The sequence below is a fragment of the Sesamum indicum genome, linkage group LG10 (genome assembly GCF_026168435.1).
Source record: "Sesamum indicum cultivar Baizhima isolate 11 linkage group LG10, ASM2616843v1, whole genome shotgun sequence".
Classification (NCBI taxonomy): Eukaryota; Viridiplantae; Streptophyta; class Magnoliopsida; order Lamiales; family Pedaliaceae; genus Sesamum; species Sesamum indicum.
The window spans coordinates 5,369,927-5,442,015 of record NC_142666.1 but is presented as its reverse complement, the minus strand read 5'-3'; the positions used below and the strand labels follow the sequence as shown (position 1 = coordinate 5,442,015).

General features: G+C 35.6%; 1 protein-coding gene and 4 non-coding genes across 6 annotated transcripts; 2 read left to right on the top strand and 3 right to left on the bottom strand.

Annotated features, from left to right (window-relative positions):
• Positions 1 to 20,825: 20,825 nt before the first annotated feature.
• On the top strand, positions 20,826 to 33,030 carry LOC105172347 (long chain acyl-CoA synthetase 6, peroxisomal). 2 transcript variants are annotated; one of them, XM_011093732.3, is made up of 23 exons: positions 20,826 to 21,316; positions 24,379 to 24,439; positions 24,546 to 24,623; positions 24,843 to 24,914; positions 25,016 to 25,097; positions 25,392 to 25,497; positions 25,579 to 25,655; positions 25,969 to 26,013; positions 26,107 to 26,193; positions 26,779 to 26,868; positions 26,963 to 27,042; positions 27,120 to 27,213; positions 27,742 to 27,830; positions 27,919 to 28,007; positions 29,427 to 29,556; positions 29,651 to 29,769; positions 29,925 to 30,048; positions 30,134 to 30,220; positions 30,468 to 30,571; positions 30,645 to 30,730; positions 31,981 to 32,067; positions 32,285 to 32,371; positions 32,566 to 33,030. In XM_011093732.3, exons 1-23 carry the CDS (start codon positions 21,202 to 21,204, stop codon positions 32,662 to 32,664), a joined length of 2,088 nt encoding a protein of 695 aa, XP_011092034.1. In that variant the 5' UTR covers positions 20,826 to 21,201; the 3' UTR covers positions 32,665 to 33,030. The 2 variants fall into 2 exon arrangements, with proteins under 2 accessions (XP_011092034.1, XP_088741909.1); XM_088885783.1 differs by lacking the exon at positions 20,826 to 21,316 and adding an exon at positions 22,495 to 22,959.
• Positions 33,031 to 48,058: 15,028 nt separating this feature from the next.
• LOC148785212 (U1 spliceosomal RNA) lies at positions 48,059 to 48,219 on the top strand. Its single transcript, XR_016068310.1, has one exon. It is a non-coding gene; the product is annotated as a U1 spliceosomal RNA (small nuclear RNA).
• A 1,021-nt stretch (positions 48,220 to 49,240) lies between these two features.
• Positions 49,241 to 49,401, bottom strand: LOC148785211 (U1 spliceosomal RNA). Its single transcript, XR_016068087.1, has one exon. It is a non-coding gene; the product is annotated as a U1 spliceosomal RNA (small nuclear RNA).
• Positions 49,402 to 53,659: 4,258 nt separating this feature from the next.
• LOC148785210 (U1 spliceosomal RNA) lies at positions 53,660 to 53,820 on the bottom strand. The gene has a single exon (XR_016062516.1). It is a non-coding gene; the product is annotated as a U1 spliceosomal RNA (small nuclear RNA).
• A 4,530-nt stretch (positions 53,821 to 58,350) lies between these two features.
• LOC148785209 (U1 spliceosomal RNA) lies at positions 58,351 to 58,511 on the bottom strand. The gene has a single exon (XR_016062629.1). It is a non-coding gene; the product is annotated as a U1 spliceosomal RNA (small nuclear RNA).
• Positions 58,512 to 72,089: the final 13,578 nt, after the last annotated feature.

The window sequence follows — 72,089 nt, the reverse complement described above, 5'->3', positions numbered from 1 at the left end:
ATTTAAATATTATATTATTTGAATAATATATTTAAATTTATCACCTCGAATAGAACAACTAACAAAAATATTGTTAATCCATTACGTATTTAATTATTTATAAAAGTGTATTTATAAAATTATATTTTTTCTTTTTCGTACATATATAATTAGAAAATATTAATTATTTTAATCCACTCACAACTAAATAAATTCTACATACTCGTACATATATATAAATATTTATAAAAAAGACATGATTTGACAATGAACTATACTTTTTTATGTCTCATTAAACAACATCAAACATACTATACTTATTTTATATAATCTCCAAAAATAAATTCAAACATATACACTATCTCTAACACATACTTATTTATCTTTATTTTTCTCTCTCTATCTCCACAGAACACACCAAAACAAGTTAAAAATGAAACCAAACATAGTGAAGATTTCTAAAAGACTCAAAATATTATGAATTGAAGAGTTGGAGAAGTTTTCTGATGTCTCCCATCCGCTTCCTAGCTTCTTTATTTATAATAGATTGCGAACTTCAATCCCGGATTTTAAACTTGTTTCAGATTATGTCATTGTTTCCGTCGTCTTCTTTTCCTTTTCTGATAATGTCATTGCGTTCATCATCTTTTTTGTCTGTTTTCTTCTTTCCAGTTGTTGATCATAATAGCTTGTCAGTCATGTGCTTTGCCAGCTGGTATCAACTCTTTTTCTGATTGTTGGCTCATTTCTTTTCTTCTGCTGACAGTCCCCTTTTGATTTTTTACATTCTAAGAGTTTACCTTATTTTGTAAAAATCGTTCCTTTTACCATTGTTAGGTTTTGGTTTAGGTTTCTTTTGGGTTACTCGAATCTTAGTTTCGAAAAGGGGCTTCTCTTGTTTTCCACAGCAATTGCATACATGGTTGTGCCATTGCCCAACATGCAACATATTGCATGTCTTCACCTTTGTAGCCCTAGTTGCAGGCAGCTTATTCTCCTATATTAACATTCTCTTTTTTTCAAACAAGCTTTTCGCAAACTCAGTGCTCTTCTCTTCATGGATACTTGACTTTTTTCATCTTGGTGAGACAGACCCATAATTCCTAAACTCTTCTAGTAGAGATGTCATCTTCGCTATTGGATGATACCAGACGAGCTTCTCCGGTGGCAGCTTTGATTTTGTTGACAATGTCTGGTGTCTGTAGCTTGATGAAGTGAAACGTTGGGTGAGACCCTTTTCATATGGGTCTTTGGCAGCTTTGATTTTGTTGGTTGTTGCTTCTAGCAATTCTTGGCCCATTCATCAAGTGGACATCAATAATACTTTTCTTCGCAGTTTTCTTGATGAGGACATCTATATGAGTGCTCCTGACGGCTATCCAATTCGGCTTGGGAAAGTTTGTAAGTTGGAAAGGTCTTTTTATGGTTTTGAAGCAAACTTCTCGATAGTGGAACTTGGAGCTTACAAATAAACTTCTAGCTTACGGTTTTTCTCAATCGCCTAATGATCATTACCTGTTTACACAAGACACTGCACTTGGATTTCTTGCTCTTTTGGTTTATGTGAATGATGTATTAATTACAAGTCCCTCACAACAGTAGATTAATCGAGTTAAGCATTTTCTGCACTCTACTTTCACTATCAAGGATCTTGGTTTTGTCGAATATTTTCTTGGCTTGGAAATTGCCTGTAGCTAATGGAACCTCTGTCACTCAACATAAATATATTCCGGATATTATTTAAGGCACTGGACTTCTTTCTTCCAAGCCTACTACTACTCCTCTGCCATCTGGCCTTAAGCTTACTTCTCAGAACATTATTCCTTTATCTGAGGAGCTTTATCGTCGATTGGTGGTCGCTTACTTTACTTGAGTTTTACTCAACCCGATATTTTATTTAGGGCTCAACAATTGAGTCAACTGGGCAAGTACACATAGATGCTGCTCTACATTTGGCGCGTAATTTGAAAGGGTGCCCAAATAAAGGCCTTCTTTCCCTTCTAGAAATCCCCTTGTTCTTCAGGCCTATTGTGACACGAATTAGGCTGGTTGTGTTGACTCCCATAGTTTCTTAACCGGGTTCGGTATCTTCTTAGGTCCAGCCTTGATTTCATGAAAAATGAAGAAACAATCTGCGGTGCTCAATCGACTGCAGAAGTTGAGTACAGGAGCCTTGGCACCACAGTATGTGAGCTTCAGTTGATCTCCTACCCGCTGAAGGATCTTTGCATGATGTTCACACACCATTTCACTCTTTTGTGACAATCAGGCCACTGTTCACATTCTTACAATCCAGTATTTCATGAGCGCACCAAACACTTGGAGATTGATTGTCACTTGGTGTGTGACAAATACAAAGACGAGTTCGTTCTCCCCACACACATTTCTGCGAAGTTCCAACTCGCTGATATGTTCACAAAGTTACTACCTCACCTTATCTTTCAGTCTGCCTTGTCCAAGCTGGGCTCGGTGTCCTTTCCCCAAGTCCATCTTAAGGGGGGATGAACAGAAATGCAACAGACCAGCAGCAAGCACAACGAGGAACAAGCAGCAGCCATCCACACTCTGTTTCTCCTTCTTAGCTAGCTTCCTTAGTATATAGTAGTCATGTTTTTAGTTTTACGTTTTTATTAGTTGTTTTACGTCTTTCCTCGTATTGTCCACATGGGTGCTAACTTGTCCAGGTGGTTGAGGGTAGTTCGTTGATTAGTTAGTTTGTTCTTCTTCTTCGTCTGATGCTCTGTTATTTAAAGAACTCCAGGCTCCAGTTCTCCAATTAATGAGAAATGATCAGTTTAATGCAAAGGTCTCAAGCTATGCATTCTTCTTGAATTCTCATGTTTCTGACCTCTGATTTCAACAGCATTCAGGATCCAAAAAGCATTAGAGGCTGTAAGAGTTAGGCAGCGCATTCTTACGTAATATTGGTCCCTGCATAGAGTACGAGGGTGCAGTGATCTAGTAGGAAAGAGATATTCGGACATGTACGTACTTTGAGTTGATTATAAAATTTCATCATTTATTTAAAAAAAATTAATGCATGAATTAATTTCATATACGTGACCATAATGTTTCATTATATTTATGGGTGAAAGCGAATTTATTCCCCTATAATATTGAAAATGAGCACATAACCCCTTATGAAAAAATTATAGCAATTTACCCCCCTGTATTTTTTAAAATGAAGCAATTTACCCCCCTGTATTTTTTAAAATGAAGCAATTTACCTTCTTATACAGGGAGGTAAATTGCTGCATTTTAAAAATCATAGGGGGTAAATTATTGTATTTTAAAAAATATAATGAGGTAAATCGCTATTTATTTTTTAATAAGGGGGTGATTTGCTCATTTGCGATATCACAAGGGGGTTACTGGCGTTTTTTCCCTATATTTATTTATTTATATGGAAAATTTGAAGATTACTGCAATATTATTGATCCAAAAATTATCAGACGGAAAAAACCAAAGTCTATTTCAGACCAAAATTTATGTTGGCCAACTGATTTTTCAAAAATTAAGGTAAAGTGTAGGGTTACAATGAATAATTGCCAATTCTTTTTGAGGTTACTTAGGACTTTTGCAATTTAATCCTTGTGTACTGTTTTGCAATTTAATCCTTGTGTACTGTTTTGCAATTTAATCCTTGTGTACTGTTTTGCAATTTAATCCTTGTGTACTGCTTTGCAATTTAATCCTTGTGTACTGTAATCCCACCTGCCTTGCCCCTATTATGTGCTGAAGACTAGGGATGTGTAGTTCGGTGCATAATCAAATCGAATTGGTAATTCAATTAATCGAAAATTCAGTATGTCGTGTCAAACTACTCAGTTCGGTTCGATCCAAACCCGAATTAACCGAATTTTAAATAAAATAACATATTTATAAAAGTGTGTATTTATAATATACAAAATCATAATATTATAGTATATATATTTATGTTATTTGATACAATTTAATTAGGGATAATCATTTGATATAATTATACATAAACTTCTTGTGGTTTAAAAAATTATATCTAGCAACTCTAAGGTTTGCTTTCGCCTAACAAATGAGTCCCTTCGTTAATCAAGATTTACCGAATTCTAATATTAACAAAAAAATAGAAAAAAATTATGTTTACCCCCAATTGACTTATTGCTGACTTATAGCATGTCAAATAAATCTTTTTATAACCAAATTACCCTCATACATCTTCACGCGCTAATGCATATGACGAGGTATATTTTCATCGTTATAAGGGTAGTTTAGTCCAGGAAAAAAAATTTCACTTGCAATAAGTTAGTTTTAAATCAATCAAGGGTAAATATCAATTTTTTTTTTTTTAATATTAGCAAATTTAGTGAATTTTGACTAATGGGAGCCTTATTTGTTAAACGAAAACAAACTTTAGAGGTACTAAATGTAATTTCTCAAACCATAGGAGGTCTACAAGCAATTATACCAAATCTCAGGAGAGGAGAATGTAATTATCCCTTTTAATTACTTAAGTTTTGTTAATTTTTTAAAAGATTAAGAGAAGATGGTAATTACTCATTTCTTCTACCTTCAGAAACAAAAACGTGTTTCTAATTCAACTATTCGACAAGCACTTTTGGTGTAATTTACACTTTTTATTTTATGGAATGCGAAAGTTGAAAACTTGTAAAGGATGGAAACACAAGTGATCTTTTTCATTTTCAAGATTGATGTTGAAAAGTTACATCACATCATTATTTTATTTCCCTTTTCTTTTCTCCATTTATATGTTATGTTCTCTCTGAATATTCTTCATACTCCTTTTTTCCTTTTATCATTTTTTTAATCCTAGAGGAAAAAATGCCTTTTTTTTTTATTGTTTCCTCTGACAATTTTATTATTAAGAATAATAATTTTAAAAAGTAGCTTATTTGGTCCAATTTCTATAAAATAAAATAAAAAAAAATTGACATTTTCCAATAAGATATATAGGTAACTATGGAGTTGGAAGGTTTTAAGAGATTTATTTTAATAATTAGTCAAAATTTTGATTTAATCAAATAATAACAAATGTTATATATATAGGATGAATTATATTTGTCATCCAAACTATAATCGTTTTTACACTTTGGCCTCTAAACCCTTTTTTTTTTTTTTTTGTCGATTTACCGTCTCAACTTTACAAAATTTTTCATTTTGTCATTTATAACTATTTTTTCATCAAATTTTTTGTAGAAAAAAACCACATGAAGTACACATGTGATATTTAAAGGATTTGTGATATGATATTTTTCACATATGTACAGTATATGATATTTTTTCGATAAAAAATTTAGCAAAACAATAATCATATATGATAAAGTTCAAATTTTGCAAAATTGAGATAACGAATTGACAGAATATTCTTTTTTTGTTATAAAAATGGGCATAATTCGAATGAAATAATTTGTATATATATATATATATGTGTGTGAAATGGGAATTAGCTACTCAAGAATTCATCATAAATTTGGTGATTAAAGTATATATATGGTCTAGGAGTTTTATTTTCTGATTTTACGAAGTTTAGCATTTAATTACCTTTAAAATTATAGCAACAACATAATATAGCTAGCTAGCTATCTTTCTCTCCGTATATACAAATTAGGGTTAATTACACTTACTCTCTATAAAAATATTAAATTATATTTTTTTCAAATAAAAAATAAAAATTACACTTACACCTTTTTTGAAAATTTTTTATTTATACTTAACTCTCTTCCGTTAGGGTTTAGACGAAAAATACTGACGTAATCAAAAAAAGAATACATAAAATTTTATTTTTTTCCCTCATTTAATATTCCCATATATAATTTTATACTTATAAAGGGATAAATGTAATATATATATATATATATATATATGGGGTGATGTTATTATTGTTATATTCTTTCTTCATAAGTACACAATTATTACATGAAAACATCAATGAAAGGTAAAATTAGAAATTTATACAATTTTTTTTTTTTTGCTAAAATCTCCATTTTTTATCCAAATCCTAACAACATGCAGTCAGGTGTAAAAGTAATTTTCGAAGGTCGTGTAAATATAATTTCAAAACTTCTTTAAAGAAAAGTATAATATCACATTCTTAAAAGAAATATAAGTGTAATTAACCCTACAAATTATGATCAAATGTGCAACAAACCCCTTATAAGAATACTAACAGGCAAAAGAACGACTCTAAATTGAAAAAAGAAAAAATTTCAATGCAATCCCTTATTTAACATTTCTATGTATGTTTTTGTACTTATAAAGGGATAAATATAATATTTTATATATATATATATAGGAAGTGAAGTTAACATCATAACGTTCTTTCTTTCATAAGTACATTATTACATGAAAAGGTTATATTATGAATAAAATTGAAAATTTATGTGATTTTCTTTTTGCTAAAGTCAGCAGTTTTGTTCCAAATCCTAACAAAAAGGGGGGGGGGGTCAGTCAGTCAAGTGTAAATAGTAAATTTTTTAAGGGGGTATAAATATAATTTCAAAACTTCTTTGAGGAAAAGCACAATTTCACATTTGTAGAAGGTGTCTAAATGTAATTTGATAGGGGTATATCATGCCTACCTGAAAAATAACATAAAAACTGCTAAAATTGGAGTCTAATACAAAGTTATACTAAAGATCCCCACCTTGTTGATTCGGATTGGATCTACCGACTCGACCTACTCCAATGACCCACTACTAAGAGTTGTTGATTCACTGACAACATATAAGCGAAATCACGATATGTGGTACAAGAAAGTGGACTTTTTCAAACCTTATAAATACACCATTTACATTTCATTTATAGAAAAACATTTATCACATTCAGACCCGCACTAAATACATTGAGATCGTTTTTTTCTATCTCGACCTTATTACTAACTTGGACATCAGAGATCTTAGCTAGGGACCTCCCAACAAACCTAATGATTTGCTCTTTTTTTATGTTCCAAGACCGTTCCCAGGATGCGAGGTAGCTAACGACCTGCGATCCCGATCAGTTGACATCGTCTTTGAAAAATTGAGAAAGAATCGATTCAACTCGAGATGGAAGGAACCTTCAAAGGAGAACACACTCCTATGGAAGAACCAACACCACTTGACCAAGGGGAACAAACCCCCATAAGATAGGAAGAAATGATAGTACATTTAACCTATGAGGGATTGCAACGCAAGATTGAAGCGGCTAGCAAAAATGCCATAGTGGAGTATGAAAGAAGAATAATTGCACCAGTTGTTTGAGAGTCTGTAATGAGACAGTTGTTCAAGGACAAAGGGAAGGATATCGCAGATGATTCGAAGGAGTTGAAGGGTCGAGCAGAGCATGAAAAAGGACAGGTATCTAAGAAAGGTAATGAAAAGGAAATATCGAATTCTGCATCTAGCAAAAGAGAAAGATTATGGGAGCCAAAAATTTCATGAGTAGAGGTGGAAGATGTTGAAGGCAGATAGAAAGGTTGGGCCAAGAATTTCGTGAGTAGAGGTGGAAGATGTTGAAAGGAAAATTGGTGAAAATCTGGAGAATGTTTTTGCCTCTGTTGAATAGGTGCGCACTGAACACGTGTCTGTTACCTTTGAATATTATATTGCTAGTACTAATCTAAGTGTGCATGGCAATGATATTGATTCTACGTCTTCTTTTGGCAACACAAATATAGATATGAACATTGATCCCATGAGAGCCACTAAGGTAAGTACGAAAAAGCGCAAGCTAGATAAAACTACTGTTGATGATAGATTTGGTGAAAGGTTTGACACATTTGTGCACACATAGAACTCCCATCTTAGAGATTTGTTGCAGCGGCTTGGTTTAGAGTATGAGGAGTCTAGAGCTTGCAAGTCGGTGCGGGCTACTCGCAAGTCGGTGTGAGCTGCAGTTAAACGTAATTTCAGGTCTCAGTATAAATGACAAAAGCAAGATCGCGAAAAGACATGTAATAGAACAAATAACTCGGATTTATTTTTCACTATGCTTGACGCATCATGTGAAAATTTCTTGTGATGTTAATGCTATAGGGTGCCGTGTGAATTGTTAGTGACTACCACAACATATTTTGTGTTTTTGTATAGTCTAATAATATTACTTTTCTATTACTATGGTGGTCGTTTGTGGCTCTATAGAGTTTTTGACTGGAACTGTTGGCCTATAACCGTATTTGTCTAGTTGTGCTATAGAATATATGGGAGAAAGCTTTTAAAAACATATATGTATAAAAAAGTCATATGAGATATGTTCAATTCTACGAATGTAATTGTATCTGCACCTGAATATGGATCGAAAATGTCTGATGTTTGTCTTTTGAAGGAAACTCAAATGCTGGTTATCGATCCATATTCAGTTGCATAACTAGTTGATATATATATAAATTTTACGGTCATAAACCAATGTTGATATGCATGTCATATTAGGTTGTGCTTGCTTATGTATATTGCATTTTCAATACAACTGCTAATATGTGTGGTTTTCTGCTTTCATCCAATATCTTGTGTTTGTTGTTAATTCCATTTTCACCTATTGCTAATAAGTAAAAGAGTGCAGGAAATTTCCTGTTAGTAAAATATTAAAAACCACACATTTATGCATAAGATGAAATTTTCATAAGTGAATATTCTAAAGTTAACGTCTTTTTTGACATAGACTACAAGAATGGGGAAAACTACAAAAAGATCTATGCCCATATACTATTTTGTTCAGAATTCTTACATGTTCTTCTTCAACCATATGTAATGCATCTTAAAAACTATCATACTTTCTGGAATACCCCCAAACAGAATAACATGCAACCACATAATAGGACGTTAGTAAAGTAAAATCAGGCTAATAAAGAACACAAACACTTACATGACAGTCTCATATAAAATAAAGACTTGCATAAACCACTGAGCAACACTAATCAGAATCTTTAGGGATGTGTTCAACTTTGTCAGGGATTGCAATAGCTTCATTATATGGCAATTGAAAGATTAATCGAAGCTCTTTAAAATTCAATTCTCCAAAGTTCATGTAAGTCCTTGCAAGAGAGTATTCCTAGAAACACAAGTAAGCACAATGATGCATGTTATAATGAACCAACAGGAAGACAATATACTTCAATATAGAACTATAAAAAACATAAGAAATGTACCAAAACCACAACATCCCAAAACTCTGCGGTTGCAAAAAGGGTGTTATCCTATTTTCCCAAAGCACTTTTGGTCAAGATATCAGAAATCGAAAGATTTCATAGTGAGCTCGAAGCTTCTAGACTGTTAGCACAGAATTTTGAAATAAAACTTTATTTACAATAATGATTGACATTCTTCGTTCTATTGAGGAGGGAACGATTGTTGATGCGAAAACAATGGTGTTGCTTTTCAGGAAAAGAACAACAAGGGAAGGGTGTGCTTTGGCTATACTTAAATGGTAACACAGAAGGTGAGAAGAAGAAGGATAAAGGATTGATAGAAGTTGAGAATAACTAAGCTTGCAACTATTTAGTAGCAAGTTGGTGAAATAAAGATTCTCATTCAATTTTCTGTTCTACCAAAAGTTGTTAACAAAATAAAGAAAGAGTGTAGTGTTGAAGAGTAGGCAAGTTGGGAGATAATTGCCATATTCAATGTTGTCATTACTAAAAAATTTGAGTTAATCCAAAAGGTTACCGTTTTTAAGGCTTTACCATACAAACAGTACTGCATGACCCTACTTCTAGCATATCATTTTTCATTGGACTTGTGGTACTGTTACCGACAATGCGATGGGGATCAACATTGAACTTGAAGATGTAAACTTTCAATTAATGAAGGTGAAATAAACATAAACCACAAACTTGAAACCACCTAGCAAAATGAATCGAAGCAGACATAATAAAATTGGAAATAATATAAAATTAAATATAAATCGGAACAAAATCATGTAACACGCTACAATTATCTAACACAATAGAAAAGGTCTATTGGTTGAACACATAACCTTTCCATATACACTGAAGAACAAAAGTGAATTCTTATATAAACATTCTTTAATGATAGATTAAACTATGAACGAGTAGTGGAAGAACATACAAATTTTGGGAATTACTTGAACCAAAAATTGAGACAATATTTGCATAGATCTATAGAAATTTGTTCAAATTTAATGAGCCTAATGCAATTTTAAACTATAGCATGAGACTTCAAAGATTTTTGAAGACATTAATTTGTCTGACAATGCACAACCTAAAATTGAAACTAAAATAGATGAGTTTGATCTTACTTTTAACAATATTTACATATATTTTTTTTAATAAACGGTGTAAGGGTTAAAAAGTAATTTCTTCGCATATCTTGTGGTAATCAAGTGAAGTCAATATAGGATTGTTTTTAAACCATAACCTACAATTCATTAAAATAAACTACATATAATTAATGTTGGGTTTGTTTATCTATCATTTAGCAACAATTTATCATATCACTCAAATAACTCATAATTTAAAGTAAACGTGGTTTAATTTCTTTACAAAAGGTGGTACTAAAAAATATATGTAAATATAACATTTCTAAATTGAAAAAAGAAAAAATTTCAATGCAATCCCTTATTTAACATTTCTATGTATGTTTTTGTACTTATAAAGGGATAAATATAATATTTTATATATATATATATATATAGGAAGTGAAGTTAACATCATAACGTTATTTCTTTCATAAGTACATTATTACATGAAAAGGTTATATTATGGGTAAAATTGAAAATTTATGTTATTTTGTTTTTGCTAAAGCCAGCAGTGTTGTTCTGAATCCTAACAAAAGGGTGGGGGGTCAGTCATTCAAGTATAAATAGTAAATTTTTGAAGGGAGTATAAATATAATTTCAAAACTTCTTTAAGGAAAAGCACAATTTCACATTTTTAGAAGGTGTCTAAATGTAATTTGATAGGGGTATATCATGCCTACCTGAAAAATAACATAAAAACTGCTAAAAATTGGAGTCTAATACAAAGTTATACTAAAGATCCCCACCTTGTCGATTCGGATTGGATCACCCGACTCGACCTACTCCAATGACCCACTACTGAGAGTTGTTGATTCACTGACAACATATAAGCGAGATCACGATATGTGGTACAAGAAAGTGGACTTTTTCAAACCTTATAAATACACCATTTACATTTCATTTATAGAAAAACATTTATCACATTCAGACCCGCACTGAATACATTGAGATCGTTTTTTTCTATCTCGACCCTATTACTAACTTGGACATCAGAGATCTTAGCTAGGGACCTCCCAACAAACCTAATGATTTGCTCTTTTTTTATGTCCAAGACCGTTTCCAGGATGCGAGGTAGCTAATGACCTGCGATCCCGATCAGTTGGCATCGTCTTTGAAAAATTGAGAAAAAAATCACTTCAACTCGAGATGGAAGGAACCTTCAGAGGAGAACACACTCCTATGGAAGAACCAACACCACTTGACCAAGGGGAACAGACCCCCGTAAGATAGGAAGAAAAGATAGTACATTTAACCCATGAGGGATTGCAACGCATGATTGAAGCGGCTAGCAAAAATGCCATAGTGGAGTATGAAAGAAGAATAATTGCACCAGCTGTTTGAGAGCCTGTAATGAGACAGCTGTTCAAGGACAAAGGGAAGGATATTGCAGATGATTCGAAGGAGTTGAAGGGTCGAGCAAAGCATGAAAAAGGACAGGTATCTAAGAAAGGTAATGAAAAGGAAATATCGAATACTGCATCTAGCAAAAGAGAAAGATTATGGGAGCCAAAAATTTCGTGAGTAGAGGTGGAAGATGTTGAAAGGCAGATAGAAAGGTTGGGCCAGCAGATAGATGAATTGAAGAGACGTGGCGAATTGGTAGCATAAAATAGGAACTCACCATTTCCAAACAAAATGCTTACTGAGGTAGTGGACCCGAGTTTCAGGTTTCCAGATCTACCCAAGTATGACGGAACCAAGGACCCCTAAGAGCATGTATCAGCCTTCGAACTGGTAAATTTATATGGGCATACTGACTCTATAAATGCAAAATTGTTTGTGACTACTTTGACAGGAAAAGCATAGGAGTGTTTCACTAATATACAAAGTGGAACCATAAAATCTTACCAGTTGATCCAAAAATTCAATTTTCATTTCACTAACAAATGAAAAGCAAAAGGATCAGCTACCTACCTCTTCACCATTCGACAAAGAGAAGATCAATTCCTAAAAAGTTTTATAGGAAGGTTCAATAATGATCTTTTAAGGTGCAAGACTTGAGAATAGACATGATGATAAGTATCTTAATATATAGTCTAAAAAAGTGGCCTTTCGCTTCAAATTTAGCTAGGGACCCCCCGTAAGATGGTGAATAGTTAATGCAATTCACCAAAGATACATAGAGGAGGAACAAATGAACACAATGAGGGATAGAGAGTGGTCAAACCCAGGGGGCCGAGATAGAGGAAGAGATAGGCTAAACAAACAATGCTGAATTCTTAGGAATAATTGATGACCAATCTTCGACCTCATGGAGGGATGATTTAGCAAGGTCAATGTACCATGAGTAGAGGAGTTAGATGTGATTGAGTTTCATTTCTCTATTATCACTTTCTCTTCACATATGTTGTAAATCTCAGTGCCCTGATATACTGCAACTAATTGCGAGACTTTGTTCTATTTTTGTAATTGTGTTTATCTATCTATCAGCGTGTATTGATACATTGTTCATCGTGTAATCTTTTATGTTATGGAAAGTTGTATCTGCTGCATTTATATTGTAGATGTTATTCCTTGTGTTGTTTAACATTCTACATTAGTTGTCGATGAATGTAAAATATCTAAGTAGTACTAATGTTAATCCATTTTATATTGGTTCTTGGTATTAGTTTACATTATCAATAGAGGTAGATGGTGATGGGGGCTTTCTTCGTCATGTTCAAAGAATGGATGGAAAAGTTTCATGTTGGATTTGGGGTGCCTTGGAAGAGGAATCATTGCTTAATTCTCTAAAGGAGATTGTAAGTAATGGCTGAAAGTGGGAGAATGACTTCCGAATGGGTTATCTCAGTGCTTTGGAACAAATCTTGGCCAAAAGCTGTCCGAATAGTGGGTTTAGATCTGATCCTCATATAAGTTCAAACATACATGTTCGGAAAAAAAAATATATATGGTTTTAGTCACTATGCTATATAAAAGTGGGTTTGGGTGGAATAACTCAGAGCATATGATTGTTGTTAAGGATGATATTTTTTAGAAGTATATCAAGTATTGTTTTAAACCTACGTTTCGCACCTCCTTGCACCACTCCATGATTTTCCTACCCTGGAATTGAGCTCCATTATCCAACACCAGTATTATGAGGACTCCATATCATCACATAATATTTTTTAATAAAAATTTCATTATCTCTCCTTTGGTAATTCTCACAACAGCCTCTACATCTATCCATTTACTAAAGTATTCCATAAATAACCCTAGGGAAACCCTAAGATGTCAATTCCCCACCTATCAAATGGGTATATCACATTGATTACTTCTATATCGGTAGTTGTGGTGTGAATCAAGTTTGCTCGCATTTCCTTGAAAATTTCTTAGCAGCCTCCATTAACATCAACCAAAAGTACCCTTGCCTGACCACTTTGGTAGCTAATGACCTTCCTCCCGAGTGATATTTGCAACTCCCTTCGTGTATCTCCCTCATTACATAGTTTGCTTCATCCTTTCTTAGAATTTGAGTAGGAGACCCTTGTGGGTCTTCTTGTATGGTTCTCCATTCAAAACTGTAAATCTGGTCGCTTGCCTTTCAAGTTTAATTTTCTCAGTATTATCCAAGCCTGTTTCACCCCTCATCAGGAAACTTAGTATTCATTCTTCCAATCTTTCTCCCTCTATATCACATTTGTTCACACCTCACCGTTTCCTGATAGATGTGAGGTTTTAGAAATCAAGAAAGTGATTTTCCTACTCTTTGTACCTTTGATTGTGTTGGCCAGCTTTGCTAGCGCGTCAACTCTATCGCTTTCTGAATGGAGAATCTTTTGCAAGTCAAAACTCTAGAAAACCAATAATAGTGTCTTTTACTCTCTCCAGGTTGGCCATTTGTGAATCTCTCGCTTCATATGTAACTGCATAATGAACTACGACTAACTATGAATCTGTGAGTGCATACACCTTCTTAGTTCCTAATTGCTTTATCATCGGTATCTTTGAGATCAATGTTTCATAACCAGCTTCATTTATTTGTGACCTAAACATTCAGTTTTATCACAAAATTATGATTATCTCATTTAGGGTTAACTGTCCATATGTCTATTCCCCCGTTTCTCAACATTGATGGCCCATCCACATGTAGCATCAACTTATCCTGCGTCATCTGAAAGTTAAGTGGTTCTCTAGCTTTTGGCTCTGAGGTATTTTCCAACACAAAATCCACTAACACTTGTGCTTTCAAAGCTTTCTTGCCTAAATTTGATAGAAAATTCCCCAATTCAATCGCCTACATGATAGTCTTACCTGATATCTCCGGCTTGGACATCACCTCTTTCATCGGTTGGTTGGTGAGTACTATGATGTGATGTGATTGGGCCTCTCTCCTTGTAACATTTTGCTGACATAGTAGATGGGTTTATGTTCTCCATTTTCGTCCTTCGCTAGGACTGATCTCAATGTCATATCTAATATCGACATATATAGCAATAAAGTCCTTCCCAAAATTCCTCATCTTTTACTTGGTAGGTTCATAGCTTGGTTCCACATTCAAATGATGCACCAACACCTTTGGATCAATCCCTTGAAAATCCAACAATATGTCAGCAATCATTCTTAGGAATAATATCATTTCTTCCTTTGCTTGTGTCGTTATTTTGGTTCGATCCTAGTTACTTTAGTTGGATCGTCTTCACCTGCTTTTTATTCATATTTTTCCTACACACTCTACCTCTTTTGCATTGTTCTTCGATGTTGTAGAGTTTGCATTCACAAAAATGTTATAGCACTCTAGAGCCATACTTTGATCCCCTTTCACCAACCTAACTCCACATTTTACTGCGAACTTAAACTTTTAGTAGAAACGTAAAGGCTACGACTTGAACGTTATTCAAACCCCTTCGCTCGAAAATCATGTTATAGTGAAAGGTTCTTTTATCAAAAGATTCTTAAACATCAACATTTCCCATGTAGGTCCTCTCCTAGCGAGGTTGGCAAGTTAATGGTTCCCAAAGGGACAACCTCTGCTCCCTCAAAGCATCTTTGAGAAGTAGACACCAGCTTTAAGGTTACAACGTCCAAATCCAATTTCCTGAGTATATCCATTAAGATTACGTTAACTAAGCTTCTGTTATCCACCAATACTTTCCCTATCTAAAAGTTTGCCACATCCATATATATGAAAAGGGGGTCATCCTGAGGAATTTCAACCCCCTGGAGGTCGTTACAAACACAATAATCCATCTCAAGCGTCCTTTGTATCATGAGAATTAGTTGTTCGCATGACTGTGAAACTCTAGAATATATTTTACTACATTCCTAGAATCTCTTGACGTGGGACCTCCTAAAGTTGTATTTATGATCCCTCTCCTAAAGGTGTCTCCTATTCCTTGTCATTGATTGTTTCTTGCCTCTCTAGCAAATTTATCAGATTGAGATTGCCCTCCCTTGAGCAACTTCTCTGCCTTTGGAAACCCCTTTGATTACTCTTGTACCATGGTTGTCTATTTTGTGTCATAGCTCTAATAAACTACTTTAGGTACCCCTGGGGGATTAACCTTTCAATCTCATCCTTCAGCTGAAAACACTTTTCAGTATCATGTCCACATCCTTGTGGAAGTGATAATATTTATGGGTGTTTTTTCCGACTTGCCCTTCCTTCATGGATGCCGACCATTTGCCTGTGAATGTTTGATGGCAATAAGGCTCTCCCTTGAGGTGCACTGAGAGGGGTATACATTGTGAACTTTTGATATGGTCTCATGTATTTTGCTTATCCTCTTATTGGTAGGTCAAGTGTAGGATACTGAGGCTTGATAGTCTGTCCTTTATCGACCCCTTCCCATTCTTTCATCTCTAACATTTGCTCTTGAAACTCCCCCCCTACTCCCGCCCCTACCGATCGGTCACTAGAAAACTGCACCAATGTGTCTCCCGTCACGATCACCACCATTCAACTCGTCGTCTCACGATCGGTCTAGGCATGGTGCGCATGTCCTGAAATTAACCCGGACGCCCCGCCACAGCCCTCTTGAAATCCGCTATTTTGCCCAACATTTCGCCGCCACCTTCTCTCTAACTTTCGGCGCTATCACGGCGAGTTGCAGACTGTCGCACATACCATTCGACTCCCCTTGATGAGGCGATTCGTTGTCACCGGAGTGACCCACGGTCGCAGACCACCACCAATTGCTTCGTCTCCTCCTTGCGAATCGAATGAGCCCCATCCCACCGATTTTTGTCAACTCTATGCATAGATCTCAAAATACCGAGTCTCAAGCCACTGCCGATCCCGCTGCCATTTCTCTATCGTTTGACGGCCGTTTGCAGGCAAAGGACCACCATTGGCCTTGCCTAGCCAGGGCGCCCATGCCTCTCCAATCAGAAGTGGCCATCGGAGCCTCGACGGAATTGGCCCATTTTTTTAATTTTTTAATTATATTAATTAAGACATATTTTAATTAATTAAAAATATTTTAAATAATTATAGTAAAATATTTTAGCTAATTAAGAATAATTATAATAGTAATTATTGTAATTAAATATACATTTTAATTAAAAAATAATTTTAGATCTAACAATTAACAATTATAAATTATTTGAATTTAAATATAATTTAATTTAGTATTTAATATTCAATAAATTAAATATAATTTAATATTTCAATTTAGATTATTAAAAAATACTAAAGCAAAAAAAAAGGGCATTTAATAAAAAACACCTAATAAAAAGGTCAAAAACAGTTAAAAAGTACCCCCACATGCACAAAGAGTGCGTGTAATGCGCCTCCCGTTAATTGCTAACAAAGAGGTGTTTGTTTATGAGTTTTACAAAACAAAAGGGGGGGGGGGGGGGGGTTTAGCCTATTTTTTAAAATAGAAAGGGATTTTTAGCCGACTTTTTAAACATAGGGGGTTTTATGCATTTTTTCCTGTACTTCATCTGACAATCCGTAATTTGCATGATGTGCTCGAACAAAAATATGTGCTCTCGGGATCACTACATCCATCATACTTGGGAAGATGGGGAATTTCAAAACCCATAGGGTGAACTCCATCAGGATCCCCGCCACAAACGGTGACCCTTTCCTTCTTAGTGGGTGTACCATTTTCGCATCGGGTCTCCAGTACTTGGGTGGGTTCTTGAGGTTCTATCCAAGGATGTTTATTTCTTCCATGTTTGGTGTTGTTACTTCCTCGAACAACATCCTTGGGGTAATTATGGGTGGTTTCCCTCTACACAGTCACTTTGTTGCAGGGCGGCTTTGATGGTCATAGACACTATGTTTTGAAGGTATTCTTTTGTATGTTTGAGTAATGTATTGGATGTGCCAAACGCCCTAGGAGTAGGCACCCCATAGGGTATGTTCTCCGATCAGGCAACTGGCCTTTTCACATAGGCTCAATCTTTCTCGATCACGTTGTGACGTTTCTTAGGTTATTTCCCACAAACGACATCAAAATGATGTGATCCGATATCCAATGATCATGCGTCGTCTTTGTCTATTGGGCTCGGAGGAATGAGGGTAATATGCTCAGAACCTACACAAAAAGAGTGTGTTGGACTTGACTCGGTGTAAGTACTCCAATGATCAAGATAGATTTAATACAAGGGATGAGTCGGAGTAAAACGGTGTTATTTTCAAAGAACAGTTAGCTTGACTTTCATAAATGCTTAGGTATTTATCCTCATGACTCATTGTACGAATGATATGTCCTCTCTGGTGATGGAGTACTATGATGATCTGCCCACATCGATTTCTATGTCAAGTCATGTTGCATTAGACATGGCGACGCATAGAGGTGATTATCAGCAGATGAATTCGGACCAGAAGATAGTTTATGATGCTCTTGGCCCACAGGTTTTCTTAGCACCTCCAGAACCTGAACCTGCAGGTGCTTGAAGCTTCTTTCCTACCCATGGTGGTATGGTCCGCCTTAGTTGGTTATGATGTGCCCTATGCCGGCCCTTTAGACTTTCTGGGCCACACCCAACTTCAAGGAAGAATAAGGCCAACACCATCTACCACGCGGGGCCTTCTCGGTGGCATGTACAAAAGGAAGTTGGTAAGTAACTTCATTTATTACAACTTTACTTGTTGTTATTAATACCTATTTACAAATTTCTAAAATTTTAAAATATCTCTGCAGGAGGTTCAGCTTGACCAGCCACCTCAACAAACGAAGGTGCTCACTGATTGTTTTAAAAAGAAGACGGACCAAGCTTGGAGCAGGCCGCATGCAGAGGAGGTGGTAGTAAACCTTTCTTTACTTTTTCTTTTATATGCTTTTAATTAGATACTAATAAATCAAGAGGTCTATCAGAGGCTGTTCGAGGAGCATACCACAAAGCCCTCACAGGGGAGGCTACTTTATTGGCCACCATTGCCCCACAGCAGCAGGAGGACCAACTCCTGTTTGTTTTCTATCGAATTTCCATAAAAGAAGAGGGGATTACAGGTAATCGTCTTGTCTGTTAGAGGACGGGGGCGAATCTGTGCAGAGGCTATATGGGGGAGGAAGCCAGGCCGAGTTTCAGCATAGGGTTTCAGGAGCACACCTTAGACGTTGCATACTTGTGGACCTTAAATGCCTGACCATCCACGTCCATTGCCGCCTCGCCTTTCACATATCTTTACATCGCACTGCAACTTAAGCAAATCAAGCAGTGCTTGAGCATGATGTGCACACAAGGAGTCTCCTACCGATGTCCCTTGACCTAGAGCCGAAGTCCCCACCCTCAACATTTGATGCCCCAGCTAAGGGACCAGCACAACAGCCGACCAAGGATGTTGCCGATCCTGAGCCTGCCCACGAGCATCAGCCCCAAGCCATTAGATTAGGATTTCTTTTGTATTTTTTTTATTATTCAAAATTGTAAAAGTGCACTGCATTTATTTGATTAAATTATACTTTATCTTTTTAAGAGTGTTTCTAATTTTAAATTCATGTTAAAAATTAAAATAAAAAAAATTATTATTTTTAAAAATATGTCAAAATTTAGGGACAAGGTCCGTTAGAAAAACCAATTATAATTAAAAATAATGAATTTATTACTTGGGATTGATTTTGCAATGACACACGTCGGATTTTTAAAAACTATATTAGAATGGTTTTGAGACACGTACCATCCTAAAAAACAAATCACCTTCTAACACAGTTTCGAACGATGTTACCAATGAAAGTTGTCCAATTGTCTGACTCAATTTCGTGTTACTTATCTGTCGGAACACTACGTTATAAATAATAAACAAATCGTTGTACATTGTTCAAACATCTCTCCTAAAATATTACGTCATTACTTAAACACTCTGTATGTACGTCTATCGAAAATCAAACATTAACTTTTTCGTCACCTCGACAAATTCTCCGAATGCTTGTGTACGTCCATTTGAATACCATTGCAAACTTTCAATGAATATCTTCCTTAGTCCCAAATTCCATCTAAAATATTTCCACCTTCACCTTTCGAGTCGGCTTCCTTCAATTGGAAATTCATTGCCAATTCCATCATAAATTAAAAAGCAATTTGACTTTATGTTGAAAGTTTCTGTCGCAAATTCAGTCGCTAGACCCCCCCCCCCCCCCCCAAGTGTGAAGACGTATCAAACATTTGTGACATGGATCCCGTTTCAATTAAAAGTGTTGTAGGCATGAAAGTAACTGTTTTAGAGAAAGGGTAAAATTATATTTTTGGTCTTAGCTAAATTTATCAGAAGAATCTCATGGCCTCTTATACTTTATAATCTGCCCTCGAAAGTAACATGTTAAATTTTATTTTAAAAAACAAAATTTTAAACTATTACTAAAGAAAAACAAATTATTCCCGTATAATAAATTATTACAGTTTAAATATCGTAATAAATTAATAATATTTACCACGGTCAGATAAGATCAATACTAAAACTTAAATTTTAACCATAGTTAATCAATATCTACCACAATCTGACAATGCATGCCGTGACACGTCTAATAAAATCGTCCCGCCTGCAGAAAGAACGATCAGTAACCATTGCATAATTGTGATTAGTTAATAATCTCCATGATTTTTTTTAACTGTAATAATTAACCATAACAAAATTTATTCTAGTATACCTCGTTATACAAGTTTATAAAGCTTATAAAAATATTAAATTAATAATTTTTAAGAAATACAATAAAAGAAAAATACAAAAAAATGAAAATAATGTTCATAAGAAATTTATATCCCTCAAATTTAAAATCTAAAAGAATATTCTGAACTTTCAATAATATTGAAACAATATTGTAAGATTTCACCAAAATGACTTCTTAATAGGGAAAAATTCCGCAATCCTATTGTGATATCGCAAATGAGCAAATTATTTTTTTGTAAAAAAGTAAATAGCTATTTACCTCAATGTATTTTTTAAAATACAATAATTTACCTCCACATGATTTTTAAAATGAAGCAATTTACCTCCCTGTATAAGTAGGTAAATTGCTTCATTTTAAAAAGTATAAGGGGATAAATTGTTATATTTTTTATAAGAGTGTAATATATTTATTTTCAATATCAGATAGGGGTAAATTGTTATTCACCACTTCTTAATATTAGTGAACAAAATAAAAAAGAAACCAATTAAAAAAGACAAAAAAGAAGAAGGCAGCGCACGGCACCGCCGAGCGTTTTAGACCAAAATCCATTCTGCATTGTGGAAATGTGAAAATGATGGAAAGTCTGCTGTGTGTGTATGTGCATCCAAAATAACGACCCTTATCCCACACCCCTCTCTGCTGTTATAGTGTTATCTTCAATTCCTTTGTCATTACCTTTGGGAAGTGTGCCCACGTATAGTTATCGCCTTTTCCAAGATATATATATATGTAGAGAGAGAGAGAGAGAGTGTATGAGAGAGATACAAATATATATTGAATATTTTACAGTTCTAGTTTCTGAATTTTGAGTTTCTTTGGTGTTTCTGTATTTATTGTGTTCATTTCACATTCCCATTGGGAATCAGGAGGAGTAGAAGAGATAGGAGTTTGATTATTGCAGTTGACGTGCAGAAAAGAGAGAGAAAATATAGTTTTTTAAGAAGTGAAGAGCTGAATGGAATCGAGGGCCGAGCGGCGGCTGAGATTGATTCAAGCGCATCTGATTCCCGACGCTGATGATTCGTCGTCGCGGGTTTCAGCGAACCTTACCGCCGGTGAATATTTTCACGGTAATATTGTTGTTTTTGGTTTATGTCGGGTGTTTGTGAATATTTGGGTATCCTTTGCAGCTGAGTTGGTGATTTGCCTTTTTCTTTGATGGGACCTTCTGTTAGTGCAGCTATAAGTTTTCTTTTGTTTCGACAAGTTACTGTTCTGCTTTTAGCTTTTATGTTGCTAGTCAATGTTCACGGAATATGCGAAAATTTGAAACTGTTATCAGAGTGGTGGTATATTCAGGCATTTTAGATCGCAGCCAGTATCATAAATTATATAAAGTAGTATGTTCGGGAGTTCTGCTCTCCTTTGATGTTATTTCTTGGTAGTCAGGAAAGAATGGATGGGATTTTGGTTTGAAATTGAGTATTGGGATTGAAATAAGATTTTCTTTTTGGTAATTCGAATTTGTATTTTTTTTGGTGAATCTGGATTGTTTAATTTTTCTTTTTAATCGCAAATTTGTAATTGTATTTCTTGACCTGGATTCAAGGTGCTCGAAGGAGCATACAAGATTAACATTTTATATGTTTTTTTCCCTTCATTGTTGAAGATCAGGAGCCACTTCTCTCTGAAAATAGAATAACTGTTTTTTTTGTATCTGGAATTTAGTTTTGTTCCACAAGCGAGTTCTTTTGCCCCTCTCTCCTCGTCTACTTATCAATCCAAGGAAATGCTGCTCAAGTTCCGGGTCTTACTCAAATGAACTTAAAAAATGTAGCAGAAATCCAGATTTCTAATCCCCGAGTGGATGGAAACATGTTTTCTGAAAATTGATTTTTAAAGAAAACATCAGAAGTTTAGAGTGAGAAATAAGAAATGATTTGAGATATGCATTAGGATAGATTACTATTAAGAAATATACATAATGATGGATTTTGATGTCAGACGTTGTTTTAGAGTCTTGAGTAGGCAGCTGATGAATTTTCAAAATTTTGGAGGATTATTGAATTCAGGGTTTTGGGTAGGTTGGAGATGATGGTAACTAAATTTTTGGGGATTCTTTTAAGCGATGATGCCAAACAAACATAAGTGTCAAAGATATTTTCTCTTAAAGACATTTTTGTATGATGAGGTGGCTGTCCAATCACATTCCTGGTGCCTTTTCCTTAGAAGCGTCTTCCTATACAATGTTAGGTTGCATTTTAGGTGGAGACTAGGACCATTTTCACAGTTGATTGCTTGATAAGGAATTCTTCTATGATCTGTCTGTTTGTTCTTATTGATGATTGAAGATCAAGAGATTAATCATTCCAGTTAGATTTATTGGATTTGTTGTGATGCAGTCGATATTAAGACTGGAACTTCCGACAGAAGGAATGTCGTAATTGGGTTTTGTATAATATGAGCTTTTGATTTTCACTTTATTTGCCAAAGAGGTATTAAGAAATAGAGATCCTAAGCTTATGGTCATTAAGCAGAAAAGAGGAGTAGGGCAATGCAAATTGAAAGCTTGCTCATTGTCCCTTCCACCTCCATATGAGTGCTCTCCTATTCTTACTTCCTTGAACTTCAGGTAGCACAACCAAAACAACGGCGGGTTCTGTGCCGACTTACTTCAGTTTCAACTTATCTCCTGGTAGTATTGTCGTATGAAACTACGGAGGGTCTTTCTTACTAGGCGTTCTTACCAATCCACTTCTAAAGTTGAAGATAGGTAAGGAATAAGCTGTAATAGTAATCATAGTACTTTAACAGTAGCAGATTATTGAGATAAGGATTTTGAACATTTCCTTGTTGGTGATTATCTTTGAAGTTCATAAGACAACACCAGCTTTAGGATATCATTTTTAAATCGATTAATAATCCAATTGGAATATCGGCCTCACTTTAATTTAGTGTAGGAATATGGAGGTAAAATTTCTTATTTTCAATGTGGTCCTAATTCTCTGAGTTGAGCTAATGCGGACACATGGAACTAGTACTACTACAGATACAAGTAATATCTTTTTCTAAAATACTAGTACAACTAATATCACTTTGCAAAATATACTTTGTAACCATTTCTGAGTGCATTTTCTGTAAGTGTGCTATGCATATATATATATGTGTGTGTGTAAGATTTCCAATCTATACTGTTTGATGTTGTCGGTCATCCCGGAGGTCTGATCAGGATATGTTTGAGGCTTTCTCTTTTGCCCCACTTTTTTTCGTATTGGCATAGGATTTACTCAGGGAAAGAGTTTTTCTGTCAGAGGTCACAAAGTTCTCCATCTTTTTTTTTCTTTTTATGAAAGGGATTAGAAAGCTGTTTGCAAACTTCACTGTGACGGAAAGATACTATAATGCAACTTCTCAAACAACTGCCTGCATATTCTTTTCCTTATTCTTGTGTTTTCTTCTATTCTTTTTGTGATTCTATTGCTTTTCAAGACTTCAAAGGAAACATGCACTAGGGAAGAAATTTTCTTTTTTGGGGGTTTCTGGAAGAAGCATCATCATTATTGATATCTCTTTTGTGCTATATCAACTCAAATTTCAGATTTACTGCCTCCCAGATGAAATGCCTGCCGATAGAGTGTGTATTGTCTCCTACAGATAATCTTAACAGTCCTTTTTGTGTCTGATTCTTGGTCTTTGATTCTTTTTACTGGGGGATATTACTGAAATATCTGATGGTATTTGGGATGTATACATAATTAAGAGTGATGGAATACAATATGCTTCTAAAAATTCATCTTGTTGAAACTTGGCATGGATAACTTGAAGCTTCTTATCCTAGACATTTCATTTATATGAGCCATAAGATGTTCGCATCTCAAGGGACTACAACTGAAGCAACGAAAGGACACCTACAGGCTTTAGACAGTGCCATTCAATATACCGACAACTCAGCATGTCGCAATGAATGTAAATGAAATACTATAATTTCTGTGGGCTTAGATGGGAAACTCCTGAAAAATCTCCTACTTTTGAGATAATCCTTTATGCTTTAAAACTTTGATGAATTTTACTGGAAGATTCGTGTAATACTATAGACCGAGCTATCCTTTTTTTGCTGCTGATAAGTCTTTTATCGTCTAAAACATCATGTTCTAACTTTTATATAGAGACTAACAGTTTTAACATCGAGCAGGTGAAAGATATAGTGTAGTTCTCCCTGAGAAACTGCAAACAGGAAAATGGAATGTGTACAGGTGGAAAATTTACCCTTTTGTTTGCACATTCTTCATATTGAATCTATCCTACATGTATGTTTGTCCTTCTGTATTTGTCATATTTATAATGTTTATCTCATGGCAGATCAGCACGTTCTCCTATGAAGCTTGTCAACAGATATCCAGAGCATCCAGAGATTGGCACATTGCATGATAATTTTGTGTGAGAATTTTTACCCTTTATCCATGCACTATTCGGAAACTGATGTTTTCCGCTTGGTATTAGGTTTCTTATAAATCCTATTCTTTGGCTAACTACACAAGTTTTTCAGTTCAATTCTTCACCGTTTCCCAATTCTATGCTTATCCTCTGAGATATTTACCTTTCATTTGACTAGTCTGGCAACTTATTGATTCTTTATAATGTTGGTGGTGCTTTCAGACATGCATTAGAAAACTTCCGAGATTACAAGTACTTGGGTACGCGTATACGGATAGATGGGACTGTTGGAGAGTAAGTTTATTGGTGAATGATACTTTCTCAGTTTGAGAGGAACTCAGATAGACAAACCTTAACTGTTGAGTTGTGTTACGTATATTTTTCACATTGTGAAGATACAAATGGATGACGTATGGAGAGGCAGGAACAGCTCGGTCAGCAATAGGTTCAGGACTTCGCCATCATGGATTACAATCAGTAAGATGGTTTTTCTTTGCTCTCTAGCCCTCTCTTTCTCATTCCATCTGTGTCTCTCTCTTTGGTGATTTCATGCATTCATCATGTCTGACAACTTGGTTATATTTAAACACTTCAACATTCGAGAAATGAAAATCAGTAGTGCCTAAATTTGTTTTTGAACAGCTAACAGAAACAATTTAAGGTCTCTTCTTTCTAATGGTTATTTTCTTTTTGTTTCATTTAAGCTTTTTGTCATATGAAGTTCTTTTCCCTTCTTTTGGACAATAATATGTTCCATGTTTCCTGGAGCAGGGAGCTTGTGTTGGACTTTATTTTATCAACAGACCAGAATGGATGATCGTGGATCATGCTTGCTCAGCATATTCGTACATATCAGTCCCTTTATACGATACCCTTGGTGTGTAGGTGTGCATTCAGTGGAGGCTTCCTAGTCTACTCGAATCCATTTATTTTATTCCATTTTATGGTGAACCCGCAGGTCCTGATGCTGTTAAGTATATTGTGAATCATGCTGATGTACAGGCCATTTTTTGTGTGCCAAGTACCTTGAACACTGTGAGTCTTTCTTAATATTTATTTTTTGGTTTATTCTTTATTGTTGCTTGGAAGGAGGGTGGGTGGTGTGTTATGACAGACCCTTAAGCACATTATCGAACGCTTGTTGCTGGTATAATCTTCTTCTGATATTCTCTGTCATAAAAAGCGGTGGAGAGTGCTGCCAGGGTTGTATGTTAATCTGGCATTGCATTTTACTTGTTGAAGAGAACAAGGAAAGAGAAAATGGAATAGCTTTTACCATAGTGTTATGGTGCTGTGAACTTCTATAGTTTGCTTTTATTACCCTCATCCTCATTTTCCTTACTTGCAGCTACTAACCTTCCTGTCCGAGATTCCTTCTGTACGTGTAATAGTGGTATGTCACATAGATCTTCCTTTTTCGTTTGTTTTATTATTCCACTTTTGTTGTTCTTTCACATGCATCTTCCTTGCTTCATAAATAATATAGGTAGTGGGAGGGATAGACGAACATCTCCCATCTCTACCGTCTACTTCGGGAGTCAAGCTTTTATCATACACGAGGTTACTTAGTCAGGTACTAAGTTCTCACCAGTAATCTGTAATTTTCTTTTACTCATGTTGTTTGTTAGCGTGTCACTTTTGATATAGCTGCTGGTTAATATTGCATTTGTCAAAACAGACTAGATGGTGTGGGAGTTTCCATAGTTTGGGTTGGATTAATAAGTTTAAAAACCTTTGTTTACCCTGTGAAATATAACTTGAGATTAGAAGAAGATTTCACAATCGTCTTCACCTACCTTGAAAATTATTCCCTTCCTCAACGGTTGGCATTGCTTCAGTTTACATGATTCTAAGGGGAACGCAGAACCATAACATCTAGTTATCACATTTGGCGAGTGAAACAGCTGATGGTTCTCTCATTGGCTGTCTTTTTCTGATGTTTTAATTTTGAATCCGCCATCCAACACTTAAATGGATATCCATACTAGTAATTTCTTGGGTTTGTTAAAATACTATACAGTTGTTAGTTCTAATATGTAATTTCCATAACACCAGCATGGTATTCCTACTCTGGATCTACTGTTCTGTGACAAATTATAGCCAATGGTATGAATGGTCAAGTTTTCATTTAATATGCTACAATTTCTTTTTCTTTCAGGGTCGCAGTAATATGCTCCCATTTTGCCCTCCCAAACCTGAAGATATAGCCACTATATGCTATACAAGTGGTACTACTGGGACACCGAAGGTAGCTGATTCAATTCCACTTTCAGAACTTAGATGTTACAACTGAAGCCCTACATAAAATTGGTCATTGATGGCATTTTCTCTTCTTTCAATAGGGAGTTGTATTATCACATGGAAACTTGATAGCAAGTATCGCTGGCATGACCCTTGCAGTCAAATTTTATTCCTCAGACATGTGAGTTTTGCATGGGTCATGATAAAATTATTCTCGTTTTCATCTCGATTTATGCACTGACATTATTTGGTAAACAGTTACATTTCCTATCTTCCCCTGGCACACATCTATGAACGGGCTAATCAAATTATTGCCGCATACTATGGTGTTGCTGTTGGTTTCTACCAGGGGGTATGTGGTTCCTTCATGGCAATTTTTCTTGTCCTGCTGCTCTGTTTATACACGGCAGTTCTTCTTGGGTCTATCGCCCTTTACCTGTATGGTTCTGTTACAAAAACTAGGAGATACTAGAATATTCCTATATGTCCTGGTGAATAGATGAGATTTGTTTGTCCTAGATGAAATGGGTAATTAAGTGGGTGACTGCCTCTAGAATTTGAAGAATAATGTTACCCTGATATTCTTGCATTGGTAATTTGGCATGCAAACTTGTCAATATTTGCAGTATTTCTTTTTCCCAAATAGTTATGCATTATATCTAAAGACTTGCTATGAGGGTTAATCAGTCTATCTGCCAAGGAGGAATTACATAGGCTAATAAAAGAAAATAGGGAAACAAATACCAGGATGAGATAATTGGTGGCTGTTGATAGCAAGGATTTTGGATTTCTTCCTTAGGTTGATGAGCATGATCTTCGCACTTTTTTAATTGCTTTCTTATTATTTGAGAGCTTTACATGTGTAGTTACCACTCTGCAGGATAACATGAAATTGATGGATGACTTAGCTGCTCTGAGACCGACAATCTTTTCCAGTGTTCCTCGTCTATATAACAGAATATATGCTGGGTAAAACTATGAGTGTCCGTCAAATGATGTACAAAAGGCTTCAGCAAGGTCTTCCCATATTATTAATATCTTTGGTGTATTAATGCAGGATAACTAATGCCGTAAAAACTTCTGGTGTTCTTAAGGAGAGGTTATTTAATGCAGCCTACAATTCCAAGAAGCAAGCTGTTTTAAGTGGTAAGGTTGTTAACAGCTCAGATGGAAGTTTCCTTTATGTTGTAAAATAACTAAGAAGAAGTTAAGCTAGTTAGCTTTTATTTTCCTTTCTCTAACATTCCTAGTAACTAAGAAGATGACCGCATTCTCAGTTTTCCTATAGCTAAAGAACCGTTTATCAAGGATTAGTACCTTCTGATGTTTCTCCTGCAAAAATAGATTGATCTATAACTCGACGTGATGTTGTCTTGTGCATGATGAAGGCTGGTTTTGTATTAATTTGGATGGTTTAAAGTTCTGACTGTCGATGGCCAATGCTTTTATATGTCATACCACCCAAGTGTATGTAATAGGGCAGGGATAGCAGTGGGACCCTTGATACCTGAAGCCACGAAGCTAAAGTAGTTCATATTTATAATTTTAAGCTATTATATTAAAACATGTTTAAGATTTTAAAATTCAAATTGTACTCCTATTAAATTGTCCTAAGCCACAGTGCATCCAAAAGGCCAAACAAATATTTTAATACATTGAAACCAAGTACCAAAAAGTTTCACATGCTAATTAGTCAAAATTATTCAAATGAGGCCTCTTAAAATCTAACCATGAATTAGATCTTAGCCCATAAGATCTTTTTTGACCAAATGATTTCGAGCACAAAAAGTTTTCTTTAGTTTTCTCTTGATCAATTTTGGAGCAAATCTTTCCTTTCAATAGGTCATATACAGTTTTTTCTTTATGTTTCTGTTACTTAGGTAAGTATATCTATATATATAAATATATGTATATATTGCTGAATAATAATAATATTATTTGGACTGTTAGAATTATTAGGCTATTTCAGGAATTTCCGTAAATACAGTGCAATACGGTTTTGTTCTGCAGGCGTGATCATTTTATTATCTCGATTAGTGAAGCTTTCCTAATATTCAATCTAGAAATCTGGCATTTCATAACACTCTTTCTTAATCATTTATGTAAATTTTTTCTTTTCACTCAACATGCCTCTGTGCGGATAAATCAATATCAAGTCACTAGGTGCTGTGCTTCTTCCAGAATACCTTGTTTTAGTAAAAATCTGTTTTGATGCCTTTATTCTGTGTTACGTCTGCTATACTTATGATCTCTTACATGGTTAACCTTATCTTATCGAGGTTCTTGTTGTTTTTAGCTTAGTGAAACCAAATAGCATATTATCTATCCTTGTTTCAGTTTACGTAGTCTTTACCCTTTTTCTTGAATGTTTGTAACTTGTTTCATTTTTTCCATAATCATTCTCCTATTCCATTTTACTCGTTGTACCCTATGTCTTACCTCCCAAGTTTCTTGTTTCTCAAATTGCACTTTATCGTGCAGATGATATTCAATCTAATGATTTTTTCTTCTTTTATGTGTTTCTAAATGCTTTATGTACTTTGTTACCCATTTCCTGTATGGTAGGTCGAAAACCATCGCCAATGTGGGATAGGTTGGTTTTCAATAAAATAAAGGACAAACTTGGAGGCCGAGTTCGTTACATGACTTCAGGTGCTTCACCATTGTCTCCTGATGTGATGGAGTTTTTGAGGGTGTAAGTTGACCTATATGTCTGCAACAGGTAGTCAATTTTTGGCCACGTTTAATGAGTAGTAATCACTCTTCCCAAATATACAATCTACTTGCAGGTGTTTTGGCTGTGATGTTATTGAAGGTTATGGTATGACAGAGACTTCTTGCGTCATTAGTTCTATGGATGAGGGTGACTACTTAACTGGTCATGTTGGTTCTCCCAATCCTGCATGTGGTAAGTTGCTAAAAATGTTTGGATAAGAGTTCCTGACATCGTTAATAGGAATATTTTGGAAAAAGGAAAGTAGGATATCAAGTATACAGGAATATCACGAAATGGTCTGATATGATAATCATTTTACTCTTGTGTCAACCTGATGTTTGGTCCAGAAATAAAGCTTGTTGACGTCCCTGAGATGAATTACACTTCAGAGGATCGACCTCATCCTCGTGGGGAGATCTGTGTCAGAGGACCCATCGTTTTCCAAGGCTATTTCAAAGATGAAGTCCAGACGTACTTATATTTGTCATATCTTAAGTTTGTATTGCTAGGATAATATTTTGGATGGTTAGACTGATGCTGATTAAAAAAACTACAGGCGAGAAGTAATAGATAGTGAAGGATGGTTGCACACAGGAGATATTGGGTTATGGCTACCTGGAGGCCGCCTGAAAATTATTGATAGGTAGGTCATCCCCCCAACACCCCCCTGCGCCAAAATAAATAAATAAATAAATAAAAAGGAAAGATGAACTTGAAAAAAGAATTTTTTTTTTTTGTTTGTCAACTTTTATGCACGGATCTGTTAAATATGTGATATCTTTATTATGAGAAAAGAAATGATTTCAGTGTGGTCCTTATGGACATCTGGATAGCATTTTGGTTTTCACTATTCACTTGTCCAAATAGGTCTCCTCTTGTCATTGTCACAGGAAAAAGAACATTTTTAAGTTGGCCCAGGGTGAATACATAGCACCAGAGAAAATTGAGAATGTCTATGCAAAGTGTAAATTTGTTGCACAGTGCTTTGTGTATGGTAAGAAGATCCCTTTTGTTTCCTATGTTTAAAATTCTTACCTATTCATTTCTGACAAGCGTTGTGTTTGTAGGTGATAGCTTGAATTCATGTTTAGTTGCCGTAGTCTGTGTGGAGCCAGATGCATTAAGGGAGTGGGCAGCCTCAGAAGGTATCGAGGTAATTTAGACCCTTCCACTTGTTCTGTTGTCACAAAAAAATTTGTTCTTCCCTGTGATCTTAGATTTGATTCAATGCATTTTCTTATGTGGGTTATGCTGCTATGGATGTCAAGCTGCATTTTTCCTTTTCCATTTAAGAAGATGGCACAGTTGCATTGATTATTCTGCTTATTGCTTTCCAAATATCCTACTATAGCTTGGTGGTTCACAGGGTTATTCAAGCAAATGGTGTTTACTGTGATTTTCCTATGTTACAACTCCCACACCAATTTAGTTGATCTGGATTGGGTCATGTAAATTTGTGGTTACCTAGCCTGATCTTGAATTTCTGTGTGGTCCCTGCTTTCGGTTGGTTCTTGGAATACTACCAGCAATGATTGACATAGCACACAAAATTCAGTTTAAATAGACCATCATGAGGATCCCAAATTGCATGAGTAATATCTAATAGGTTATTCACATTTTGTTTGGAGCTGTTCAATATGTTCTTTAAGGAAACAGTGAAGCTTATGGATATATTTAAATGAATTCTGCTGTATCATTTCTCATCTGGGGTTCAAGAAAATGTCCATGACCCCTGAAAGTGGGCAATTTCTTCTAGATCCTCCTGTCCTCCTTTGACAATCTCTACTTTGTGTTAGATTACACTTAAAGAGTATTCCTCTTTGAGTAAGAACAGAGGAAAAGCCAGTCTCCATGCTCAAGAAACTGAGACATTGGAATGAAGGCTAACTTTTTTTAACTGAGAGGGACTTCTTCTGGCATGCCATTATTTCTGAATATAGACAGATGCTTTTTGCTACTTTGATCCTGGATTTTTTTGAGAGGAACACTCTGGACAAATATTTGAAAGAAAATATCAAGGCAGAAGCATAGGTAATTATTATAATAATGAGAAAACTTAGTCAATCTCTAAGTATTTTCCATATTCCTCATTTATGACAACCTATACATTTTACGAGAAGTTAAAAAAGTATTTATTTTGGTAGGAAGGAAAAATAGTTTTTCGTTCACTTGGCTTGCTTTTCAAAATTTCACTAGACGCACAGTCAAACGAAGTGTTTGCGTCTCTGATTATCGGATTGCTACAGGGAGCCATAATTTACAAACCCTAGTCCTTCCTGTTTGGACAGAAATTATGAATGAAATAAATTGTTGTTAGTTTATATGAAAAGGAAGGCATCTTATCCCATAGTGGTTATCGTTAGCCCTTTGGAAACTGTCTCAACAATGTTATGTGTCATGCAGTATGAAGATTTGGGAAAACTGTGTGCTGATCCAAGAGCCAGGGCTGCTGTTCTTGCTGAGATGGATGCTATTGGAAAGGAAGCTCAGGTAATATCTTCTCTCTCTCTCTCTCCCCCCCTACATTCTCTCTCGAAGCATTCTAGTATTAGTTTTATAACTGTTATTTAAATATTTATTATCTCTCTACTTTCTCCCTTTTTCATTATTATGTTTGTTTTCGACATCAGCATATAGCGCGTCTTGCCATCTAGTTTATTCAGAAAATTCACCTATGTTTTGCTGACGTTTCTTCCTGTTGTCACAGTTGAGAGGTTTCGAATTTGCTAAATCTGTAACATTGGTGCCTGAGCCGTTCACCGTGGAGAATGGTCTGTTAACTCCAACATTTAAGGTATAATCCATTCTCACCCCAACTTCTAACCTCAAAAAGCATTACCATACAATTCCCATGTTTGATATCTAGTCCCGGTGGAGACTAATGTTGACTTCCCCCACTAGTCCTTGCCAATACTAATATTTTTAAACTAATTGCAACAAACTACAAAACTGTTCCGTTTGATACTTGTATTTCTTTTGGAATCTCAGATCAAGAGGCCTCAAGCAAAGGCCTATTTTGCCCAAGCAATATCCAGTATGTACACTGAGCTTTCAACTTCTGATCCCACGCCACAAAAGATGTTGTGATGGAGACTCTCTTACATAAATCTCCACAGCTTGTGTGTCCTCATACATCAATAAAGGAGAGGCCAATTATTCCAGATGTTCATCTTACTGAATGCTGTGTACAACGCCAGTATCAGCATTTTTGTTTCGTTATTATTGGATTAGCTGCTTTAGAACCAACCCTACACGACTAAAGAATAATTTCTGGATGCAATTTGTCGGAATCACTGTTGGTACAGTATTATGAAGACAACATATGTAACAGAATTGTCTAAAAGTGATCGATGGCCCTGAAATTATGGAACAGAGGTTGATTTGTAAAGTATCTGATAAGCTTGAATATTTCCCTTTTCAGTGGGAATGAGCAAGATTTGTGATTTGGTTTTATACCTCATGGAATACTACATGGTTCAGCTCAAGCAGAGTTATGAAATGGATTGCTTGTAATGCGATGATTACATCATTTTACTCTGTGTTTACCTGATTTGATGGGATATGAATGAGATATATACAAAATGGATACAATTAGGGACCACAAAAATTTCTAACTGTTTGTCATTTGTTTACTTGTCCTAATAGAAGTAGGGACTAGCCTCTGCTCAAGTTTACTTATGTTCATTTTGATGGGATAAAAAGACACAATACTGTTTCACTTCCCTTTTTTGCCCTTTAAAAATGGCTTTTACTCACATGAAGACAACTCTTCAGTCACGAAAGTGTGCCAGTCCGTGGGATCCTGACCTTTTCCATCTGTGGCAAATTTCCAAACGTTAGCCAACAATTTCCAGACTTGCCCATTTACTCTCCTCTGTTTGTTCACTTGTTGAGGATTAATATAGTTGAGTTATTAGCGCGTAGTTTAATTATTCAGTTTGAGAAAACTCGGTACCCCAGTTCGGATTTTGCTATGCAGGTTCCGAGGTTAATTTACCTTTGAATCAGGAAACTCCATGGTCTGGTGATGGATGGGCATTACTTTATAATGCTGAAATTCACTCACAAATTGCGCAACATATTGCATCTCTGTTAGCCATGTTGTGTTTATGGTTGGCCATTGCCAATGTAATGAATAAGTCCATGTAGAGATGCAAATATTGAAACCGGTATTTACTAACCTATGCTTAAAATTGCTCCTTCATTAAAATAAATAGGCTCTCAACTGGTCAATGTATTGTGATGTAATGATGTTAATTATTCTATTATCCTTGTTATCTGGGTTTATCTTTTCGTTTCCATTTACAACATGGCAAATCTGTTTGATTATAACAGGACATGACGATTAATGTCTTATAAAAGCAAATGTGGATCGAGCTCGACGTTCTAAAGTAACATTGGTTGTGAAAGCGCCATTGTTATAACCAATGTTAGCGGTCATAACTGCAACAGCAAGCTGTCTTTGTGTCTGATGAAATATGCAAATGATAAGAGCAGAGATGCAGCTTAGTAAGTAATAGCACCTGCTGGTGACGAAGACGACACAGACATACTTTATATTTTTGCTTCTATAATCGTGTTTTCCATTTCATGCTTTCATTAGTTGTTTTACACTTTTCCAATCAGCCACATGTGGCTACCGACGTGTACATAGTTGTTCAAGAGTTAGAGTCTAGTTAGTCCGTTTATCTCTTTTTCCTGCTTCTTGTACACTATTTAAGGAGCTCAGCTCTGTATAAATGGGGATATGAATTCTTCTCCCCAATATGATTGTTCCTCAAATAATGACGAGTGTTTTCATGAGTTTTTCCTCCGATTTCAATATAGTATCACGGCCATTATGTTGATGGTCTCTGCATACCTGATCACCATAGAATTATATGTTTAAAAATTGTGTATTAACATAATCTGCAATGGCAAGTTCTTCAACTGCTCCAGATTCATCTACTGGTGCTGGATCTGGAGGTGAAAATACCAACACAAGAATTCAGGCGCTAGATCATCCAATGGTGATGATTTCAGCACCATTGAACGGGAATAACTGGTTAACTTGGAGCAGATCATTTCGCATCGCTCTTGAAGGACGAGGCAAACTTGGATTCATTGATGGTTCGTGTGCAAAACCAACTGATGGTTTTGCAGAATTGAGGCCATAGCAAGGAAACTTGCTTTAAAATTAATGAAGACCTTATCGAACGAAGAAAGAAGCCTGGGAATACAGACAGAGTTTATGCAGTAATGAAGGTGATCAGCAGGGACCTGTGTACAAAACTAATGCAGCAAGATCTAATTTGGTGGCTGAGCTGTTAGAGGCTCTGAGGATTGTACAAGGTAAAGTGCCACAGGATCCAGTTAGAGTGCACTTTGCGCATGCTGATGAAATGGCAGGTATGAGTTTGGATTATGCCACATCCTATAATCATGGTTCTAATTCTTGGATTGTAGATACGGACGGGGTCTACTAGTCACATGTGGTAATCCAGAATTATTTCATTCTCTCAATGATTTGAATCCTTCCATAAAGATTCGTCTGCCTGACAACAACCTTGTGAAAGCGCCACAACGTGGTGACGTCAAATTGTCCTCTACCTTCTTAGAAATGTGCTTCTTGTCCCTAGCTTTCAACATAATCTTCTATTTGTTTCTCAACTATGCAGCTACCAGCCTGTTGGCTTCATATTTCTCACATCCCTTTGCATCTTGCAGAACCTGAAGAGTAGTCAAACTCTGGCAGTAGGGAAACAGATATAGACACTCTACTTTTTGAACAATAAATCTTTTGTTTCTGATTCCTTGTCTCAACAAGATAATGATCATGTAATCTATCAAGCTTTGATTCTTTATACTCCTTGTCGCATAAATTTTTAGGCCACACTAACTCTCTTGTACTCAATCATATCCATACCTGAACCTAAATAACAGAAACAAGAATCGCATTTGCTCTGTTTGCCCTTTGGCTAAACAATCTAGTGGATCATTTCCTTTAAGTGAGTCTCGTTCGAATAACCCCTCGATTTAATTCACATCGGTATATGGGGACCATATAAACAACCCTGTCTTTCAGGCTGTCATTATGTCCTTACAATAGTATATGATCATTCAAGAGTTACATGAACATTCCTTATGCTTCATAAAGGCAATATTGCATTTTTCGTCCTGTATATATAGGGGTATGGCAAATTTGGTCCTCTAACTATCGCGGTGGCAATTTTTTGTCCTGTATCTTTCGAATTTTTGCAATTTTGGTCCTTCAGCCCATTTTAGGACCATTTTGCCCTTCTCGCGAAAAATGAATCTTAACCCCTATCATACTCCAAGTTTGGCCCAACATGCTTCCGAAATAAACTAAGCCCTCATAAATTCATACATTTTTTCGACCGCCTTGTTCCCGGGTATTTCAAGTCGTTGATTTTACAGACTTCTTCCAACCACACTACCGCAGCAGATGGTTCGCAGGTACTTGGCTCCTCCAACAACAAACAGCACATCCCTATTTCGTTTCCTACCTTAGGGCGTGAAAGGGACTCCAATATTGGGACTTAATAAAGTTTTGGATAAACAATTTGAACAGAAGCCTAACTTTTTATTGAAGAAATATAGAAAATATTACATAGATATTATTCCTCCATTGGAGGAGACAACTGCTTTAGCCTCTCATAGGATAGAGGACTATACTCGTTGGGGAAACCCCCATAAACTAAAAGATTAAAATACTTGAAATATTGAAAATACTCAGAATAATGCTTTGAAGAGTAGGAGAAATTTTTCTGGTGATCCCCTTCTGCTTCATTGCCACATTATTTATAGGCGTCCGCGGACTTCAAACTCGGACTCCAACTTGATTTTTTGACGATGTCATTGCTTCCGTCATCACCTTGTCTTTTTCAAATGACATCATTGCATACGTCATCGCCCCGTCCTTTCCAGCTATTGGTCATTATTGTTTGTCGGTCATGTGACTTCCAGCTGTCTTCCTTGCTTTGTTGACTGTTGGCTTTTGTTGTTTTCTACCGACAGTCTTATCCTTTCGACCTTTTACATCGTTTAACTTTTACCTTCTTGGTAAAAATTTTCTCTTTCCCTTGTCTTGGTCCGGTTCGGGTTTATTTTTCGTGATCCGAATCTTTGTCCCGAACAGGGGCTTTTCTTGTTTCTCGCAGCAAGGGCACAGATAGTTATGCCATTGCCCAACATGCAACATGTTGCACGTCTTCATCCTTGTGGCTGCGGTTGCCGGCAGCTTATTTTCCCAGAGTAACATCCTCTTCTTTTCGAATAAGCTTTCAGCAAACTCCGTGCTTTTTCCTGTCATCGAATTTAACAGGAATGATCCATTCACTTTGTTTGAGAAAATCTTGAATGGATACTTGACTTTGTCCATCTCTGTGAGACAGACCCATAGTCCCCAAGCCCTCCTGGCAGAGATACTATCTTCACTAATAGCTGATACCAAGGGAGCTTCTCCTGAGGCAGCTTTGATTTTGTTAAAAGCTACCATATCTGGCCTCTGCAGCTTCATGAAGTGGAATGCTGGATGAGACCCCTTTCCTGCAGTTTCTGGAGCTACTGAAATAAATTTTATCTCCAGAACATCGCCTCTTTTTAAGTGGGGGTTGTTTTTCCATGAATCAAAGACCGCCCCACTAATCCATTCCGGGAGTTTTGAGGTTTCCGGAAAACTCGGTGACATAGTATGAACTGAAGCAAGAGCTCCAAAATCATACCATTCTCTGACATCTTCTGGTTTAGACCCTTCTAACATCCAGACTCTGTTATATTTTTCGGACGTTTCGATAATGGTCTTGCCTGGATTGACTCCTTTGCGGGAAATTAATTTTTCCCACATGCGCTGATAATCCTGCCAAGCAGAAGAATATATTAATTCGTTAGTATTAGCCTTAGAGGTGCCCGTCATTGGCCTAAGGCTAATCTCTCCCTCTTTAACCCCAGAGGTGTTGGGTTGACTTGAATCAACAGGAGTTTGCACTTCCTGAGACTCAATTGTTGCCATTTCACCAGAGTCTGGTGATGGCCTTGTGCAATCAGTACTTGAATCCGACGCTACAGGTGTAGAGCCCTGTACTCTAAAGGCATGTTTTGGGTCATGCTCCCTTAACTCGCGAGTCATCCCGGAAGGTGATGCCTTTCGAATTGGTTCTCGTAAGTCGTTCCATAGCGAAGTGGATGCTAATAAGGAACTCTTTATTGCGACCTGGACCGTGTCTAGATCAGCTCTTTGGATTTGTCCGGCAACTTTAGCATTAACTGCTAGCTGTCCGAACTTTCTGTCAAGCTCCTCGAGGTTTTCCCGGAGGTGCCTGAGTCTCAACATGATGGAGTTTGCTTCAGATGCCTCCATCTCTTGTCAGGAAATCTGCAAGAACATTCTCATGAGATTTTATAACGACAATATTATAACAATAATATTGGCATTCTGCTTGCCATCTGATAATACGAGCTTTCTCTATTTTTTATACTAATTTATTTTTTAAGAAAGCCTTGACATTAGTATTATCAACTTTTAAAGTAAATTCTTTAGTAAGTAAAAATAAAGGCTATTTTTTGAAAGCCTTCCAAACCGCAAAGAATTCTTTCTCATTTATGTGCCAAACTTTGGCTTGTTGTTTTGAGAACGACCCTCCGGTATATCTACAGGGTTCTTCCCCTGTAGTTGTCTTCTTCATGAGCACTGCAGCCCATCTATAATCATTGGCATCTGTGTAAACTACCAATTCATCCCTGTCCTGCGGTATAGCAAGCTTTGGAAGGTTACTGCAAACTTGTTTCAGCTCACGAACCCTTTTGCTGTGGATTTCTTCCTATTTCCACTTTGAACTCTCCATTTCTTTCAGAAGTGGTCGAAAATCCTTTCTATATCTTGCAAGATCCTTAATGAAGATTCCTGCAAAATTAACAACTCCCAAGAAGCTTTGCAATTGCTTCTTGTCTTTGAGTACATCTGGAAAATTGCGGATTTTTTCCACAATATGGTCCTGCAACTCAATTCCCGTTTTATCAATAAGGATTCCTAAAAATTCAATCTTATTGACTGCAATAGTAGCTTTCTTTTCAGAAAGTACTAATCCTTCCCTATAGCATGCATCAGAAAATATTTCAAGATGCCTAATATGTTCATTCATATTTTTTGATGCAATCAATATGTCGTCAATATAGACAAACATGAATTTGAAGTAATCTTTAAAAAGATTATCCATTTTTCTTTGGAATATCTGAGGTGCGTTAGCTAAACCCATTGGAAGCACATTCCAGATATACTGTCCTTGAGGTGTGGAGAATGCAGTGAATTTCTTTGATTCATTCTCCATTTTAATCTGATAAACCCAGATTTGCAATCGAATTTAGAAAGCACTTTTGCCCCTTTAATGCAATCAATTAAGTGTTCTCTACTAGGAATGTAATAACCATCAAACTCTAATATCTTATTAATACCTTGATAGTTAATAACCAACCTGGGTTTACCTCTCTTAATCTCGCCAGGGTTTCTTACCAGAAATCCAGGACTACTGTAGGTAGAGACTCCAGGCTCGATGAGTCCAAGATTGATATGCTCTTTGATTATCATCTGCATATCCTTCTTATCTTCCATGTTCATCTGGATAGGTTTGTATCGAACATACTCGTATTTGCATTCTTCTTTGACCTTCAGAGTAGCTTCGATCTTGTTCCTATCCCACCAAGCCAGAGGATTTTCACTGAAGTTCCTCTGGATGAGCCTCTTTACATTTTCAAGAGAAAGCCTGCTCTCTTCGCTGATATCTAGCGATTTTATTTCCAGTAGTGCTTCTTTAAGGTTCAGAATTTCCTCTTCGAATTTCTTATAGAAGCTATCGCTGTCTAAGAGTCCTTGTTGCCTGAAAGACAAAAGAACTTTACCAAATTTCCTCTTATCCTGCATTTTTGGATGAGTTAATCTGGAATCAAAATCACCACGTTTGCTGCGAAAATTTATTGGCATTATTCTGTTAAATGCCTTTTCTCTTTGCAACACCTGTATCTCACTACCACAGTTAGTAGTAAAGATTAATAGATTCCTCTGATTATCCTGCATATATCTTGCAAATGTTTGAATGAAATTGTTACCTAGCAAGATATCGGCACCTGTATCATGAAAGTAAATAGGAGGTGTTTTTACCCTAAACCAGGGTGATCCGAATGCTCCTCCAATCATAATCTTGGCTTCTCGTATTCCCTTATTGAGTATCAGGATTTTTTGTGAAAAATCCCTTCCTGCAATGACGGGTAAGGTTTCCCTTGCTTCCTTAGGGAAAATTCCAGGTTTTGCCGTGCAAATACCTGATCCTGAATCAATATAAGCTGCAAAATACTCCGTCTTATATTGATCATACAACATACCAACAGATATGTATATAGAAAAGGGACTCGTCATTCAATCCTTATGGTAACACCATCAAGACTGAATTCCATTCCGTTACCTTTTCTTCCCCATGGTTTATGATCTTCGAGGAAACTTAACCCCAAAGTCATACTCCCATTTTCTCTTCCTGCAACAACTACAACTAAAATTTCATGGCCTGCTAATTCTAACATGCCTTCATATCTTCCAACAATAGGTTGCTGCAAATGATATAAGTCATCACAAGGGAAAAAATTCTCTTTCTTAGTGATGTCAAATATAACTTGTATTTCTTTCCATCCTTCAGGGCATCTAAGTTTTACGTTATCTACCCTAATCTCTTGAGGAGTTAAAGCTTTTAATAATCCTTTTTCCTTTCCTTTATAGCCTGTAATCCTATCTTCCAAAAAGGACATTCGACTACTGAAATCAGTTCTAAAGCTAAGTGTTTTATCTAAAACTGGGTGATCTTTTATAATGATATCAACACCACCTATTCAAGGTTTTCTAATAGGATCTGGTGTCATGACCTTGGCGAACTCCTTGAATAATTTCTAGGAATCTCAATATACTCTTTCCTAAGAACAAATCTGAATAATGTGTATTGAAAAGGGCATATGCAATTCTATAAGTTATAGAATACGGTCTATTTCCTTCTCTCATTAGATCTTTTCTTTTAAAATCTTGATGAAGGGTTAAGACTCTATTAAAATCTTGGTCTGCTAGGTTGTATGCAATCCTAGGATGAATGTCAAACATCAGTTTTCCTGCATACAAGTTACCTATCATTGTTCCAAGACAACCATCTCTTAAGTTATTGATTCTTCTATCCATTATTGATAAATGTATTTCTGAATCAATTCCTTCCTTAAAAGTTGCTTTTATTACTACTTCAATAGTTCCTATGTGGATCTATTTCATAGTAATGGCTACTTCTTCTCTAAGCTCACTCAATTCTTCAAGAATTTCTTCTTTAGGAATTAACTGCATTTCCATCACATTACCAGTAAGTTCCATAGGTATAGCAAACTCACCTGAACTTACTTTGTAAATTATGTGATGCTTCCTTTGGTTTAGTCCTATCTGGTTCAGGACTTTCCCAATTCCTCCAATCCTAAATCCATCATATGGGCTGAGGTTGGAATCTTGCCGCATGATTCTTTCCATGGTTTTGTTTGACACCGTCATTTTGGAAAAGAATCCTGATAGGCTTTCGGAGGTTTGAAGCCTATCTCCTTCGTTGTAGTTATTCTGACTCGGTTGAAGATCCATTCGAATCAGTCTCTATTTCCTCCTCATAGACGCTTTCGTCTGAAGGAAGATCTTCGAATTGGTAGATGGGTACCAAGTCACCATAGTAAACTGCATCTAGGATGTCATTCGTGGCTTCAAATTTTCTTAATTCACCACGTTTCTGCGGACAATCGGGAGATATATATCCTTTTGCTCCGCAAGTCCAGCAATTGCAATCTTTAAAACTCTCATTGGCTCAGGTATGGGCCCGTCTAAAAGTTCTTCTTGTAGGGGTTCTTCCGGTGGATCTTGCATCTGTTCGTCTAGATCCTTGGGATGAAGCCCTTGTTGGTCCTGTTCTTTGTCCAGATTTGTATGTTCTGGCTTTGGACTTGGACCACCATGATCTCCGTCGGGAAAAGGTTCTTCTGGAACTCCTAGTGTAGGAGTCACTATTCTGCTTCTTCCTTTTCTTTGGCTCACTTTATTCTCCTATAATAGGTGAAAAATCATTGTTATCACAACAGAGAGGGGTTCGTTTGATTTTACCTCTCAGTCTTTTCATGTTCTTCTGGATGGATGCTTGATAACACTAATCCTTCAACTTGTCTTTAAGGAAAGACATTCTTCGCGCCACTGAATCTAGCTGTCCTTCAGGTACTTTGTATGATTGGATCAACATTTCCCTCCATGGATTGCATAATTTTGCGAAGAACATTGGAGCTGCTACTTCTGTTGCTACTCCACTTTGGAAGAAATACTTGCGGAACCAATAGATATATTCATCTACTGCGCAAATACTTCTTAATTCGAGGCTGAAAAGAGCTTGTGCATATTCCCTAGCTTTTTCTGCCCTACTTCCTTCGAAGTATCCATCTCCGATGAAGTGTATCTTGATGAGCCTTTCTAGCCGGTCAGCTATCGCGCCTTTCGAATCTCCGGCAAGGATGCTGGCTTTGGTATCTTCTGGGGTATTATCCCATCTGATTGTTACAGATCCCTCCAAGCTCAACTCCACAAGCTTTATGAAGTTTTTTTTGTCGAGCTCTAGGGTAGTTGCTGCTATCTTGATTGCTGCAACCCATTCGTCTATCAATTTCTCGGTATTTCGGAAATCAATAATATCCAGGTTTAGTATAGCGCCGTATGGATGTAAGGGCTGGAGCATGGTCCTTGCCCAAGGTGTATTCTCCGGCACTCTTTTTGGATTTCTTCCTGGATTTTCCTTTAATCTGGTTCCCACAAATGTTGGTGTGTCATTAATGTGGAAATCCGCACTCTCCCTCATTGGTTGATCCTATGGAGGATCATTAGAACATGTACTTCCTTCCGGCGGTGGTAGTGCTGGAGTGATCTCATTTGTTTGGATATTGACTAAATCCACGATCCCGAGTTGGGAAAAGGATTCCGCCAGTTCTTGTAGATCTGAAAGATCTGCTCTTGTTACCTCCATTATTTTATAGATCTGATAGATGCAATGATCAGATCTTCTCTTGACTTTGGCTTTGGAATCTCCGTGGCCTTCCCCTTCTGGTGTAGAAGAGGTACTGTTCCGAGGGCGTCCCTGATTCGCTCCTGTTTGGATCTAGATGTTTCAGGGTTCTCTCTCTGATTTTTCTTTAGATCTATAATTTCTATCCTCAGATCTGTAAGGTCCTTGTGTAGATCCGGAAGGATCTTAAGTATCTCGTCCACCTTTTGGCTTAAAGATTCTATTTTCATAGGTATATGTATTAACCTATGTCCATAGTCTTGAACCGTCTTTTGTATCTCCCTCAGATCTTGGGAGATCTTTGAAGTATCTGGCTCGAGTTCCTTCCAATCAGTCATAATTTTTAGAATTGAAATTATGTAGGAATTTACCCGTTCCATTTCTCCTGGCTGGAATTCTACCATGGATTTCAGTGGAGTGTAGACGTCTCACTGCATTTCTTGGTAGTACTTGTCGAACTTTAAAATTTCTCAGCCACTCTTGTTCTTCTTCTGGCGTGAGAAGTTTTAGATCAATCCTCTTGGGACCGTTGTCACACTTGTCAAGAATTTCTATGAGAAATTCTCTTCTTTGTATTTCCAGAATCTGTATTCCCTGTTTTCAGAGCAACTCAAACTTTCGTTCGGTTCCATTTTATCTTGAAAAGTCTCCTCCATTAGTGGATAAATAATATCAAAATATAATATAAACATATATTTCTTCAATAAACCTAGGCTCTGATACCATTCTTGTTGAGTATGAGTGAAAAATATGCATTAGAATGCAAAATAATTGAAACTGGACTAAACTGCACATTTTAAAGTTGGAAAAGGGTAAAATTATCCAAAAATTGGGCAAATTTGTGCGGAGGACTAAAATTGCGAACTTTTTGAAACTTACGGGACTAAAATTGCCAGTCCTATAGTTACGGGACCAAGAACGCCACCCCCCTTTACTTACAGGACTATTTTTGCAATTACGCCCTTCATAAATCTCAAACACATCATATCCTGTCCTCTTTATTCACCAAAATACAGACTCAATTTGATACTAAAATCAAGACTGTACCCATTGAGAACGGTTCAGAACTCATTAGTTCACCATGTCAGATCCTTTTCCAAAATCTTGGCATCATACACTAGAGAAGTTGTTTCTACACACCACAACAAAATGGTGTTGTAGAAAGAAAGTATGTACATTTGTTGCAAGTGACAAGAGAATTAATGTTTGAGTCCCATTTGCCTAGACACTTCTGGGGTAAATTACCTTTTTGGTCCCATAAGTGGACCTGTTTACAGTTTTGGTCCTACACTCAGGTCAATCGCACATTGAGTCTCATATGTGGTTTTTTTTTTCAATTTGAGGACCATTGAGGGATTTCTCCAATTGATAACGGCAGTTGCTCTCTCTGTCAGGCCGTTAGTTACGTGACCTGCACATGTGAGAAACGTAAATGTGCGAATTGGCTTGAGTGTGAGACCAAAATTGAAAGCAGGACCACTTATGGGACAAAAAATGTAATTTACCCTTATTTTAATTGTATTGACTAGCGGAGAGAGCAACAACCGTTATCAATTGCACAGAAATCCCTCAATGGTCCTCAAACTAAAAAAAAAAAACACATATGGGACTCAATGTGCGAATTGATTTGAGTGTAGGACCAAAATTGAAAACAAGACCACTTATGGGACCAAAAATGTAATTTACCCACACTTCTGGTAGATTCAATCCTCATAGCCACTCGTCACCTTTTTGGTTATGGTTTTCAACAGTCTCTTAGGAACACTATCTATTCGTCCAACACACTTCTACAGACTTACTTGTTTTATTGGTTTACGTTGGTGATGTTTACTGGACCTTCAGAATCTCATATTAAACAGGTTTCAAGCTTTCTCCACTCCACCTTTACCATCAAAGATCTTGGTCCAGCTAAGTATTTCCTTAGATTGGAAATTGAATGGTCTTCAGCTGTACTTCAGTGACTCAACATAAGTTTGTTCGTGATATAATCCAAGATGCAAGGTTTCTATCTTCTAAGCCAGCTCGTATTCTTCTCCCTTTGGGCCTCAAACATACTTTAGAAGAGTCGACTCCGTTGGCACACCCTAAACCTTATAGGCGGTTGGCGGGCAGGCTTTTGTATTTGAGTTTTACCATGCCTGATATGTCTTGTAGGGCACAACAGCTGAGTCAGTTTGTACACAAACCATGTCAGACACACATGAATGCAACCCTTCATTTGGTTCGCTATGTGAGCGATTGCCAGCCCAAGGCCTTTTCTTTCTTGCTTCAAATCCTCTACAAATTATAACATATTGTGATGCTGATTGGGCAAGCTGTGTTGACCCAAGCAAATCCTTAACTGGGTATTACATTTTTTTGAGCGGTGCCATAATTTCATGAAAAATTAAGAAACAAACTACTGTTGCAAGTTTCACTGTGGAGGCAGAATATCGCAGCCTAGGCACCACTTGTTTGTGAATTACAATAGATTTGTTATCTGTTGCAAGACCTTCATGTGAAAGTTTCCACTCCTATTCCTGTTTTTTGCGACAACTAGGCTGCCATCCATATTGTTGTCGACCTTGTTTTCCACGAGCGCACCGAGCGAGATTGACTGTCATTTAGTACCTGACAAATAAGGCTAGCTTTGTTCTTCCTACACACATTTTTGGCAAGTTGTAGCTCGCGAATGTGTTCACAAAAATGCTTCCAGCTCCTGTCTTTGCCTCCTTTCTGTCCAAGCTGGGCTATGTTCCCTTTCCCCAAACTCATCTTGAGGGGGGATGATGAAATATGCAGATGATAAGAGTAGAGATGCAACTCAGTAAGTAATAGCAGCTGCTGGTGACGAAAAAGACACAAACACACTTTATATTTTTGCTTCTGTAATCGTTTTCCCAATTTCACACTTTTATTAGTTGTTTTATACTTTTTCAGTAAGCCATATTGGCAGCTAACGTGTATATAGTTGTTTAGGAGGTTAGAGGTTAGTCTGTTATTTCCTTTTCCCGCTTCTTGTACACTAAACAAGGAGCTTAGCTCTGCATCAATAGAGATATGAATTCATCTCCCCGACATGATTGTTGCTCAGACAATGACCAGTGTTTTCATGAGTTTTTCCTCGGATTTCAATAGTATCTATGACCAAGAATTACATGTCAGAACATTGTGGATAATGTGAACCCCGGAAGAAGATCCTGAGGCTGCATGGGCAGTAATGTAATCGTAAACATTGGATTCACGTAAGTGTGTTGCTGGTTCAATAGATGAACGCTTAACAAATTTCTGTTTTTGATTGTGAAAAGGAGGCTATTGTGGAAGATTTGAGTGGATTGATCTCTCAATGTGTGACAGAACAAAACAAATAATACCTGGATTATTGAATTACCTCAACTGTACGACATTGCTTCAAGTATGAGCAACTGGATATGACACTTAAAAAGACTGTTTTTCTTTTTTTTTTTTTCTTGACACTTAAAGACTGTTAAAGATATAGACTTCTTTTTTTATTGCGTCTGCTATCTTCTTGTTCAATCGTTATGTTAATCTGCATGATGGTGGCTCAGTATAACCAAAGACGTTGTGGCTCTATTTTTTCGATTATGTAAATGTGTCAGGTTATTTATGATTTATCAGGAATTTTGGAAGCTTCTTGTCCAAACTTATTCTGATGATAAAGTTGCTTGTGTAAAAGTAAGATATGTTCCAAAAATACTATGTTTCCGAGTCTTGTTTGTATCAAAATTTGTTACCGTAAATGATAGTTTTGTATGCTCCGAGATGCCCGTAGCGTTGGGAAATAAAAACAAAATCAAAACAAGTTTGGGATCTAATTTAGCATCTGGGGACTGTTTATGATGTGGATCTCATGCAGTTCAAAATCAATTGGATTGTTTAGAGTTTGACCTTTTCATTGAAATCCTATTGCTTGCAAGTCCCACACGCACGCAAGCATGATTGCTCCAAGGATCACGTCGACACATTTGTCCGTACTTTTGCTCATGTTCCCACGCTTAGAAGTTGAAGAGCCCTTCCTCTAAACGTGATCCACACCAGCAAGATGAGATCCCTCAATTTGATTTGCTAGAAACAAATAAGGGTTGGAATTAGATCAATTATGTAGAGGTTTATGGAAGTAGGTTTAGTGTTTGGAGAGTTGGCATTGGAACAATTCTAGAGAGAACATTTATTTTCAAATTACTTAGTATAATTACACAAAATCAAATATTAACTTGTATTAATTATTTTCAAATGAAGTATTTAATATATTAAATTGAAATATTTATTTATTTATAAATTGCATTTATTTTGTTCTATTATTTTCAAACATTGCTATTAATCCATTTCTAAGATACTTAACTGTATCAACAAATAATAAATGTATTTTCATATTTTAGTTATTTATTATTTAATAAAAGATTGTGATACAAATTGTCAAAAAATAGTATGAAAATAAGATCTTCAAACATTTCATTGATCAAAATTTTGAGGCTTGAAAGCAATAGTAAACAACATAAAGGCGTTTTTCTCACAAATCGAATAGTTTGAGGTCCTAACTGCAAGTATCACAAACGTCTATTTTGCTCCCTTTCTGTTTTGTCCAGTTTTCTTTAATTTAGACTATAGTTGTCAATACATTTGAACAAAATCATTGTAACACGATTCTGAAACTTGTTGCAATGTTGGAGGCCGTTTACACTGAAGTTTCTGAATTTCTATTGTTGAAGTTTCTTTGTTTCCAAAAGAGAGGAAATGAAAAATATTTTTGAATTATTATAAATTTTCAAACACAGTGGTAAAAAAAACATAAGCTTTTAAAATTAAATACTCATTATCAAAAGAATATAACTATTATTGAATTATAGTCTGTAATAAAAGAAAAAAAAAGCTCCTTTTAGTTAATTGATATACTAATATATTGTAGATAAAGATTCAGTTAATATAAAAGAGAAAAGAAAAGATTGAATAATTGATAGCACATTTCGTTATTATGATTCTTGAAGTAGTCCTATATGAATGTGTGATAGTTGTTGATGGACATCCTAGTCTTTTGCTAAATTCGATAAATTTCTCATACAAGTATTATTGGCATCTGGCTTCTGTCTATGTAGCTTTACTGCTCCTAAATTAGTATTCTCTAATTACAAAATCTTTTTGTGCATTCTTTGCTAGGACTTGAGCTTTAGACATAAATCCATGCATCCTCAAAACAGACATATTTTCATGGATCTAACCTTTAAAACAGAAGGGCAATTTGTTCAGAGATTTGATTGCAGAGGCAAAGGAGAAGAATGTAGTAGGAAAATATGTTTTCATTATCCCACATCGGGGGGGCGGGAGGGGGGGTACATGAGAGGCCTCAATTCTGCTATAAATTTGAAGGAATAGCATTGAGCTCCATACTTACCTGGACGGGGTCGATGGGTGATCAGCAAGGCCCATGGCCTAGGATGGTGATTTCCATTGCACTCAGGAAAGGTGCCCGTCTAAGGTCGGCCCAAGTGATCGAGCCTACGTCATAATTTGTGGTACTGGGGGCCTGCATTCGCGCGGTCCCTGCCCAAGTCCTCAGTATAAATAATTGTCAGTAGGCTTCAAGAAATAATGGCCTTGCCCAATATATCAATGGACTTGTTATGTGAATTTTCACTGGCCAATAACCATCATAATGAGAAATACTTTTGTCATATGGCATATTTTGGAGTTGCAGAACTTTATGCAATGTAAAATGGAGATGAAAACACCTAGTGTATCCGAATTGTGCACCTATGCACACACCCGTGAGCAGATTTCTAACTTAAATTTCATTTCACATTTCTTTGTAGCAAAGCTATGGAATGACAGTTATGATTACATAAGGTGCAATTTTACAGCTCAAATGCAATATTTAAGTGGATATGATTAACCCAAACTGTTATCTGGTTCATGGCATGAACATAAGATCCTGAAAATGCAAGAATAGCCCCACAATAATTATGTAGCTGATTCTAAAATAATTTTCTTACATTTTTCATGCAAATATTGATAGTGGACGATGCAGATGATGATGCTATCTTCTACCCTCCAGAGATGATGATATCTTCCACTATCAAATATTTGCATGAAAAATGTAAGAAAATTGTTTTAGAATCAGCTATATAATTATCTGTGTGGGGCTATTCTTGCAATTTCTGGATCATATGTTCATGCCATGAATCAGATAACAGTTTGGTTTGAATCATATCCACTTAAATATTGCATTTGAACTGTGTAAAATTGCACCTTACGTAATCATAAATGTCATTCCATAGCTTTGCTACAAAGAAATGTGAGATGAAATTTAAGTTAGAAATCTGCTCATGGGGCGTGTCCATAGGTGCACAACTCATCTACAATAGGTGTTTTCATCTCATTTTTATTTTGTAAATAGGTGTTCTCATGGTATGAAGTTCTGCAAATCCAAAATATGCCATATGAAAAGAGTGTTTCTCATTATGATGGTTAGTGGCTAGTGAGGATTCACATCAACAAGCCCATTGATATATTAGGCAAGGCCATTATTTCTTACAGCTTACTGACAACTATTTATACTGATGACTTGGGCAGGAACCGCGCGAACGCAGACCCCCACTACCACAAATTATGACGTAGGCTCGACCACTTGGGCCGACCTTAGACGAGCGCCTTTCCCGAGTGCAATGGAAATCGCCAACTTAGGCCATGGGCCTTGCTGATCACCCATCGACCCCGTCCAGGTAAGTATGGAGCTCAATGCTATTCCTTCAAATTTTTATAGCAGAATTGAGGCCTCCATGTGCTTTCCCCCCGATGTGGGATAATGAAAACATATGTTCCTACTACATTCTCCTTTGCCTCTGCACTCAGATCATCGAACAAATTGCATTCTACTTTTAAGGTTAGATCAATGAAAATATGTATATTTTGAGGATGCAGGGATTTATGTCTAAAGCTCAAGTCCTAGCAAAGAATACACAGAAAGATTTTGTAGATAGAGAGTACTGATTTAGAAGCAGCGAAGCTACATAGATAGAAGCCAGATGCCAGTAATACTTGTATGAGAATTTTATTAAATTTAGCAAAAGACTAGGATGTCCATCAACAACTATCACACATTCATATAGGACTACTTGAAGAATCATAATAAGGAAATGTGCTATCAATTACTCAATCTTTTTTTTTCTCTTTTATATTAACTGAATCTTCATTTACAATATATGAGTATATCAATTAACTAAAAGGAGCTTTTTTTTTTCTTTATTACAGACTATAATTCAATAATAGTTATATTCTTTTGGTAATGAGTATTTAATTTTAAAAGCTTATGTTTTTTTACCACTGTGTTTGAAAACTTATAATAATTCAAAAATATTTTTCATTTCCTCTCTCTTTTGGAAACAAAGAAACTTCAACAATAGAAATTCAGAAAAATCAATGTAAACGGCCTCCAACATCGCAACAAGTTTTGAAATTATGTTACTATGATTTTGTTCAAATGTATTGACAACTCAAGTCTAAATTGAAGAAAACTGGACAAAACAGAAAGGGAGCAAAATAGACGTTTGTGATACTTGCAGTTAGGACCTCAAATTATTCGATTTTTGACAACAATGCCTTTATGTTGTTTGTTGGAAAAATATTTGATTTCAAGTAATCGAAACGACGTTTTGAAATAGTACAATCGAATTTAGAAATCAAAAGCAATTATAGCCACGTTGGAAATAATAACAAAACACAATTAGAAACGCTATTTATAACAAGAAATTTAAATCGAAAACTTACAACGAGAATTGTATCGTAACAATTTTCAGTCCCATTCGAAGTCGTTAATTTTTAACCGAATCGCAGAATTATTGCTTGCCTTGAACAAAATATACACCCCGTATCAGCAGTGCACCGGGTTCAACGTAATTTCTCTCCCAGGATAAGAGCGGTTACAGTTCTTTGATTTTAGCACTATACCGAAGAACACCTCGAATAACACTCAGAAGCTTGTCGAAACAAGAGACTCAAATACCAAAATTTGAAAGAAATACGAATGCCAAGTGAAAAAGGCAATCGAGAGTGTTTAGGGAGAAGTGAGAATGTTGTGTGTTCTCAAATGAAATTTTGCAGCAATAGAGAGCAATTCTTCCCAACTTAATGCAGAAATTGATACCGGCCATTAAGGCCTTCAATGTCCAAATTGAAACTTTCAGCACTACATCCACTAACAGCTGAAAATTGAAGAATGGTAATCAATCCAAAAATTAAAAACTGGAAACAGTAACCATGGGAATTTGATTTGATAAAAGAAAACCATTTGAATTTGAAATGAATGTACAATCCAAATAAGCTGCAGTAAATCAAAACTTCTTATTTCCTCCCTCATCCAAATCTTTGAATTTCAAGAAATTCTTTAATAAAAAATTTCAACAATCCCCCACAAATTCATAGATTTGAACTCAAGTTTCCATGACTTGCTTTCAACAATGGTACCTTCCGGTTTGAACCACTGTCTAAGTTATTTGACATCAGTTATCACTAGGTTAAATGGAACTAAGCCTTGAATTTAAGCCTGTGAGTGTGACAACGTCTGTCAGTAACAACAAGCCACCAGCTTTGTGTTGATCTTTAGGTTTGACACTTAGGCCATGTGTCCTGATCCTTTTCATGAATGCTCTCAGGAATAACCCAACTCCTTAGTTGCTGCCAAACAACGACATTCACTTAGTTGGGCGTCTCTAGGGATGCACTGGTAGCATCTCATCTTATAAGACTTGACCCCATTCAGAGTTAAACTCTTACTATACTTGCAGTAACAGCACCTTCCAAAATTTCAGGGGACAGACTCCAGATACAAAGTATCAGTCTATTTGATGCTCTGACATACCCTTACGACTTGTTGATACCACATTGAACCTTCTTTGTGGGATCTCCACTCAAAAGGTTGGGTTGCCGTCGTAAATATATCACTGATGGGTTTTCAGTCCCATCCCCAATCTGGATTTATGAACTTGTGACAGATTCAGTCCTTTCGTCAAAGGATCAGCCACATTGTCCTTTGTTCCCACAAAGTCAATGCCCATTACTCTGTCTGACACTAATGCCCTTATAGACTTCAGTCTAACTTGGATGTGTCGTTTGGTCTTTTGATTGTATTTACGACTCCTCACCTTAGCTATTGTGGTTTGACTATCACAATGTACAGCAATCGGTGAAAGAGGCTGACTTACAATAGAAAGTTGTGATAACAACCCAAATAGCCATTCTACCTCGGTACCAGTCGTATCTAACGCACATAACTCGGCTTCAAACGTAGAACGGATTATCAAATCTGTTTTGCAGACTTCCAGGAGACTGCGCCCCCACCTAAGGTAAAAATATATCCTGAGCACCCATTACTCCCGGAGTTTTTGGCTATCCAGCTAGCATCACTATATCCCTCAAGAATATCAAGGAATCTGCCATAATGTATGGCCAGTGACACCGAGCCCTTTAAGTACCTTAGTACTTTATCTAAAGCACCCCAATGAGTTTTGTCAGGACAACTAGTGTATCTAGCTAGCTTAGAGACAGAAAAGGAGATATCTGGTCTCGTGCCATTTGCCAGATACTGTAAGCTCCCAATAATTTGGGAATGCCTTAGTTGTGCAACCGGAACACCACTTTCATTTTTTAATAAAGCTACAGAAGGACCATATGGTGTTTTATCAATTCTACTGTTTTGATAACCAAATTTCTCAATTATCTTCTCAACATAATGAGATTGAGATATGGCTATCCCATCAGTTGATCGAGTCAACTTGATGCCAAGAATCACATTAGCCTCACCTATATCCTTCATTTCAAACTTATTTTTCAAAAATGACTTGGTTTCGGTAATAATATCTAGACATGATCCTATTAACAGAATATCATCCACATACAAGCATAGAATTATCATTTTATCTCCTTTAACCTTGCAGTATATACATTTATCATTCTCATTTACAGTGAAGCCAAATGCAAGAATAGTTTTATCAAACTTTTCATGCCACTGTTTGGGTGCTTGTTTAAGTCTATATAGAGACTTAACAAGTTTACAAACTTTGTGCTCGTTACCATGAGCTACAAACCCTTCAGGCTGATCCATGTAAATTTCTTCCTCGAGTTCACCATACAAGAAGGTTGTTTTCACATCTATCTGGTGAATCGTGAGATTATACACCGAAGCAAGTTCTATAAGCACCCGGATTGTAGTCAATCGAGCTACCGAAGAATAAATATCGAAATAGTCTATTCCCTCCTTTTGTTTAAACCCTTTAGCCACCAATCTGGCTTTAAACTTATCTATTGTCCCATCAGGTTTCAGTTTCCATTTAAAAATCCACTTACATCCAATAGTAGTATACCCTGGAGGGAGATCGACTAGCACCGATGTTCCATTGGAAACAATGGAGTCCAACTCACTTGCGTTCGTGCGGTCCCTGCCCAAGTCCACTATCATCTCTGGAGGTAGAAGATAGCATAATCATCTGCATCGTCCACTATCAATATTTGCATGAAACATGTAAGAAAATTGTTTTAAAATCAGCAATATAATTATCTGTGTGGGGCTATTCTTGCAATTTCTGGATCATATGTTCATGCCATGAACCAGATAACAGTTTGGTTTGAATCATATCCACTTAAATGTTGCATTTGAACTGTGTAAAATTGCACCTTACGTAATCATAAATGTCATTCCATAGCTTTGCTACAAAGAAATGTGAGATGAAATTTAAGTTAGAAATCTGCTCATAGGGCGTGGCCATAGGTGCACAACTCGTCTACAATAGGTGTTTTCATCTCATTTTTATTTTGTAAATAGGTGTTTTCATGGTATGAAGTTCTGCAAATCCAAAATATGCCATATGAAAAGAGTGTTTCTCATTGTGATGGTTATTGGCTAGTGAGGATTCACATCAACAAGCCCATTGATATATTAGGCAAGGCCATTATTTCTTCAAGCCTACTGATACCTATTTATATTGATGACTTGGGCAGGGACCGCGCGAACGCAGGCCCCCACTACCACAAATTATGACGTAGGCTCGACCACTTGGGCCGACCTTAGACGGGCGCCTTTCCCGAGTGCAATGGAAATCGCCAACCTAGGCCATGGGCCTTGCTGATCACCCATCGACCCCGTCCAGGTAAGTATGAAGCTCAATGCTATTCCTTCAAGTTTTATAGCAGAATTGAGGCCTCCATGTGCTTTCCCCCCGATGTGGGATAATGAAAACATATGTTCCTTCTACATTCTCCTTTGCCTCTGCACTCAGATCATCGAACAAATTGCATTCTACTTTTAAGGTTAGATCAATGAAAATATGTATGTTTTGAGGACGCAGGGATTTATGTCTAAAGCTCAAGTCCTAAGAAAGAATACACAGAAAGATTTTGTAGATAGAGAGTACTGATTTAGAAGCAGCAAAGCTACATAGATAGAAGCCAGATGCCAGTAATACTTGTATGAGAATTTTATTAAATTTAGCAAAAGACTAGGATGTCCATCAACAACTATCACACATTCATATAGGACTACTTCAAGAATCATAATAACGAAATGTGCTATCAATTACTCAATCTTTTTTTTTTCTCTTTTATATTAATTGAATCTTTATTTACAATATATGAGTATATCAATTAACTAAAAGGAGCTTTTTTTTTTCTTTTATTACAGACTATAATTCAATAATAGTTATGTTCTTTTGGTAATGAGTATTTAATTTTAAAAGCTTATGTTTTTTTACCACTGTGTTTGAAAACTTATAATAATTCAAAAATATTTTTCATTTCCTCTCTCTTTTGGAAACAAAGAAACTTCAACAATAGAAATTCAGAAACTTCGATGTAAACGGCCTCCAACATCGGAACAAGTTTCGAAATTATGTTACTATGAGTTTTTTCAAATGTATTGACAACTCAAGTCTAAATTGAAGAAAACTGGACAAAACAGAAAGGGAGCAAAATAGACGTTTGTGATTCTTGCAGTTGGGACCTCAAATTATTCGATTTTTGACAACAATGCCTTTATGCTATTTGTTGGAAAAATATTTGGTTTCAAGTAATCGAAACAACGTTTTGAAATAGTACAATCGAATTTAGAAATCAAAAGCAATTAAAGCCACGTTGGAACAAATAACAAAACACAATCTGAAACGCTATTTATAACAAGAAATTTAAATCGAAAACTTACAACGAGAATTGTATCGTAACAATTATTAGTCCAATTCGAAGTCGTTAATTTTTAACTGAATCGCAGAATTACTGCTTGCCTTGAAGAAAATATACGCCCCGTATCAGCAGTGCACCGGGTTCAACGTAATTTCTCCTAGGATAAGAGCGGTTACAGTTCTTCGGTTTTAGCACTATACCGAAGAACACCTCGAACAACACTCAGAAGCTTGTCGAAACAAGAGACTCAAATACCAAAATTTGAAAGAAATACGAATGCCAAGTGAAAAGGGCAATCGAGAGTGTTTAGCGAGAAGTGAGAAAGTTGTGTGTTCTCAAATGAAAATTTGCAGCAATATATAGAGAGCAATTCTTCCCAACTTAATGCAGAAATTGATACCGGCCATTAAGGCCTTCAATGTCCAAATTGAAACTTTCAGCACTACATCCACTAACTGCTGAAAATTGAAGAATGGTAATCAATCCAAAAATTAAAAACTGGAAACAGTAACCATGGGAATTTGATTTGATAAAAGAAAACTATTTGAATTTGAAATGAATGTACAATCCAAATAAGCTGCAGTAAATCAATTCTTCTTTAATAAAAAATTTCAACAATCCCCCACAAATTCATAGATTTGAACTCAATTTTCCATGACTTGCTTTCAACAATGGTACCTTCCGGTTTGAACCACTGTCTAAGTTATCTGACGTCAGTTATCACCAAGTTAAATGGAACTAAGCCTTGAATTTAAGCCTGTGAGTGTGACAACGTCTGTCAGTAACAACAAGCCACCAGCTTTGTGTTGATCTTTAGGTTTGACACTTAGGCCATGTGTCCTGATCCTATTCATGAATGCTCTCAGAAATAACCCAATTTCTTAGATGCGGCCAAAAAACGACATTCACTTGTTGGGTGTCTCTAGGGATGCACTGCTAGCATCTCGTCTTATAAGACTTGACCACATTCAGAGTTAAACTCTTACTATACTTGCAGTAGCAGCACCTTCCAGAATTTCAGGGGACAGACTCCAGATACAAAGTATCAGTCTATTTGGTGCTCTGACATACCCTTACGACTTGTTGATACCATTGAACCTTTTTTGTGGGATCTCCACTCAAAAGGTTGGGTTGCCGTCGTAGATATATCACTGATGGGTTTTCAGTCCCATCCCCAATCTGGACTTATGAACTTGTGACAGATTCAGTCCTTTCGTCAAAGGATCAGCCACATTGTCCTTTGTTCTCACAAAGTCAATGCCCATTACTCTGTCTGACACTAATTCCCTTATAGACTTCAGTCTAACTTGGATGTGTCGTTTGGTCTTTTGATTGTATTTACGACTCCTCACCTTAGCTATTGTGGTTTGACTATCACAATGTACAGCAACCGGTGAAAGAGGCTGACTTACAATAGGAAGTTGTGATAACAACCCAAATAGCCAATCTGTTTCGGTACCAGTTGTATCTAACGCACATAACTCGGCTTCAAACGTAGAACGGGTTATCAAAGTCTGTTTTGCAGACTTCCAGGAGACTGCGCCCCCACCTAAGGTAAAAACATATCCTGAGCACCCATTACTTCCGGAGTTTTTGGCTATCCAGCTAGCATCACTATATCCCTCAAGAATATCAAGGAATCTGCCATAATGTATGGCCAGTGACACCGAGCCCCTTAAGTACCTTAGTACTCTATCTAAAGCACCCCAATGAGTTTTGTCAGGACAACTAGTGTATCTAGCCAGCTTAGAGACAGAAAAGGAGATATCTGGTCTCGTGCCATTTGCCAGATACTGTAAGCTCCCAATAATTTGGGAATACCTTAGTTGTGCAACCGGAACACCACTTTCATTTTTTAATAAAGCTACAGAAGGATCATATGGTGTTTTAGCAATTCAAATGTTTTGATAACCAAATTTCTCAATTATCTTCTCAACATAATGAGATTGAGAAATGGCTATCCCATCAGTTGATCGAGTCAACTTGATGCCAAGAATCACATTAGCCTCACCTATATCCTTCATTTCAAACTTATTTTTCAAAAATGACTTGGTTTCGGTAATAATATCTAGACATGATCCTATTAACAGAATATCATCCACATACAAGCATAGAATTATCATTTTATCTCCTTTAACCTTGCAGTATATACATTTATTATTCTCATTTACAGTGAAGCCAAATGCAAGAATAGTTTTATCAAGATTTCATGCCACTGTTTGTATGCTTGTTTAAGTCCATATAGAGACTTAACAAGTTTACAAACTTTGTGCTCGTTACCATGAGCTACAAACCCTTCAGGCTGATCCATGTAAATTTCTTCCTCGAGTTCACCATACAAGAAGGCTGTTTTCACATCCATCTGGTGAATCGGGAGATTATACACCGAAGCAAGTTCTATAAGCACCCGGATTGTAGTCAATCGAGCTACCGGAGAATAAGTATCGAAATAGTCTATTCCCTCCTTTTGTTTAAACCCTTTAGCCACCAATCTGGCTTCAAACTTATCTATGGTCCCATCAGGTTTCAGTTTCCTTTTAAAAATCCACTTACATCCAATAGTAGTACTCCCCGGAGGGAGATCGACTAGCACCCATGTTCCATTAGAAACAATGGAGTCCATCTCACTTGCGTTCGCGCGGTCCCTGCCCAAGTCCACTATCATCTCTGGAGGTAGAAGATAGCATAATCATCTGCATCGTCCACTATCAATATTTGCATGAAAAATGTAAGAAAATTGTTTTAGAATCAGCTATATAATTATCTGTGTGGGGCTATTCTTGCAATTTATGGATCATATGTTCATGCCATGAATCAGATAACAGTTTGGTTTGAATCATATCCACTTAAATATTGCATTTGAACTGTGTAAAATTGCACCTTACGTAATCATAAATGTCATTCCATAGCTTTGCTACAAAGAAATGTGAGATGAAATTTAAGTTAGAAATCTGCTCATGGGGCGTGTCCATAGGTGCACAACTCATCTACAATAGGTGTTTTCATCTCATTTTTATTTTGTAAATAGGTGTTCTCATGGTATGAAGTTCTGCAAATCCAAAATATGCCTTATAGTTTACCTTCGATGCTTTTTTAAGGAGTCTTCACAGTGAAAAAAGACTAGTAAGGAGTTGATGTAGTTGTCTTAAAGAGAATGTCATGAGGTCTTTCTCTTTAATCCAGCTTTTTTCTCCCCCTGGGAAATAGAAGCTAAAAAAAAGAGAGCGCGGCCGGCCATTCCAGACTGTAAGGAGGGAATGGAGTAAGGCCGCTACCTATCCATGAGCGAGCGGCTGAAGACCCGGCTGCAAGCCTGTCTGTAAGCCAAGACCAAGCCTGAGCCGAGCATTCCGAAGTCCGATAAGACAAGGAATGCAGTAAGGCTATGAAAATAGTGTTTCTCATTATGATGGTTAGTGGCTAGTGACGATTCACATCAACAAGCCCATTGATATATTAGGCAAGGCCATTATTTCTTCAAGCTTACTGACAACTATTTATACTGATGACTTGGGCAGGGACCGCGCGAACGCAGGCCCCCACTACCACAAATTATGCCGTAGGCTCGACCACTTGGGCCGACCTTAGACGAGCGCCTTTCCCGAGTGCAATGGAAATCGCCAACCTAGGCCATGGGCCTTGCTGATCACCCATCGACCCCGTCCAGGTAAGTATGGAGCTCAATGCTATTCCTTCAAATTTTATAGCAGAATTGGGGCCTCTCATGTGCTTTTCCCCCGATGTGGGATAATGAAAACATATGTTCCTACTACATTCTCCTTTGCCTCTGCACTCAGATCATCGAACAAATTGCATTCTGCTTTTAAGGTCAGATCAATGAAAATATATCTGTTTTGAGGATGCATGGATTTATGTCTAAAGCTCAAGTCCTAGCAAAGAATGCACAAAAAGATTTTGTAATTAGAGAATACTAATTTAGGAGCAGTAAAGCTACATAGACAGAAGCCAGATGCCAATAATACTTGTATGAGAAATTTATCGAATTTAGCAAAAGACTAGGATGTCCATCAACAACTATCACACATTCATATAGGACTACTTCAAGAATCATAATAACGAAATGTGCTATCAATTACTCAATCTTTTTTTTTTATATTAATTGAATCTTTATTTACAATATATGAGTATATCAATTAACTAAAAGGAGCTTTTTTTTTTCTTTTATTACAGACTAGAATTCAATAATAGTTATATTCTTTTGGTAATGAGTATTTAATTTTAAAAGCTTATGTTTTTTTACCATTGTGTTTGAAAACTTATAATAATTCAAAAATATTTTTCATTTCCTCTCTCTTTTGGAAACAAAGAAACTTCAACAATAGAAATTCAGAAACTTCAGTGTAAACGGCCTCCAACATTGCAATAAGTTTCAGAATCGTGTTACAATGATTTTGTTCAAATGTATTGACAACTATAGTCTAAATTGAAGAAAACTGGACAAAACAGAAAGGGAGCAAAATAGACGTTTGTGATACTTGCAGTTAGGACCTCAAATTATTCGATTTTTGACAACAATCCCTTTATGCTGTTTACTATTGCTTTCAAGCCTCAAAAACTTGATAGAAGAAATGTTTGAAGATCTTATTTTCATACTATTTTTTGACAATTTGTATCATAATCTTTTATTAAATTATAAATAACTAAAATATGAAAATACATTTATTATTTGTTGATAGAGTAATTAAGTATGTTAGAATTGGATTAAGATCAATGTTTGAAAATAATAGAGCAAAATAAATGCAAGCTCTAAATAAATAAATATTTCAATTTAATGTATTAAATATTTCATTTGAAAATAATTGATAGAAGTTAATATTTGATTATGTGTAATTATACTAAGTAATTTATTGTTTACTTTGCTGATTTAACTCATCATTCTTAAACTCAAGTGTTAATTCATATGCCGTAATAATATGATTTAAAAGAAATCAAATTTTATTAGAAGCCAGAAGATTCACATTATGAATAAAAACTATAGGGCTATTTTTTTTTTAATAATGACTAAATTATATAATTTTTTTGTTGATGTTAGCAATTTTTGTTCAAATACTAATGAAAGAAGATTAGGTGTAAATAGAGAATTTTTTAAGGCGTTGTAAGTGAAATTTTTAAACTTTTTATTGAAAAAAATTCATAATTTCGTATTTTTAAATAAAATCTAAATGTAATTAACCTTTAAATAAATATTTCGATATTCTTATTTTCTCTTTTTTTTTTTCCTTGTGTTTTTTTCCCTCTCATTTGGGGTAAATGTATTTTTGGTTCTCTAATATAGCCATTAATGTGATTTTGGTCCTCCAACAAATTAAGCTTGTAATTTTGTTCCTCAAACTATAATTTGTGTGGCACTTTTGGTCCTTTCATTAAATTTTTCGTTAAACTTAATGAAAATTTTATTAAAGCGAAAAAAATTACTATTTTCCTCCCATTTTGTGGTGTTTTTCAAATTGTAATTCAATGCACCTATGTTTGCTAATTTTTCTTCAAATTTTAAAAGAGAATAAATAAAATAAATAAATTTAACCAATAAATTTTTTTAAGTAATCTTAACAAAAAATTATCAATAATAGAAAAATTATAAATATATTTTAAAAAAATTATTGCTTAAATTTATTTTTTTGGGTTTACTCTCTTTTGAAGTTTGAAGAAAATTAGAAAAAGTGGTTGCATTGGATTATGTAAGTATATATTTATATATATATATATATATGTATATTGCGTTTTAATATTTAAATTTATAACATGTATCTTTCCTATTCCATCAATTTATGTTTTGGTTAGTGGTGTTAATGGATGTTTATGGCCATAATATTTGTAATAATCTTTCTCTAATATCATCATCCCACTACTACACCATATTCATACACATTACTACCCATTTATCATCACTTTCTATTACATAACTGTCCACTAATTCACACTCAAAAGGTGGATGATTTCTATACCTATAAAAGGGGGTATCATTCTACTTGTTTTGAGACACAAATATACATATACTACATGCAACTATTTTATAAGAGAGAGTTATATTAGTTGTTGGAAGGTATTCTTTTTTTGTAGAGCTTTCGACTCTACTACTTGTCCAGAGTGAGTTAGAGTCATACGACGTTGTCGGACTGTTGTATCCTGGTGGAGACAAATAAAGAGTGATACTATTGGACCAGTGAGAAGCTTGCTGCAGTGGACTTGAATCTCCTTAAAGAGAGCGGGATATCCGCGCCTCAGCCTGAAGATTTATTTTTTTATTTTTTCAACTGTAAATTGTTATTTCTACAACAATTTTAAGGAGATTCAGATGGCTAAAATTGAAAAATCAGTGATGTCGGTCTGGGAGATCTCAACAAGCTCATGCATTTCAATGGTACCTATTTCAAGAGATGGAAGGGTAAAATACTTTTTTACCTAAGCCTTCTCAAGGTTTCCTATATTCTCACTAAAAAAAAAAAACCACGAACAAGATCGATGACACTAACATGAATGATGATGAGTATGCTATCCACCAAGAGAAAGTGGAGAACTACAACAATGTTGCATTCAAATGTCCGTTTTATCTTCTGAATTGTGTATCTGATAATTTTTCTGATTATTATGATAGAACATACTCTACTGTAAAAAAAGAAATTGAAAAGCATTGCAGAGTAAGTATGATACCAAAAAGGCATGTACGAAAAAATATGTTGCTAGCAGATTTTTTGATTTCAAATGGTGGAGAACAAATTAGTGGCAGATCAAGCTCAAGATTTTGTTATGATTGTTGGAGAGCGTAAGTCGGAAGACATCAAAATTAGAGATAACCTTGTTATTTGTGGCACCAATGACAAACTTCCACCTTCATGGGAGGAATATTAGATAACAATGTGCCACAAGCAAAAGGAAACGACGCTTGAACATTGATAATGCGAATCTGCATGGAGAAAAGGCAAGGAGCAAAAATGCACTTATGTAGCCACTTGAGAGCAGTGCACAACCCATGACAACGAAGGTAAATTTAGTTTCATCAAATAATGTTGCACCCAACTCTCACAGAAATACCTATTTCAAGCCCAAAAAAAAAATTCAATAAAAAATTATGGTCAACTTTTCCAAAAAAAAAATATTGAAAATGTCCACGCACAAGATCAAAATCCAAGAGTATGTTATGTTTGTGGCAAGAGTGGGCATATTTCTGAATTTTGCAAATACAGAAAACGTGAGCCTACTCCGTAAGCTAACGTGATTGGGGAGCCACTTGTGGCAATAATAACAGACATATACATGGTTGAAAGTGTTGACGAGTGGTGGGTGGACTCTGGTGCAAACCGCCTTGTTTGTTATGAGAAAAATTGGTTCAAAGTGTATACTCTATTTGATGAGCTAAGAACTATTATGCTTGGTGATTCTCATACCACCCAAGTGCTTGGAATTGGAGAAGTTGAGTTGAAATTTACCTTAGGAAGGGTATTGACCTTGAAAAATGTGTTATATACTCCTTCCATGAGAAAAAATTCGATGTCAAGTTTTGTACTCAACAAGGCTGGCTTCAAACAGATTATGGAATCTGATCAATATGTAATTACAAAAAAAAAAATTGTGAGTAAGGGGTATGCATGTGATGAGATGTTTAAATTAAATGTTGAGATGAATAAAGTACCTTCTACTTATGTTTATATGCTCTCTTCTATTAATTTTAGTATGCTCATTTATGATATATTAATAATCGTTATGTGAGAATCATGAGTAAGTTAGGATTAATTTCAATGATAAAAAAGGAATTTGAGAAATGAAACTCTTGTAGTAAAGCTAAGATCACAAAAAGCCTCATCCAAGTGTTGAAAGAAAAACCGAATTGCTAGAATTAATTCACACTGATTTTTTTGAACTTGGGAGGAATTTTAACTTGTGGAGGAAATCATTATTTTAGCACTTTTATTGATGATTTTTTCTAAATATACTTACGTTTATTTGATAAAAAATAAAAGTAATGCTTTTGATAACTTTAAGAATTATCTCCATGAAGTTGAAAATCAATTCGATAAGAAAATAAAAAGAATTAAAAGTGATAGAGGCCGAGAATATGAATCAAATGAATTTAATTCTTTTGTTACATTGTTGGAAATAATTCTTGACGTTACTCCACCATATTCTTCTGCATCTAACAGTTAGTTGAGAGAAAAAATAGAACGTTGGTTGATTTGACAAATATCATGCTTATTTGAATCTTGTGCACCTTCAAATCTTAGTGAAACTATTTTAACAGCTTGTTATATGTTGAATAGGATGCCACATAAAAAAACTAAATTAACACCTTTGTGGAGAGATTATGAACCAAAATTGGGATATCTTAGAGTTTGGGGTTGTTTAACCTATGTGAGGTTGACAAATCCTAAAATTCAAAAATTGGGAGTAAAAATCACAACTTATGCTTTTCTTGGTTATGCTTCTAATAGTACAGCTTACAGATTTTTAAATCCAAAAGATAATATGATTATAGAATCAGGTGATGCTATATTTCATGAAGAAAAACTTTCATTTAATTCTAAAAATTGTGGGGTCAAATATTGAAAAGACTATTTTATCTTTACCTAGCTCTTCCACTTCGAGTTTGAAAATGTGGAAAATAATGTTGAATTAAGAAGAAGTAAAAGTGCTAGAGTGGGAAAAAAGAAAAAAAATTGATCCTGATTTTTATGTTTTCAATATTGAAAATGATCCACTTACTTTTAATGAAGTTTTTTCATCACCTGATGCTATATTTTTTAAAGAAGTTGTGAATGATGAGATGAAATCTCTAATTTCTAATAAAACTTGAAAGTTAGTGCATTTACCACCGGGTTGCAAAATAATTGGTTTCCTCTGGAAAAAATTAAAGCCGGATTGTTCAATTGAAAATTTCAAAGCTAGACTAGTTGCAAAGGTTTCAAGCAACTTGAAGGTCTAGAATTTTTTTATACATATTCTCCGATAACTAGAGCGATATCCATTAGACTTTTAATTGCTATTGCTGCAATATTTGATTTTCATATTCATCAAATGGATGTAAAAACTGCATTTTTTAATGGGAATTTAAATGAAGAAATTTATATGGACCAACCTGAGAGTACGCAGGCCATGAAAGCTAGGTGTGTAAATTAACAAAATCCCTATATGACTTAAAATAGGCACTTAAGCAATGGCATCAAAAAATTGATTCCTACATGATTGAGAATGGTTTTAAACCAAATGAATGTGAAAAGTGCATCAATCATATAAGTCTTAGAATAATTCATATATAATTGTTTGCCTCTATGTGGATGATTTATTAATCTTTACATCTACTTCTCATATTAATAAAGATACAAAAAATATGCTTCATAGTCACTTTGACATGAAGGATCTTGGTGAGGCAAGCTTTATTTGGGCATGAAAATTAGCAAAATGTGTGAAGGTATTTTTCTTGAGCAGTCGCATTATATTGATAAACTTTGAAATAGTACAATTTTATTGATTGTAAGCATATTACAACTCCTTTTGATCTAAGTATTCACTTATTTTCTGTTGAAAATGATGATGATGTGATAAATTAAAAGGAGTATGCTAGCTTAATTGGAAGTTTGAGATATGCGATTATTGTACTCGACCTGATATTGTCTATGTTGTAAGGAGTACTTAGCAAGTTTACAAGCAAATTAGGTATTGAACATTGGCATGCCATAACAAGAGTTATGAGATATTTACTTGGTACAAAAAAATATGGCTTTTATAAAAAAATATCCTGTTGTACTTGAAGGTTTTTCTGATGCTAATTGGAACATCTTATCAGGTGATTCATATTCTACCACTGGTTATATTTTTATTTTGGGTGGTGCTGCTATTTGTTGGAAATCTAAAAAGCAAACAATTATTGCTAACTCTACCATGAAGGATGAGGTTATTGCTTTAGCTTCGGCTAGTAAGGAAGCAAATTGGTTGAGAGATTTATTCTTTCAAATACCATATTTTGAAAAAGCAATTGCTCCAATTTTAATTCGTTGTGATGCACTGTTGCTATTGGTAGAGTACAATATCATTATTATAACGGTAAATCCAGACCTATAAGAAGAAAACATAATACTGTGAGATCATACTTGATAAGTGGTAATATTAATGTCGATTATGTTAAATCTTGTGATACTCTTGCAAATCCATTAACCAAGGCCTTGGCAAGAGAAAGGGTCTACATATCGAGGGGGATGGGGTTAAAGCCCATACAATCATAAGTCACATATGAGGAAACCCAACCGGGGGACTAGAGATCGTACAACCAGGTTCAATAGGAAAAATATCATATGATGACTTGTCTTGAAATGCACTATCTTATTTTAATTACTTTTTCATCCTTATGATGTGAGTGTATTTATCCTGTAATGATTTGTGAAGGTTGATTTTATTAACTCTTAATGAAAATCTCTAGCTTGAATGAATGGGATGTTAGAATTACAGGAGCATCATTGCCAGATTTCACCTATATGAGTGTGGAAGTAGGCCACTTCCTATGAGAATTGAGGTTATTCTAAAAAACACTCATGAACATCAAGAAAACACAAGGATGTAATGTTAGATAATAAAGCTCATATTAACACCTTGACTGTTATGTGTGTGCAGTGATACTTCATTTACCTTAAAGCAGTCATAGTTCAACTTTGAGACCACTATTAACTCTGGAGCAAAGGTTACTATTTCACTAAGTGAAGGTTGAATGCAGAGACACCTTCATTATGCATAATGGTCTCCCTTCAACTACTATACTCTCTTTTAATTTTAATATTAAAATGAGTAGGGGATTGTTAGTATATATATACTGTATTTTTAATATTTAAATTATCACATATTTCTTTTCATATTCCATCAGTTTATGTTGAGGTTAGTGGTGTTGATGGATGTTTATGGCAATAATGTCGTTAATCATCTGTCTTCAATACCATCATCCTACTACTACACCATATACATACACATTACTACCCATTTATCACCTATTTCTATTATATAATTGTCCACTAATTCACACTAAAACGGTGGATGATTTCTATACCTACAAAAGGGAGTATCATTCTGCTTGTTTGGAGACACAAATATACATATACTACATGCAATTATTTTACAAGAGAGAATTATATTAGTTGTTGAAAGGTGTTCATTTTTTGTGGAGTTTTGGACTCTACTACTTATCTAGAGTGAGTTAGAGTCGTACAACGTTGTCAGACTTCTGTATCCTGGAGGGGACAAGTCAAGAGTGATGCTATTGGACCAGTGAGAAGTTTGTTGCAGTGGGCTTGAATCTCCTTAAAGAGAGAGAGATTCAAATTATTTATAAAGAAAAAGATAACAATAAAAGAATATAATTATGTAAATTAATACTACTAAAATAAAGTAAAGCTCTATAATATAAGAAATAAACATTGACAATAATTACAAGTAAGAATTTAGAAATAACTGTGTATTAACATATTAGTAGTAAATTATATTTTAACTAATTGCTTGCTTATATCTTCATATCAAGTAAGTTGCACATTTGGGAATCAACTTAGTAATAATAGATAGAAAATGAGTTAATAGAAATAGAAAAATTGATATATAAATAAACAAAGAACAATATATTTTTCTTAAGAATATATTTACTTAAAAATAAGCTACGATTAAAAAAATTGAATTAAATATTAAGAATAAAAGATATCGACAAATAAAAATATTAATTTCTATTAAGTTGAAACTGCTATGAAAATTTAATTAACCAGTGAATCCATATTATTTAATTTTCGATATTTGATAATCCTATACATACATGAAAGATTATTTTTTTAAAAAACATAAGGTACTATTGAATGAGAAATAAATAATACCAATTTAATTTAAATGACTTAATAGATCAAGAAGTCACACTAAAAATATGATGAAGTTAAAAATTACAAATAATAATATTTTAAATTAAGAAATTAATGAGAAATGTAAATTATAATTAGCACAATTATAGGACATTGCAATATAATTTAAATAATGCTAATAATATGAATATGTCTAATTATATTAAAATTTTCAAACAATACTTATAAAGGATTAATTTAAAATCATTTCACATCAATAAATTTAAAAATAAAAGACATCATAATATAGTAGTGAAAGAAAAAACATAACATTTCACAAAAATTACATGACAAAGATACAATAAAGTTTAAAAGATAGTAAATAGACATAAAAACACTATAAATTAAACATGATCAATTTTTTAAAATTGGAATTTCTTATGAAAATCTAAAATACGGGGCTTCATTAATTTTATTTTAATATTGAATATTTTATATATTTATTTTACTTTGGTATCAATTTGTTCCAATTCAAAATTTTTAAACATCATAGTTAGTAAATACAAAAGACAAAAATCAATTCTAAGGAATATTTTTTTTTATTTCGTAGTATCAATAAATTTAAAAGTGAATACCAAATGACAAAATAAATGGTTTTCTCATCAATTAAAACTATTTTTTTTATATAATTGTATACTAATGATTCAATGATAGAAATATAAATAGAATTATGAGCTTCATATTTTTTTATAACTAATAAGTGATATATTCAATTTGGATTAAATTGGGATTATTGTTGTGACTAATTAGGATATGATTAATAAGTAGTATGTTTACTAATCCATCACAAATTGTTTGATTATCTATTTTTCATATTTATTATCATAATATAGAAATAGGACTAAAATGGGAAATTACATTTGTACCCAGAGATAAGATAAAAATATTATGCAAAATATGACTTCAAATTTCTGTACTCCTCCTTTTTAGATTAAATGATTATATATATTAAATTCAAATATGGATACAATATTATAATCTCTAAATAAAATATTAAGTATTAATATTATTATTTATATAACTTTTCACTAATTTTCAATAATTTGTTGTATTTTTCTTAGCAATTATCCATCAATTAAAAATATTTTCCAGCAGTTTTTTTTTCTTTTTCTTAGCAATTTCCTTGGATTTTTTCTTTTTTTGTTGGCTTTTCCAACTTTATAATCGATAGATTTTATCCTCAATTGTTTGGTAATAAAGGTTAGCAAATTACTCAACAAACCAAACTAAAAAATATTCAAATTTTAAAATCTTCTTCTCATAAAATGAATTTTTCCTTACAATTTTTTTGAAAATCTAAGCTAAGAAAATTATTTTTTATTAATAAAATAGCTTGTTCATATCCTAACCATTTTCAAATTTAATTGAAATACAGTGGTTTTCATGGAAAAAAAAAAGTATGGCTAAATAAAATTAAAATAAAGTAAAATCGTGCAATTCCAACCAAAATTGGCAGAATTTGAGCGCTCGTTCAACTGAATCAAAAGGCATCCTTGGCTTTTCGATTCTCCAAACTCTCTCGCTTGAGGAATGGCATGAATAGGCTAAAACAACAGTGGTGCTGCATATGCCAACAAAGGGAAAAAGCTTGAAGAATGACTCATATGCTCAAGAATGACATGAACTGATAGCCTTCTTTGCCTAAAGGGGAAAAGTGTTGAGAATGCTACATCCTTGAGGCCATCTTCTCTAGTGTCTGTTGCTGCTACCTGCGTTGCTGATACAAAACCCAGCAAAGAAGAGGATGAAGTTGCTGGTTATTCTCTGTTTGATGCTGGGTAGAAACGTATTCTTTGTTACACGTTTTTTTTTATTAAGTGTTGTATTTGCTGTGTTGGCGTATACATCATTTATTCTGTGGTTGATTGGTCCACATCATAGCTGAATTGGTTAGGTTGTTACAGGCGGTTTCAAGTTAGTTGAGGTCTTTGTATTTAACACAAGTTCGAAGCTCATTTGTAGCAACTTTCAGTCTGATATTTTTCACAGCAATGAAACAGAGCTTTCTCCCTGTTTTCTTCTCGTTCATACTCATTGATGTTTTGTGAGGTTTTTAACATGGTATCAGAGCCTTCTACGTGAAGGACTCTGGGCTAGCTCACTGCAGCGATTGTATACCTTATTGGTTTCGGTTCAGAATGGCAGATGAAGCAGCGTCGTCGACTGTGGAACATAGACCAGGTGAAGTATCGTCTCAGTATGAGAAGGACATGCTTTTCATTCATCCTTCTGAGCATTTGCAGCTGGCGTTGACATCTTCACCGCTAGATGGTACAAACTTTTTTGGTGTGGCAGCGAGCAGTATATGTATCCCTTGGAACGAAAATGAAGCTAGGCTTCATAGACGGTTCGTTCTCAAAACCAACTCCTGGTTCACTCATCTTTGAGCAATGGAGGCACGTTGATCTGATGGTGAAATCATGGCTTTGGAACTCCATGTTGAAGGACATAGTAGAGTCCTTCATGTATTGCAGCACCTTGCGTGAACTTTGGTTAGCAGTGCAGGCGCGGTACGTACGAAGCAATGGACCTTTAATATATCAATTGCAGAGGGAGCTCTCTTCAGTCGCTCAACAGGATTTGAGCCTTACCGCCTACTTAACTAAGGTCATGAAACTCCGGAATGAGCTTAATTGTTTGGTTCCTCCACCAAGGTGTGAGTGTGGAGGATGTACTTGTGGGATTAATCAAGAGATTGATAAACTTGCTTCGCTAACGCAACTAATGCAATTTCTTATGGGGCTTCATGAGATTTTTAGTAACGAATATAGTCAGATGCTCATCCTACATCCTTTACCAAGTGTAGAGAAAGCTTTTTCGATGATTTGTACTGTTGAACAACAAAGAATGATACACACATCCATGGAAATGAACACAAAAAATGTAGCTTATCAACTATCTTCTAAAGGCAGTAAAAGAGACGACGGAAAATATGCACAAAGGCAGCGATTTACTGCAGCAGAAAGACGAACTTTGGTATGTTCACATTGTCGTAGACCTGGATATGGGCAGCATACTTGCTTCCAGTTGCACGGAGTACCTTATTGGTATAAATCACTCAATGAACGGAAGAAAAAAGGGCGCCTTCACAACTAATATTGATGTCAAAGGTGAAGGAGTGCCGGACAATGCCACGGAAATGATGACTCAATTGATTCAGCTGCTGAAAAAGGCGAATGCTCCCTCGGATCCTATTACTAGCCACGCAAACTTTGCACAATTTGAAGAGGAGTTTGCAGGTAACATTGCTAAGTCAACTGGTACTTATTTAAAATCTTGGATCATTGACACGGGGGCTACCAGTCATGTATGTGCGAACATTGCATCATTTATTTCATTTGCTAAACCTGCTACTCCACACTTCATCCATTTACCAGATGGCTCGAGAAATGCAGTTCCAGCGTTCGGTTAAATAATGAAATCACACTACATAATGTGTTTTTGTGCCTCAACTTTCTGTCAATCTAATATCTGTCGGCCAACTTTGCACTAATAATCCTTTTCAGCTCCTTTTCACTAAAGAGTCATGTTTTTTGCAGGACCAGGACAGTAAGAAGAGCCTGGCCATAGCTCATTTGTTCAAGAATATGTACATTTTTAGACATCATTCGAGTTTCGCTTTTGCCATGGATAGTGTTGGTAGTTTGCCATGTCTTGCACACAATCTGGACCAAACTTTGTTGCATCAACATTTAGGACATGCTTCTTTACAAGCAGTCAAACACATCAAAAACATTGTTTTTAATGTTTATAATGATAAGACTCCTTATGACGTTTGTCATAAAGCTATGCAAACTCGTGTACCTTTTCCTGTTAGCACTTTTTATTCTAGCGCTCCTTTTGAACTCGTGCATATGGATTTATGGGGACCGTATGCTGCTTCTAATCTCTTGGGGGGAACATACGTTTTAATGTTGCTTGATGATTATTCACGGTGCCTTTGGACCTTTATACTTAAACAAAAATCCCAAGTTCCTAATACTTTGAAATATTTATGCTCCTTGATTTCTAACCAGCTTAATCATTCCATTAGAACCTTAAGGCCTGATAATGGTTCGGAGTTTTTTAATCACGGCTGTCAAACTCTTTGATCCGACTTAGGAATCATCCATCAGTCTTCTTGCAGATATACTCCCCAGCAAAACAACCAAGTCGAATGGAAACATAGACATTTGTTGAACGTGCTCGGGCCTTACTCTTCCAAGCTTCTCTTCCCATAAAATTTTGGGGAGATGCCATCCTCACTGCCACATTTTTTATTAATAAAACTCCTAGTAAACTTTTATATTGGAAAACACCATTTGAATTACTTCATGGACACCTTCCTACATATAATCATTTGCGTGTCTTCGGCTCACTATGTTTTGTTACGAACTTAAATCCCAATAAATCAAAGTTCCATCCTAGAGCCTTAAAGTGTGTATTCATAGGTTATTCGATGCACCAAAAGGCCTACAAGTTATTTGATTTAGACTCACGTTCTGTTTAGTTTTTCAGGGACGTACAATTCTACGAAGGTGTGTTTCCTTTCTCGCAGATTGGTTCCTCCTCTAATTCCTTGCCTCCGTTGCCTTTGGTTTCACTAGACGTTGATGCGGTTTCATCTCCTTCTTTGGATCCTCCTCAGCCTGTTGTGTCTCAGTCCCCTCATTCACAGCATATGTCTCCACTACCCTCTATAGATGCTTCAATTCGTGCTATTTCCCATGTTCCTCGTCGTTCAAATAGAGTTTCTCGTAAGCCAATTTGGCTTGAGGATTTTGTTTCTACTGTCACTAACCATTGCATCATTCATCCTTGCAATGCCGCATATACATCCTTTGTAGCCTCTATGTCAATTTTGCAAGAGCCTAAGTCGTATCATGACGCAATGCAGCACCAAGAGTGGCTCGATGCTATGAAAGCTGAAATCACTGCCTTAGAGAATAACAACACATGGTCCCTTGTTCCTCTACCAGCTAGAAAGAAACCGATTGGGTTCAAGTGGGTGTACAAAATGAAGCTACAGGCAGATGGTTCAGTGGAACAATACAAGGCTCGGTTGGTGGCGAAGGGCTTTTCACAGATAGCCGGGGTGGATTATACGGACAATTTCTCTCCTGTTGCTAAGCCAGTTACAGTGCATGTACTTCTTGCTGTAGCAGCTGCTTATGGATGGCCCTTGCACTAGATAGATGTGAATAATGCCTTTTTGCATGGCTACTTGGAGGAGAACTTGTATATGGAACCACCGGAGGGGTATTATGTTCAACCTGGGAATGTTTGCAAGTTGCAACGATCACTCTATGGCTTGAAGCAAGCTTCTCGACAATGGAACGTCGAGCTCACACTTAAGCTTACAGATTTTAGTTTTTCTTAGTCGGCATACGATCATTGC

Excerpts from the sequence above, each read along its gene's own strand:
- LOC105172347 (XM_011093732.3), top strand. The coding sequence starts at position 21,202 with ATGGAATCGAGGGCCGAGCGGCGGCTGAGATTGATTCAAGCGCATCTG. Across the intron at positions 26,194-26,778 it reads ACACGAGGTTACTTAGTCAG|GGTCGCAGTAATATGCTCCC; the intron begins GTACTAAGTTCT and ends TTTTTCTTTCAG. Across the intron at positions 27,043-27,119 it reads AAATTTTATTCCTCAGACAT|TTACATTTCCTATCTTCCCC; the intron begins GTGAGTTTTGCA and ends TTTGGTAAACAG.